Source organism: Megascapheus bottae, chromosome 16 (assembly GCF_031878675.1).
Source record: "Megascapheus bottae isolate mThoBot1 chromosome 16, mThoBot2.hap1, whole genome shotgun sequence".
NCBI classification, from domain to species: Eukaryota; Metazoa; Chordata; class Mammalia; order Rodentia; family Geomyidae; genus Megascapheus; species Megascapheus bottae.
Genome location: NC_143524.1, coordinates 39,804,599 through 39,865,546, shown reverse-complemented (window position 1 = coordinate 39,865,546; position 60,948 = coordinate 39,804,599). Strand labels below are relative to the sequence as shown.

The following is a 60,948-nucleotide window of genomic DNA, read 5'->3' as shown; positions in this document are numbered from 1 at the left end:
TAATCTGCTAACATTCCTTACACGTGTATTCACTCAATTTCATTGTAGCTATTACTAGTTCATTATAAATATTTACTTATAGTATTGGTCACTAAAGAAATGAACTAAATTCAACCTGCTGAGATTCATAATCTTATTCTACTAAATTCTTGTAACCTTAGATAATTCACTTAACATAAGTTTTCTCATATATATATATAAAATAGAGATAATATATGAAATTAAACTTTATAGAGGTTAAGTAGAATTATATGTAAAATTTTAAATCCTATGATGGTAATGAAGTAAGCTTAAATAAAATTTAGCAATTAATCAGATATTCCTTACATAACTTTACCTAATACATTTCAAATATCTGTGTTACATTTATTATTCTTTCCTGTTATGGTTGCTTATCATATATTTAAACATATGTAGGTATATTTCATAATATATTTGCAAGAAAAATACATTATTTGAAGAGAATATCTATTGCTTCTGCAAAAGATTATTTTACTTTATGTTTACATTTTTATTAAGAAACATATAAACTAGTTACATATCCATGGATGCTTAAAGATATATCCAAGATGCAAACTAAAATCACATTTGGACATAGAAAGCATTCCAAAGTGAAAAAGGAAAGCCAAGTAAGAACTATAATTCTGCCATTAGCTATCCATGATTAAGGTTTTCATGGAAAAAGAAAATGAAATAAACAAAGAGCAACATAAAAACTAAAACAAAACCAAAAACCAAACCCAAACAACCACGAAGCAAAGCTTAAAATCACTGCATGGTGAATAAAACAGCTACTTATTGAAATTATTCAAATGAGAACATCTTCAGCTTTTAAACTTAGGCTTTGATGAACAAGAAAATAAAAAAAGGAATCATTTCAGAATTCTTAAGATATAGCTAAAGATCTATTTTCCCTACAAGCTGTCCAAGAAACCATCCACTGCAGTGCTGAACCCCCATTTATATAATACAAAACTCAGTCCTCCCATTGTCATGGAATAAAGAGCTCCATTCTCCCCTTTGTGTGACCCACAAAAAGACTTTTTTTTTTTTTTGCCAGTCCTGGGCTTGAGCTCAGGGCCTGAGCACTGTCTTTGGATTTTCTCAAGCCTCAGCACCACTTCCACCTTTTTTTTTTCTATGTATGTGGTACCGAGGAATCGAGCCCCGGTCTTCGAGTGCATGCTAGGCAAGCACTCAACCACTAGGCCAAACGACCGACCCACAAAAAGACTTTTTAAGTAAAGACGTTGCAAATGAATGTATAAATTTTGAATGTCTAGAGCAAAAACCTCATTTATTTGTCTAATTTTTGTTTTTTTCTTTTTAAATTATTTTTATTGTAATGTATAGAGGGGTTAGAGTTATATTTGCCAGATAGTAGGTGCATTACTACTCATACATTGATACCACTTCTCATGATTTTCTTCCCATTTCTCTCTCTCAATCCCTTCCTTTCCTTCCTATTTCAAATAAACAAATAAACGTGTATACAATATACCAGGTAACAAAGTCAGATACTGTAACAATATGAGATTAACAAAGGGTGTTATTGTGATCCTCTGCTAGGAGGGTCCAACATGAAAAAGGAGAGAAACCAATGAACCTATGCTCTTTTGAGTATGGCTTATTTCACTTAATATGATTTTTTTCCAAGTCTTTCAATTTCCTTACAAATGGGACAATGTCATTCTTTCTGATGACAGCATAGAATTCCATTGTGTATAAATACCACATCTTGTTGATCCAATCATCTACTGAGGAGAATCTGGGTTAGTTCAATATCTTTGCTATGGTAAATAGTGCTGCAGTGAACATCGTTGTGCCAGTGCCTTTAGTATATTTGTCTAATTTTTGAACAATCCCCGTCATGGATTAATAACAATCCACCATAATTACACATTTCTCATGCTGTATTTTTATCACAGTATTTTGGGAGGCATAGCTCCATTGTCTGATGGATTCCCTGGTGTATGGAAACCACACTGCAGTGACAGAGTTCATTCTATTGGGCTTAACACATGATCCAGTCCTTCGAGTCTTCCTCTTCATCATCATTCTGTGCATCTATCTGGTGACTGTATCTGGAAATCTCTGCACAATTGTGCTCATCAGAGTCTCCACTCAGCTCCACCACCCCATGTACTTTTTTCTGAGCAATTTGGCATTTGCAGACATAGGCTTCTCATCTTCTGTCACACCAAACATGTTGGTTAATTTCCTTGTGGAGAGAAATACAATCTTCTACTTTGGGTGTGTCACCCAACTGGGTTCAACTGCTTTCTTTGGGTCAGTTGAATGCTTTCTTCTGGCTTCCATGGCCTATGATCGCTTTGTGGCCATCTGTGACCCACTGCTGTATTCCACCAAAATGTCCACACGAGATTGTGTGCAGTTGCTCATAGTGACTTATACAGGTGGTTTTCTCAATTGTTGTTCTTTTGCTATTTGCTTCTATAATTTAGTCTTCTGTGGGCCAAACAGAGTCAATCATTTTTTCTGTGATTTTGCTCCTTTACTTGAGCTCTCCTGTTCTGACATCAGTGTCCCTGCCATGGTTCCCTCATTTACTTCTGGCTCCATCATTGTCGTCACATTGATTGTCATAGCCATGTCCTACATCTACATCCTCATCACCATCCTGAAGATGCGCTCCACTGAGGGCCGCCACAAGGCCTTCTCCACCTGCACCTCCCACCTCACCGCCGTCACTCTGTTCTATGGGACCATTACAGTCATTTATGCATTACCCAAGTCTGTGTTCTCTACTGACCAGAACAAGGTGATGTCTGTCTTCTACACTGTGGTGATCCCCATGCTGAATCCCTGCATCTACAGTGTCAGAAACAAAGATATTAAGGAAGCTCTGAAAAGGCAAATTGGTAGACAAACATTTTCTTAGTGATATCTGTTATTTTCTTTAACTCATTGAATATCAATACCCCATTTCTATAATAATACAAGGAAACTTAATCTCAATGGTTGGACTTTATCTTTAGATAAAGCTTGTTTATTCAAACAATACATTTCTTTCTTTCGTTCGTTTGTTCTTTCTTTCTTTCTTTCTTTCTTTCTTTCTTCCTTCCTTCCTTCCTTCCTTTCTTTTTCCTTTCTTTCTTTTTCCTTCCTTATTTCCTTCCTTCCTTTCCTTTTCTTTCCTTTCCTTTCCCTTTCCCTCTCCCTTTCCCTTTCTTTCACTTCGTTGAGATGACAAATGCTCACCTCCAGTCACTGATCTGGAGTCTCTGGACTGCTTTTCCTCCAATCTAACCTTGGACCATAATCCTCCTATCACCCCATCCCAAACCACGTCTTTACAAATATTTCTAGTGGCCGGTAGCATGGTCTAGTGGTAGAGTGCTAGCCTAGCATGCACGAAGCCCTGGGTTTGATTCCCCAGAACCACTTACAAAGAAAAATTCAGAAGTGGTGCTGTGGCTCAAGTCGTAGAGTGCTAGTCTTAAGAAAGCCCAAGGACAATTGCTCACATAGTTCCAAAGGATCTTATCACTGCTTTAAAGTCATAGTCCTGCACATGCCTCTATTTGCCCCAAATCAAGAAGTGGGGATACTGGGGTAGAAAGTTTGGGCACTGCAAGTAAGCTCTAATACAGCCAAGCTGCCAGTAAAGGAGACTAGCATTATTTAATTAATTAATTAATTAATTTGCTTACTTACTTTAAGAAAATTTTATTGTCGGGGTAATGTATAGAGGGGTTGTAGTTACATCCGCCAGGTAGTGCTTACTTATTTATTTTGTGCTGTCCTGGGGCTTGAACTCAAGTCCTTTCACAGTTTTGCTCAAATCTAGCATTCTGTTACAGCCCCACTTCTGACCTTTTGGAGACTAAGTGGAGATAAGAGTCTTATGGACTTTCCTACCTGGGCTGCCATTAACATTGATCCTCAGATCGGAGCCTCCTGAGTAGCTAGGATTCTAGACATGAGTCACCAGCACTCAAGTTAGTATCATTTTTTAATGTTTTAGGTAAAACATTTTGATACTTAGTTGACATACAATTATTGAAAATCTTCCATCATATGAAACTTTTAATTTCCCATGATTCCATTAGAAATAGTCTTAAGTACTTCAAACAATGTTACTAGTATGTAAATGTGTACAACTGCTAATTATATTTTCTATTTTAAAATAATTTATGTCAATGTACTTTCCATCAGTGATAGTGAAAAGAACACATGTCCTTAATTACTGAATGACACTATCAAACGTGTTCATTTTTGCTTTCCTATTATTATTTATATGTTAGATGGATTCAGCATTCCTTGTACTACTCTTAATCTCATAACATAAAATTTACCTGTCATGACTATTTGTCTGGTAGCTATAATTCTTCAAGATCTAACACATTGTACATATTTTCTACCAATGCCTGGAAGTGATTTGCCCCTTGTATTTTAATTTAATTTTATTGTCAAGGTAATTTAAGGGGGGGTTACAGTTATATACATAAGGTAGTGAGTATATTTCTTGTCGAACATTACTACCTCCTCCCTAATTTTTCTTTTATTTTCCCTCCTCCCAATTTATTTCCAACGTATTGTCTTGAGAATATTGCTGTTTCATTGGTTTGCCCTGATTTCCAATTTGACAGGCTTCCATTCCCGATTATTTTATTACTCCCCAATTTGTTCTGTTACAGCATCATGAACTTCAACTATGAACAATTACTTTATTTTTAATTTATTTTATATTTACTAGTCCTGGGGCTTGAACTCAGGGCCTGGGCACTGTCCTTGAGCTTTCTCAAAGCTAGTGTTCTACCACTTGAGTCATAGCACTACTTCTAGCTTTTCCTGTGTATGTGGTACCACGTAGACTCAAACCCAGGGCTTCTTACATGCTGGGCAAGTACTCTACCACTAGACCATGCTCCTGGCCTCTGAACTATTATTTTAATCAGCAAATTATCTACATTAATTAATTACTATGTGCTTTATTTACTCCTGGTCTTTGTTGTTTTCTGATTGGTGTGTTTCCTTAGATCTTTGTGCATCCAGAAAGGTAAGTTTTGTGAGTAGTAAAATGAGACCTTTTAAGATATGAAAATGTCTGATTTCAGGGAAAAAAAATGAGGGGTGGTGATGAGGGGAGGGAAATGGGGACCAAGACATGAGAAAGGGTATCAATGTATGTGAAGTAATGCACTTTCTATCTGGTGAATATAATGTAACCCTTCTATTAATCACAATAAAAATATATGGAAAAAAGATATGAAAATGTCTCTATTTTCTTTTCTGCCCGAATCACACATTATTTGGTCCTAGGAGTTTATATGTACCATTGTTGTCTATGTCAAATCAAAAGTCAATTCTTTATCTTCCTGTATCTAAGGTTACCACATTTACCAGATTTGTATCTGGCATTAGTGTTCCCATCCCCTATATATAGTTGCTACTATTTATGGCCAGTCTTGTTTAGTATAGTCTCTATAGTCTTTGGGTTTTTTTATTTTTTATTGTGATTTATAGAAGGGTTACATTATATTCACCAGGTAGAAGGTGCATAACTTCACAAACATTGATACCCTTTCTCATGACATGGTTCCCATTTCCCTCCCAGCCTCCCCCCGCTTATCTTGATTTCCCCCTTCCCTGTGCAATTTCAAATAAACCAAGTAAGCACATATAAAATATATCAGATAACAAGGTGAAATATTGTAACAATATGAGATAACCAAGGGACAGCAAAAGAGATGAGAGATAAAGTACTTTAAGGACAACATTCACTCATTATATGGCTTTTGTTTCCTTATCCTGGAGGTCCCCACATTTAGTGTCATACTATTTAGCCTTATGTCTCTACATTTTGTTTTATTGTAAATCTCTGCTAGGAGAGCCCAAGGTTTCTACTGATTATGACAAATGAGGGAGACTCTATAGTCCTTGTTTTGAAGCTTTGTTACACCATCTGGGAGGATAGTGCTTTCTTGTCATTCTTCATTAAATAAGAACCAACATGAAAAGAAACGATCTAGGTAGAATTACATGCTTTGGTTAAGGAAAACCAAGTTAGTTGTTCATGCATGCACTCAGATGTGTGCACTGTGTATATGTGTGTTCATGAAGAACATGTAACTATTTGGGATCTTGACAGGGCACTATTTGGTTTAATGGCCAAGGAAAAGACAAGTAAAGGTAACTCATGAATGATTAGATGAAGGATTAAGTGAATAGAAATACTGATGCATAAGTAATTGGCAGATAAATGGATTATTGAAAGGGTGACTAAAATTAGGAGAGATGGCCTATATGGCTGCTGAATGGAAACTGGACAAATCAATGATTAGTTCCATAAATACATGGACAATTTGATGAATGGGTTGATCCATAGACACATATATACATAACTACATGAGCGAATGGATGACTAAAGTTATGGATTATTGGATAAATAGCATGATAGATTAATGAGTGAATGGATGGATGGATGGATGCATACATGAATGGGAGGTGTAGAGGGCAGAATAATGGTTTTTGTGTTTTCTTTTGATTTTCATTTGTTTTTGTGTCTGGGCTTGAACTCAGGGCCTGGGTGCTATCCCTTTGCTTTTTTGCTCAAGGCTGGCAGTCTACCACTTGAGCTATAGCTCTATTTCTAGCTTATATGGTAGTTAATTGAAGATGAGATTCTCAAAGACTTTTCTGCATGGGCTGATTTTGAACCATGATCTCAGCCTCATAGCTAGGATTACAGATATGAGTTATCACCACCCAGCCAGATGTTCACATTTGAATTCCTGGAACTTGTGAACATGTGTGACTACAAAGTAAATAAAAGGGAATCGAAGTTTTGTTTGTTAGTTTTTTAAAAAATATGCTTGAAATGGGGAAACTATCCTGGATCATCTAGGTATGCCCAAATGAATCCCAAGGATCTTTTATAAGTACAAGAATAAGGCAGAAGGGGCTGAGTTAGACCAAGATTGAGTGATATTCTTGCCCAATCATTCGGACTTTTCTTGATGAGCAGTAAGGTTTTATTGATACCATGACAACTAAGCCTGTCTTTATTGATGGAAGACTTTGACAGGAAGAGTGATCCTTCAAAGGGAAGTGAGGCAGGATTTCCTCTGCCCAGAGTCTAGCTGAGAGTAGGCAACCCAATAATCTTTTTGTCTTTACTCAGATCCTCTCACTCACCTGTCCTTCAGCTAGCATTCTCTTTGACTTGGCCATCTCCCTTGGTGACCACCTTCAGTGCCAGCTCCAGTCACCTGTCCCTGTCTTGCTGGCAGACTCAGAAGGTATACTGATTAGTAAGTAACAGCTTGAATATCCTCTTCTGTCTCCTTGGTTATCTCATCTTTCCTTATAGCCAGTTAGTTTCACCTTGATCTCTTCAGTTATCTGTGAGGCATCACTGTAAGTTGTGTGATCTAGACTTCCTTTCAGTACTCTGTACACCAAGAGTCTGAGAGAACTGTACTCAAAATCCCAGCTCTGCCAGAACAATTTTTACACCCTTGAGCAAGTTTCTTAAATGTTCTGAACCTTTGTTTCCCAATTCATGAAATCGAGGTAGTAAATCTATGCCCAAGAGCATTACTGTATTAGAAAGGCGATATAATGGAAGCATTTGGCATAATGGCTGGGAAAAGTAAGCAATCATCAGTTATTAATTTGCTTTCTTTCCCATGTTCTCCTATGGCACAATGCAGCCTTCTTTTTCTATTTCCCACATTTCTGTCTGTAGCATGCTTTCTAGCCCTTCTTAAAATAGCAACACAGAAAATGAAGTTGCACAGTATTTTCACATCCCCCAAATAATTCAATTATAGGCTGATCAATTTTAACTATTCAAGTAGTGTCAACGCATCTGACACTGGTAAATAAAGTTCTGTATTCACTTTCAGAAAATAAAAGGCTAAGTCAATACTTTGGAAAGTGGTAAGAGATCTTATATGGAATGTGTCAGCTGGGAGCTAATTCTGTTGGCTAGAACACAATACACAAGAAACCCTTTATATTTTAAATTTCGCACAGCATCTGTGACTCTAGCAGAAGAATGGAAGCCCACATTTTCTGGGGACAGAGATTTGGCAGGGGATCCCTGAGTGTTACTCACACTGTGCTCATGTGAGTGATTTAGTGAGGAGATTCGAAATTTCAGGAAGAAGTGGAACAGTGTCGGGAGCAAGAGTGGAATCAAACTGTACTTTGATTTGCATCAGATAATTGCTTGATTGTCTTATTGTTTTTTGGCCTTCTCCTGTTCAATTGATCTGAGATTTACCATATGAATGTAACCCCCAACAGTTCCCTGATTAGCCATCTGGATGTAACACCTGGCGGTGCCCTGGTCTCAAGAAGGGATATAAACTTTGAGTGGAGAATAAATGGGGCACTGCAGTTTTTGCTTGAGCTGCAGACCTCCTGGACCCGATGTGTTTGTCTCTCTTCTAATTTTTCCAGTCCCTGCCCCCTATTTCAGGAACCCCAATTTGCTGCCGGTAGGCCCCGGCATCTGGCGCCTGAACAGGGACTTGTTGCTAGGGCCTTTAGGCTTGCCTAAAGGTTGAAAAAGGGATTGGGGCCGTAAGGCTGCAGCCGGTGGCGGTGGGTGTGAGGGGTAAGGTTTAGAATCAGACATCATAGTGGCCTGAGGGTCATCTTTCTTTCCTACTTCTGGGGGGGCTCTCTGCTCCATCCCCATTTTCGATAGAAAATGTAGCATTTCTTCTAACTTCTTCTCTATCGTAGCCACCCGGCCCTCCATTGACTCATCATAACTTTCCTCCTTGATATTCAAACCTGAATTCTGATACTCAATATCTACTGGTTGTTGTTCCCTTTTCAAGATCTCACTTAGACTCTCTTGGGCTGCTGCATATGGCTCAGCCTCAGGTTTTTCAGAAGGGTCCTTTAACTCATAAATTTCCCTTAATTCAAGATTAAGTTCAGCATTCTCATGTTGAGGATCTATGCATTCATTTACTAGATTCCATACATCAATAGCCTCTACTGGGGTCTTTTCGGGGCCATATACATTATAATATTCTTGAATTCTTTTTCCTATCTGCTGCCAGGTTTTTTGGAATTCCTCCTCTATAAACCTCGGGCATGCCTCCTCGACAAACTGTAGGAAGCTCTGAAGCACCCCTTTTTCCACCCACGTTCCGTGGGCTTCAAGTAGGTCTGTTAAGATCGGTACAAATGACCTATGGCTATTAACTTGACCCATAATTTTTACTCCTGAGTATACACTCTCTTAAGATCCTCTCTTAATAGTCCTACGATGTGTTACTCACCACAGCGGGGTCCTCCACCGTTGTCCCAGATTTTCAGGGTCCCTGTTCGGGCGCCAGATGCCGGGGCCTACCGGCAGCAATGCAGAAAGCCTCTGCTTGGATGGCAGAGATGGTGTCAGATCTTAGTCACTTGTGCTTGGCCAATCAAATTAATCAGAGCCGGGAGGTCATAGAATAGTTTGTAAGCATGCCTTACTAGTGCCCGTGCCTTTCATAACTGGGCAGGAACTTGTCAATCTTCTGTGATAGTGGGTAGTTTAAAGTCCTAATTGAGCAAAATTTTTATTTATTTATTTATTTATTTTTGACACCAGCCACAAATTCAGGAAAAGTTTGTGGATCTGAGGCTTGTGTCTTTATTAATCTGTTTAGATCTGACAACTGAAGCATTGTTAAGGTTGCAGAAATTTAGTTCCCCAGACAATCAAGAAAAAGCCTTTGCAAATGGGTGCTATGTAAGCTACACTATTGTAGCCAAAGATGGTTTGTGCAGTTGTTAAATGTTAAATACGATCTCCAGTTTGGAGCAAATTATTATTCCTGATATCTAATCCTTGCAATCCCTGATAAAACAGGCCAGGCTTCTTAAGGTCCCTGGTCAAGCACAGAGACAACGCCCTTGAGTCAGCTTGAAGAAGTCACAGAAGCTGAATCTCCGCCCATCAATCCCCTTTAGATGAAGGGACCAGTCATTTTTGGAAAGTGAGACAGGATAATTAGAGATATTAGAGATAGTGGAAAGAATAGAAATTGCACTTGTGTTTCTTTTAAAATAAAAATGGGGGATATGTCGGGAGCAAGAGTGGAATCAAACTGTACTTTGATTTGCATCAGATAATTGCTTGATTGTCTTATTGTTTTTTGACCTTCTCCTGTTCAATTGATCTGAGATTTACCATATGAATGTAACCCCCAACAGTTCCCTGATTAACCATCTGGATGTAACACCTGGCGGTGCCCTGGTCTCAAGAAGGGATATAAACTTTGAGTTGAGAATAAATGGGGCGCTGCAGTTTTTGCTTGAGCTGCAGACCTCCTGGACCCGATGTGTTTGTCTCTCTTCTAATTTTTCCAGTCCCTGCCCCCTATTTCAGGAACCCCAATTTGCTGCCGGTAGGCCCCGGCAGAACAGTTTGTCGGAAAGTGATCTCTAACTCATTATTTGAATAGATAGTGGGATAATTGGTAACTGTGAAACTGTTTTTTTCCTGTGGGACATGGGGCTTGAACTTGGCCTAGGTGTTGTCCCTGAGCTCTTCAGCTCAAGGCCACTGCCCTACCTTGAGCCAAGCCCCACTTCCCATTTTCTGAGATTAACTGGAGATAAGAGTCTCAGGTACATTTGTGCCCAGTTTGGCTTTGGACCATGATCCTCAGATCTCAGCCTCCTGAGTAGCTAGGATTACAGGCATGAGTCTGTTTTGCTTGTAAGTACTTTTTAACCAAAAGAGAGTTTTACACATAGACATGTAGGAAAGCAGCTGGTCCTAGGTTCAAATGCTTCTGGCACCACTTTCTTGACTGTGTAACTTTGGCATAATTGCTCCATCGTTCTGGGTCCATGGTTGTTTGTCTATAAATTAGAAACTAAGGTTGTTTGCATTGCAACATAACCAGTCAGTTCACAGAAGAGGAAGATAATAGTTTATAAATTTTGAAAGAAAGCATACAGTACTATAATTATGTGTCTTATAAACTTTGTCAAGCTCACAATTATATTATTGTTATAATTCACCGTTTTGTTAATGTCATATATGTATAAGGCTTGTATATAACTATCAGCTATTAAACTACATTCTTCTGTTAAAGAAAGAAATTGAGGAGGAGTTGAATTGGAGTTGTACCCACAAATTTCAAAAATACTGGGCAAAATAAGAATGAAAAGAATGTTTCTAGCAAAGGTAGTCACAGAAGACCGAGGACACTGATAATTGGGAAAGGTGAGCTGAAGAAAGTCTGAGAGAATGAATGTGGATATCTTGAAAAGATGTGACTGAGTCAGTAGTAGCAGAACCAAAAAATTCCACCATCAGAGTTGATGGAGTTGAGAGAAAGAAAGTTGAAGAAGGTGTGTTTTTAAGAGACATAATTACTGGATCATAGGGGAGTTTTATGTTTAGTCTTTTGAGGAACTGCCATACTGCTTTCCATAGCGGTTGAACCCCAAAGACAATACTAGGCCCACAGTTCAAGCCCCAGGACTGGCACCAAAAAAAAAATAATCCTTGTAATCCAAATGCCAAACAACTCACGAAGTAAAACTAAGAGTATTGTAGTTTGAAGCCTGTCTGGACAAAATGTTTGAGTTCCTCATCCCACACAATATAAAACAACAACAACAACAACAACAAAAAGCTGAGTATGTTAGCATATTTCTGTCATGCAGCTCCGTAAGAACTGTAAATAGGAAGATCAGAATCTTAGCTAGCCCAGGTACAAAGGCAAGACCCTGTTCTAAAAATAACTAGAGCATAAAGGGCTAAAGTCATAAACTTAAAGTGGAAGAGAGCCTCCCTAGCAACCACAAGGCCCTCAGTTCAAACTCTACCACCACCAAAAAACAAACAAACAAACAAACAAACTTAACCTCTGAGAGGTACTTTCTACTTACCTGCACTGTCTTCCTCTGACATCACTGTGCAGCAGAGCGCAAATAACCGAAGGAATTCATGGTCTAAAGTGAACAACACAGTGCAGTAACAGAATATACCTTTATGTCTACAAATTATAGGTCCTTCCCTCTACTTTGTGGAAGAAATACATTTTCAGGGCATGGACTATAAAACTGCATACACTGCAAGGACAGAAACAAGGTGGTTTGCAAATCCTTTTATATTTCCAGCTGTTGAGACAACATATTTGAATGTTGAAGTTACCTCTGGGGGCAAAACCAAAGTCACCTATTAAGCAGCCAGAATTGAATACATAATCATCTCACTTTTTGCATCCCCTTTGTTCTCCTTTTCTAGAAGTTGTAGACATCTTTTTACTTTGATTATCTGTCATCTAAGTAGACATCTTTTTACTTTGATTATCTGTCATCTAAATGAAGTTGCATCTACAACAGTCATGTCATGTGACTTTCCTTTAATTATGGCATTTAAATTTGAAATGGCATACCTAGTGTTGTCATGATGAGGATTAGAAGTTGTCTCGGCAAGCACACCACTCCACACAGGTATGGAATCATGTATGAATCTTCCTTTTGCATGTTTTAGAAATTGGTGATCGTTTGTTTTCTTTAAACAAGAAAAAAATAATTTTTTGCCTAATCATTCTACACAATGAATTCTCTGAAAGGCAGAAAAAGTGTGTACAGAATGGACATAGAAAAGTCTGTGAAAGCAAACAGTGATTGTCCTTTCTTAGACACTATTCAGCAGTCTAGTTCATTGACATTGTTGCATCCACATTTCATCATTACCATGCTGCAAGTAACGATCTGGTGCCTGACTTCACAGTAACCAAACCACTGACTACTTCATGATCACCTGCACATGTTAAAATAATTCCTAATAATTCAGAAGTTTCTGCAGTATGTGTTCTTGTTATAATTTCAGTTTTGCAAATAATTTTCTACTAAATCCATGTGTGAATGATAAAAATATAGAATAAGGTACAAATGTAGTATATATTTAATAAACTGTCAAGCAAAGCAATAAAAAGAGAAATATACTCACTATCTGACTTATGTAACAATATCCTCTCTTTACAGCATCTTTATTTTATAATAGTAATAAAAATATTTAACTTTCAAATACATAAATAAATGTAAATATTTTCCATTTTGTTAGAACATTTTAAATACCTTCAGACCTTCATATCTTTCAAACCATTAGTTCAGGAAGGAAATTTAGATTTTAAAGATTCCATTTTGATGCATTTCCAAATCATCTGTACAGTTCTCTCAGCTCTTGCTTTAGAGTTTCTATGTTTCATGACATCACTTCTTACCCTTTCAAGTCTTATTTCTATAATAAAATATGCAGTGCCACTTGTGATGATATTTTCAGGCTTTTTTTCACAAGTCCTAATTTCCTTACATATGTAGATCTATGGAACTAGACATGTAAAGAAAAAATTGCTCTGCTTACCTTATTTATTTATTTATTTATTTATTTTGCTAGTCCTGGGCCTTGAATTTAGGGCCTGAGCAATGCCCTTGGGCTTTCTCAAGGCTAGAGCTCAATCAATCACTAGTGCCACAGCACCACTTCTGGCTTTTTTCTACATATGTAGTACTGAGGAATCCAACCCATGTCTTTGTGCATGCTAGGTAAGCACTCTACCACTAAGCCAAACTCCCATCCCACTGCTTAGATTTTTAAAGACCTTATAAATCGCTATAAACACACCATCACGCTTAGTGGTCAAACTGTTTCTAAAATATATTCAGTCATAGCTAGAATTCCAGACAAATCCTGTGATTCTGGTGTCAAGATCAGATTTCCTAAATGAAGGGAATCAGTCCAGTGTTCCCAGCCTTAGCCTTGCTCCAGTGTCTGCACAAGCGAGACCATCTCAGCAGGAAGTTGTCCGGTGCTTGGAGGAAAATGCTGCCCAGCCGGACACCACACAAAAAATCCTCTACAGAATCCTCATGCTAACGTTACAAGACCGGGGCTGATGGGATAGTGTACATTAAATGCACACAGCACGAAATAGAGAATTGAGTCTATACTCCTCTGAAATAGTAATTTTGCCCAAGAACCACTATTTTCATCTGCAAAGGGAAAGGAATTAACAAACCCAACATGACAGTTGATTTGTTGGGAAAATTAAACACGGCATCATAGCAGTTTTGAGGCTACACTGATTTCAAATGTAAATCTCATATCCAGGATTATGAAATTATTCACTTATTTGATCTTTCAGGAGAACTTCTTACCAAAAGAAAAATAATGGTTCCCAAATGAGACTCAAAAGCATGAACAGTAATTTCCATAAGCAATAGACACATATGATGTAATCGGGACTGAGTCTGGTGTAACTGCAAGACAAAATTACTGTTTGCTAAATAAATAAGAGAAAAAACAAGTTCTTGGTATCCATGAAAGTTCCATAATAGTAATAATTATTACAATGATTTTATTGATTTCAAGAAGTCTTACAATTGATATGTAAAGTTAAGAGAACACAGAAATATAACTTTTAAATCAATCACTCTGCTAAGCTGCAAATGGTTTCAATGAAATATAACATCAGAAAATTTCTCTTTCTCAATCTCTGTCTCTGTCTTCCTTTCCCTCTCCTTCGCCCCCCCCTCTCTCTCACACACACACACACACACACACACACACACACACACACTCACTCACGTGTTAAATTCAAACAGCAGAGGCTAAGAATACCTTCTGACAGTCATCTTCCTCAGGGCCTCCTTCACATCTCTGTTCCTCAGACTGTAGATGAGGGGGTTCAACATGGGGATCACCACCGTGTAGAACAGAGACACCACCCTGTTCTGCCTGGTGGAGTAGCTGGACTTGGGCAGCACGTAGATGAATGTGATGGCCCCATAGAACAGAGTGACGGCCGTGAGGTGAGAAGTACAGGTGGAGAAGGCCTTGTGGCGGCCCTCGGTGGAGCGCATCTTCAGCACTGTGGTGAGGATGGAGATGTAAGACAGGGCAATGACACACACTGTGAGCACAATGATGGAGCCAGAAGAGATGGAGGGAATAGTCTCAACAACAGAGACATCTGAGCAGGAAAGCTTCAACAGAGGAGGAAAGTCACAGAAAAAGTGGTCTATACGATTGGGTCCACAGAAGGACAGACTCAGCAAACAACTACCAAATGTACCAGAATTCACACAACCGCCCAGATAAGAAACCCCCACCAACAGAAGGCAAACTCTGGGGGACATGTGGCTGGAGTAGAGCAGGGGTGAACAGATGGCCACGTAGCGGTCATAGGCCATGGCAGCCAGCAGAAAGCAATCAGTTGTCCCAAACATCACGACAGAACAGAATTGAGCTTCACAGCCAGCCACAGGGAGGGCTGTTCCATGTCCAAAGAAGCCTACAAGCATTATGGGTGTGACTGCGGTGGAAGACCCAATGTCCGCAAAAGCTAGATGGCTCAGGAAAAGGTACATGGGGGTGTGGAGCTGGGAACAGCTTCTTATTAAGGTGATTATGCTCATATTGCCTAGTAGAGTGACAACATACACCCCTAGAAATATCACAAAGAAGATGACACAAAGTGTAGGATCTTCTGTTAAGCCCAGAAGGATGAACTCTTTCACAGTGGTGTGGTTTCCAGCATCCATCGGGGATCTGAAGTTATTCCTGTGGAACAAAATTAGATGTTCATTTGGTTAATATTTTCATTCTGCATGTGCGTCCTATCCTCTCTTTCACAGACTCATTTTTGGTACCTCTTCCTTTGGTCCACACTACTAGGGTTTTTCCCTTCTTCTGCATCAAAGGAGAATGAGTGCATCACTTTGTCTAACTTCTTTTTCTATATCTTTATATCTGATAAATGACATCAAATTCATATGTTCTTTTTTTTTTGCCAGTCCCAGGCTTGAGCTCAGGGCCTGAGCACTGTCCTTGGACTTTCTCAAGACCAGAGCTCTACCACTTGAGCCTCATCAAAACTTCCAGCTTTTTTTTTTTTGATGCATGTGGTACCGAGGAATCAAACCTGGGTCTTTGTGCATGCCAGGTAAGAAGTCTACCACTAGGCCAAACTCTTGAGTTCCTATCTGTTCTTTTATAGCTACAATTTGAACATCTTTTCAACTCCTCATTATCTAACGAAGTCCTATTGACTGTCTCCAATTTAGTTCTTATTTTACCTCTGTATTGTCTCTTCTTGATTCCTAATGTCCACACTAAAGTGGAACTTATCTTTCTATTTGCTTGTTTACCTTATGCCTTTCATTATTTTCCTTTTCTCATGCAGAAATATTTCATCATGATCTTTTGCTTAAAAAGCATATGAGTAATTCAATTCACTTAATTATTTCAATTATTTCCTCCATTCGTCTTGTTCTAACATTGTCTCATCAGCCCAGAAGACAGAATCCTTTGTGGCACAGCCCTACAGGGGACTTCGTTGTGTCATAGGATGCTTCTATCCACCCATCACTCCAATCCATCTTCGTTGAACTACTTACAGTCACCCCATATATTCCCTTTTCTTACCTTTCTTTCACATTAAAAAGACATCCTACCATGAATACTATGCATGACTTTTCACCCTTCAAGATTATTTATTTATTTATTTATTGTGGGTCATGATGCTTGAACTCAGCCTGAGCGCTGCCCCTGAGCTCTTCAGCTCATGGCTACTGCCCTACCCCTCGAGCCAAGCCCTACTTCCCATTTTCTAGAGGTTAATTGGAGACAAGTAACAGCTCTTTTTACCCCTGGGATGGCTTTGAACCTTGATCCTCACATATCAGCCTCCTGGGAAGCTAGGATTATAGGCGTGAGCCACTCACTGCACTCGGCTATTTTTTAGTTTTTATTGTAATGTATAGAGGGGTCACAGTTACATTCACCAGATAGTAGGTGCATTGCTTCACACACATTGATTCCCCTTCTCATGTTTTTCTCCATTTCCCTTCCCCACTCCCTCCCAGTCATCTTCTTTTCCCCCTTCCATTGGCTATTTCAAATAATTAAACGTATATACAATATACCAGACAACACAGTCAGATATAATAACAATATGAGATTAACCAAAAGGCAACAAAAGAGAAGAGAAATAACATAGTATATTAAGAACAATAATCACACAAGATAAAGATCTTGTTTCCTAATCCACAAGATTGTTTTTTGGTGCAGAAACTCCTCTGACTCTTAAGGGTGGATCTGAAAATGTTTCCTTATTTTGTAGGTACCACCTTTTGCATTGTCTATACTGGGTATAGTTGTTTAATTACAGATCTAGGACTGTGAGACTTTTCTAACCTAACTGGAGGCTGTTTCTTCTTACGACCTTTTGCATAACATAGCCTTAGCTGCTCTAACCACAGAGCAGTTTTGGCTTCTAAAACTAACCAACACTGCCTGGGTTCTCTCATGTACTAGTAAAACCAGTACATATAGACTCTCTTACTGTGTACATGGTTCCAAAAGGATCGAGCTAAAATTAATGAAAAGTGGATTCTTTTATATTTTAGTTTCTCCTTGAACAAATGAAAGTTCATCTTTAAAAAAAATTGTTGAGTATTGCACTTACCTTTCTGCAGCAGAACCATTGGTGCCCAATTTGAAATAGGACTTCATGAAGTAGAGGTTGTCCATGCATTTTTTTATTGGTCATAGGGACTGAGAACAACAATCCAGATGAACCAGCACAGGCCCCACTGTCCAAAAATGTAGTTGACTTCATGCCCTGAGGAGGATGCATGTGTTTATGTGCACTGGGTGAGAGAGAAGGGGCCTCTAATCCTCTAAGGCTATTGCTGCTTGTCCCTTTGAGAGAAAAGTCCTTCCATGACTCATTAAGTCAGGCTGTCTCTCCCCAATGGGACCTTAAAGAGAAACTTTTTTGCTACCTGGAAGTAGTTTTGACATTCAGAACACATCACTTTGTTTAACTTGGGTTAGAGTGATGATGGCTGAATTCTTTTCCCTTGAAACAACCTTTGAATCATACCATACGTTTCAGTTTGGAGTTGACCTTTCAGTTTACATTTATAGAAAACACTATACATGTTGCAAAAAAGAAAATACATTCTTATTGCAGTAGATTTATGGTAGACTTTCAAATGCTGTTTGGCAAAAAATGAAATTTGTTCTGATTTTCCATTTTGTGAATGAGTCATACCATATTCATTTTAGGTTTAGCTTAGCACCTAGTACATATGATGACATCCTGATTTTACCACAATTTTACTGAGTAAATTATTCAATGTTTTGAAAAGTTGAATTTGAGTAATATTGTTTTTTCTAGTCTTATCATGATTCATGTATCTATGTTTCTATTTCATTAGAGTGCTGTAACTTTTAGCATAGGCATCTTCCATGACTATTCAGCAACTGATGGTTAAATATTTGGGTAAAATTTTCCATATTGTACATTGATTTCCCTCTTTATATGTTCAATCAATTGCTCTAAAATTCTTCAGTTAATTTCATTTTTAAAATTTTACATAGAATTTCTTACAATTAATCTCACCTTCCCATCAATGCCAGCATAATCTGTAATTACGTTGTCTTTGCCATTCTCTTTGTTGAAGACTTGTACTTTTCTTTTTCAGTTTTTCATGTTAAGGAAAGCAAAGTTAACTAAGAAAAAAATTCTAGGTGGTCCAAACCTGTAATTTATAATAAAGAAAATTTAAAGCTAAACATAATAGGTGGAAAGAATGTGATACAGTCAGCCATTCAAAACCAAGTAAGTGTCTTAGCATATGGTTTATGGAGGATTTATTGAAGTACCAGCCATTGGAGATTGAAAATTTGACCTTACACATTTATTATATTGAATGAAAGTTCATGTTCACATTAAGAAAAAAATAACTAGTTGCCGTAGTTGTGGCAAGTGAGCGAGGAGCAGTTAGCCCAAAGGTGAGGAACTTTCCCCAGCCAAGAATGTATGACTGTACTTTTTGGAGAATAAATTACTAAAACTTAGTCGTACAGTATAGCTAAGGTAAGGACAATGGCAAGGTGTACTAGTTTAAAGAAATAGCATTAGAAATGATACATTGGCATGAAAGAGCAATGTGTGTGAAGAATAACATTTATAAAGCACTAAGAATGGGAAGATGGAAGAGGAATAAAGTTGGAGGATAATGGAGGTAAATGTTAACATGTGTTAAGATGTCATGACTTTACCATTAATCTTCATAACTAATAATCACTAATGAAAAAGAGAACTACATCTCTGGAAAAAGTGAATGGAAGGGAAATGCTCAAATAAATTTATTTCTTCCTTCCTTTTCTTATTTCTTTCTTCACACAGTATGTTAAGAACAACATTCACAAAGATAAACCTCTTGTTTCCATATCCTTGAGTCCATTTCCCTTATCCTCATTCTATATGGCCATATGCACATAGCTATTGAGCTATTGTGGTCCTCTGCTAGAAGAATCCTGGATATGTACTGATTATTGCAAATGAAGAAAACCATGGAGCTTATGCTCTTTTGGGTCTGACTTACTTCACTTAATCTTATTTTTTTCCAACTTTTTCCATTTCCTTATGAATGGAGTGATGTCATTCGTTCTAATGGGAGCATAGAATTACATTGTGTATAAGTACCACATCTTCTTGATTCGTAAATCTACTGAGGGGCATCTGGGTTGGTTCCATATCTTTGCTATGGTAAATAGTGCTGCAGTGAACATCATTGTGCTAGTAGCTTTAATATGTCCTTGTCTCTGGACATTTGGAATGGGATTGCTGGGTTATAAGGGAGCTCTATGTGTGTAGATTTTTTGTTTTGTTTTGGTTTTGGTTTTGTTTTGCCAGTCATGGGGCATGAACTCAGGGCCTGAGCACTGTCTTTGTATTTTTCTCAAGGCTAGCACTCTACCACTTGAGACACAGCACCACTTCCAGCTTTTTCTGTGTATGTGGTACTGAGGAATGAAACCCAGGGCTTCATGAATGCTAGGCAAGCACTCTACCACTAGGCCATGCTCTCAGCCCAGGAGCTCTATGTTTAGACTTTTGAAGAATCACCATGCTGCTTTCTAGAGTGGTTGAACAAATTATACTCCAACCAACAGTATATTAGCGTTCCCTTTTTGCCCCACCAGCATCTGTTGTTATTAGATTTCTTGATAATGGCCATTATAACTGGAGTGAGGTAAATTCTCAAAGTTGTTCTGATTTGCATTTCTTTTATGGCCAGAGATATCAAATATATCTTCATGTGTCCATTGGTCATTTTTATTTCCTCTTCAGAGAGGTCTTATATGCCACCCTGCACCAGAATTAATTCCAAATGGATCAAAGACCTTAAGGTAAAGGCAGATACCCTGAACACTTTACAGGAAGGAATAGGAGATATAGTAGGGCTCCTTGGCACAGGTTGAAACTTTCTTAATAAAGACCCAGAAACACAACAAATTAAAAGGTTGAATAAATGGGACTGTATTAAACTGCAGAGCTTCTGTATGGCAAAGGACATAGCTAGCAAGTTAAACAGAAATCTCACAGAATGGGAGAGTTTCACTAGCTATACAACCGACAAAGGCCTCATATCTAGAATATACCTATAGCTCAAAAAGTTGAACCTTTCAAAAACACGTCCTCATAGAAACAACCATCTCATTAAAAGGTGGGCTAAAGTTTTTCTCTCTTTCAAGATAGGGCCTCAATATGTTCACTAGTACCTAGTCTTAGAGAGAGATTTCATGACTCAGTCTTCTCAATAGCTGTGACCTCAGGGCATGCACCTTTACATCCATCAACTTTCTGAGGACAGGCATCATGTCTTTCTCATTTTAGTGTCTTTGATGCCTATTAGCATCTGACATCAAGAACACATCCAACGAATATATGTAGATTTGAAATTATATATATATGTTCATATATTATATATAGAAAAAGAGGGAGGGAGGGAGAGAGGGAGAGAGGGAGAGAGAGAGAGAATCTTGATCACAATCTAGTGTGTTCAAAGACCACTGGCAATAGAGAAACTTAAATCCCATTGGAAAATGGATAAAGGATGGAAGTTGTGAGATTGAAGCTCAGAGAAGAGGGATCAATAGAGAAGAATATTTGAGAGACTACTATAATTTACTGGCCTCCCTTTTTATCTGTTTCTTGAGATGTATAATTAATTTTCTCTCTGAAATTTAGGAAAATTAAGAGATAACCTTCACAAATCATCTTTCTGATTTTTCCCCCTTCCATATAATTCATTAATAATTTCAGTCATTTTCAGGGAATGTTTTTTGACAGTTGTGCGTGATCTGATGTGTGTTAGATCAGCTGATAACACAACAGTTGTGTTATTTATTTTATGTCTTTGTTATGGTGAGATCAGGAAGAGAATATTAGAGTCCAGCACAAATATGATTACTTCTGTAAGACTCATCCTCTGGAGGCTTTGTCTTTTCTGTTTATTAAGTTAGGGACTCTGGCAATGTTTGAATGGGTCAAGGGTTTGGCTTGGGATGGGTACTATTCCCTCAGCTGTGATGGGACAGTTAGTGCAATGGTTAAGTGCATGCCTCACGTGCACTAAGTCCTGGTCTCAACCTTCTGTTACCTCAAAATAATCCTCCTCAAATTATAAATAATAATAATAACAATTGCATCAGCACCAACAGTGGGAACACATACAAGGGTTGGGGGATATAGCCTACGAATAACAACACAAACAAATAAATATAAAAAATAAGAATGCGTTTTTCATTAACTTTCTTAATTCTCACTCTAACAAAAATAATTTAAAAATGGAAATAGGAAGAAAGGAAGATCAAGAAATTAGAGACTACTACAAAAAGAGATAAAAATAAACAAACCAGGAGGGCCTGGTGGCTCACACCTATAATCCTAGCTATTCAGGAGGCTGAGATCTGAGAATCAAGGTTCAAAGCCAGCCTGGCACAAAAGGACCTGAGACTCTTATCTCCAATTAACCTCTAGAAAATGGGAAGTGGGGATTGGCTCAAGGTTAGGGCAGTAGCCTTGAGCTGAAGAGCTCAAGAAGAGCTCCCAGGCCCAGTGCAAGCCTCATGCCACCACCCCCTCCACACACACAAACAAGGAGAAGAGTAAGAACTAACAAAAGAGACAAGAGAAACAAAAAGTCAATTAAAGAAAAAAGAGAGTTAGCGCAAGCTCAGGTACAAGGCCCAGGTCCAGGGGTAGGGAGGTAGACTTGAGCTGAAGAACTCAGGGACAGCTCCCAGGCTTCTGGGTTCAAGCCCCATGACCCACCAAGAGAGAGAGAGAGAGAGAGAGAGAGAGAGAGAGAGAGAGAGAGAGAGAGAGAGAGAGAGAGAGAGAGAGAGAGAGAGAGAGAGAGAGAGAGAGAGAGAGAGAGAGAGAGAGAGAGAGAGAGAGAGAGACAGAGACAGAGAGACAGAGACAGAGAGAGACAGAGACAGAGAGAGAGAGACAGACAGACAGAGAGAGGGGAGAGAGAGATGGGGAAAGAGAGGAGAGAGAGAGAAAGAGAGAGGCCGAGGAGAGAGAAAGAGAGAGGAGGAGGAGAGAAAGAGAGAGATGGGGGAAAGAGAGGAAGAGAGAGAAAAGAGAGCCGGTGGATTTAGTATGCCCTAGATTCTGGATGGTTGGGTAAATGCCAAGTAGTGGAATTGCTGGGTCATAGGGGAGTTCTATGTTTAGCCTTTTGAGGCACTGCCATACTGCACAACAATGTTCATTGCAGCATTATTCACCATAGCAAAGATATGGAACCAACCTAGAGGTCCCTCAGTTGATGAGTGGATCAACAAGTTGTGGTATTTGTACACAATGGAATTTTATGCTGCTGTCAGAAAAAACGACATCAACCCATTTGTTAGGAAATGGAAAGACTTAAAAAAAATCATATTAAGTGAAGTAAGCCAGACTCAAAGGAACTTAGGCTCAATGGTTTCCCTCATTTGTCATAATCAGTAGAAACCTTGTGCTCTACTAGCAGAGATCTGCAATAGAGCAAAACCTTGATACATAAGGCCATATAGTATGAAGCTAATTGAAAGGACCTCCAGGATATTGAAACAAAAGCCACATAATGAATGATTGTTGTCCTTAATGTACTATGTTATCTCTCATCTCCTTTGCTGTCCCTTGGGTATCTCATATTGTTACAGTATCTCACTTTGTTATCTGATATATTGAATTTATTTGTATTTGGTTATTTGAAATTTGATAGGGAAGGGGGGAAAACCAAGACGAGGGGCGCAGTGGGGGGAGGGTAAAGGGTATCATGTGAAAGGGTATCAATGTATGTGAATTAATGCACCTTCTATTTGGCAAATATCATGTAACCCCTATTTTTTTTGCCAGTCCTGGCCTTGAGCTCAGGGCCTGAGCACTGTCCTTGGACTTTCTCAAGGCTAGAGCTCTACCCCTTGAGCCTCAGCACCACTTCCGGCTTTTTTCTATGTATGTGGTACCAAGGAATTGAACCCAGGTCTTCGTGCATGCTAGGCAAGCACTTTAACCACTAGGCCAAACTCCCGGCCCTCATGTAACCCTTTTATTAATTACAATAAAAAATATAAAAAAAGAGAGCCGGGAGAGAGAAAGAGAGGGGAAGAGAGGAAGAGAGAGAGGAGAGAGGGGGAAGAGAGAAAGAGAGAGAGAGGAGAGAGAACTGTGCCGAATGCTGGTAACTTAGGCCTGTAATCTTAGCTATATTTTGTAAAATGTTTGTTTCAGAAGGCTAAAATCTGAGGATTGAACTTCAAAGCTAGAATGGGAAAGACAAATCATTGAGACCTTTCTTTCCAACTATCAGCAAAAATCTAATAGTGTGACTCAAGGGGTAGAACACCAGACTGGAGCAAGAAAGCTCAAGAAAGGGACAGTGCCTGAGTTCAAGCTCTAGTACGACACTAGGGATGTGGATCAGAGGAGAAACTAAAAAGGAAAAAGAAAAAAAATTGAACAATGACAAAAGATTTTCAATTTTGTTCTTTTTGAATTTTAATTATAGTGTTAAATTTTAATTGTTATTAGAAAGGTGCTATACAGAGGGTTTGCAGTTATGTAAGTCAGGTAATGAGTATATTTATATTTGGATAATGTCACCCCTTCTCTTGTTCTCTCCCATTTTTGTCCTCCTCTCCTCATCCACAAAGTGTATAGTTTGTCTTTAAAATGGTGTCTAATGATTTCCACCGCTAATTCTGTCCTTGGTGAATACTGAGGACTGGGAGAAGTGATCTAAGGCTGAAGCTTTTTGCAGTTCTCAATTGTTTGCAACTACCTTGCAGATTACAAAAGTAGAAATTAACTAACAATGACTTTATTCTTTGTGTAGTCCCCAGGGCCAACTGCTCCCAAGACAGGGACTAAAACAGAGTTATACTGTGATAATAAGCAGTTTCTTTTCAGAGCTTTTTGAGCACCGGGACATATTGGCCCCAAAATATGTTAACCTCCTAGGATGGTATGTATCATTCCTTAAAGCAAAGATTTGCTCCCTACCTCCCTAGGCTGTGTGTTACCAAAAGAAGACAAAGAATGAGGTACAATCCCAGAAGTCTCTGCAGGTGACAAAAGCCCACAAGGCCCCCAAGATATTAATGTGGTGTCTTTATAATATACAATATAACTTTACACTTTATAACAGAACATTAGTCCAAGATCAATTTATGGAGAAATTCAGACAAATAACTAGTACTAGGTGAAAGGTACTGTTTTCTGCTGTTTTCTAGTGAGTAACTTCATATATGTTGGATCTCTGCAGAAGGATTTGTACATTTGAGGCCAAGGCATTGTCAGATGAAGACTACTTAATATTCTGGCAGCCCTGATAGTGTCAGAGCTGATATGCCACATGCCTCCTGGACTGAGATATAGCTCACGAAGAATGAAATCACCAATGTGAAACCAAACCAACGAAACTGAAATTAAAAACACTTAGAAATATTATTCCACATCTCCAGGAAGATTATATACAACAAGATTTTGGAAGTGTTATGGGGTACACTAGAGTTGAAAACGAGTTCGCAGCGTATGAATGAAACATTCTGTGACTAAAAGAGGAGTTGAGGGACAGAAATGGGAAGAAGGAAACTAGAGAAAAGGGGATGAAGAGAAAACAAACGTTTTACTAAACATAGTAAAGAACACAGCATAGTTATGGAGAAGTAAGATAATATAGCCAGGAAATGACAAATCGTTAAGGAATAAGAATGAAAACAAGTCTATTTCTTCTTCGCTGAGGAGGGTAGAGTGGCTAGCCACATTCAGTCAAAGCCATCGTGTTTGCCTTCTCTCTAGTGCCATGTGTTTTTCTCCCTAGCTCTCCTAGTGTATTTTCTCCCGGCTCCTTCTGAGCCTAATATTTCTGTGATTCTCTCTTGTGTGCAGTCTGGATTGGGTAGCTGGTAGCTGGCTCAAGCTTGGGCAAGGACTATGGCTGGAGTGTCTGGGACAGATCTCTTTTGGGTAAAGCAGCCTTGACATAGGGACAATCTGATCTATGGAAATGATTTTACTGGCGGGGGGAGGGGCGATGTGACTCCTGGCTTCCTTGGTATGTGGAATAGCCAACGGGCTCCATTTTCTCGTTTCCTCTGTTTGCCTTGGTCTGGCAGCTTGAGCTTTGAGCTTGAGGAACTCAAAGCTCTGCAACATAATGTTTCAATATTTGCCCCTTGGACGAGCATCTGGGCCTTCATTGGCAAAATAGGCCTCATGGTTAGGCCTTGCTGCACAATAATGTGAAAGGTTTAGGTACACAGAGGTTCAGGATGTACTTGGAGGACTTTTCCTCTCTCTAGCCTTTTACTATCCCTTACCCTGGGCAGGATTTTTAGAGGTGCAGAACATCTCTGGATTGGGTGCCATCTCCCAGACCTTGAGCTGTTCCATGTTTCAAATTAGCATCAAATACATGGCCAGCGCTCACCCACTACTACCCAGGGTAGTGCAGGGACTTGTCCATGGAGTGGTCCCAGAGATGTGCCAGCCCTTTCCTGGTCAATTGGAGATAAGATTCTTGTGGATTTTTCTGCCCAGGCTAGCTTTGAACTGTACTCCTCAGATCTCAAGCTTCTGTGTAGTTAGGATTAAAGATGTGAGACACCACCTCCCAGCCAATTTTTCTTTTAATAGAGCAATATACTCACTGTGTTCAATTTGCTGTGAAAAATGAATTCGTTTTCATGTCTAAGATAAGCAAATGTACTATGTTATTTCTCTTCTCTTTATTTGCCCTTATGATTAATCTCATGTGGTTACTGTATCTGACATTGTTACCTGGTATATTGTATATAGGTTTATTTGCTTATTTGACAGAGGAAGGGAAGGGGGAACAAGATGATTGGGAGGGGGGTGGAGAGAGGGAAACAGGGACAAAAACATGAGAAGGGATATCAATGTGTGAGAAGTAATGCACCTAATACATAACTGCAACCCCTCCATACATTATCCTGATACAGGGCCGGGAGTGTGGCCTAGTGGTAGAGTGCTTGCCTAGCATGGACCCAGGTTCAATTCCTCAGTATCACATACATAGAAAAAAAAGAAAGAAAAAAAAGAAAAGAAATGGAACTGGTGCTGAGGCTCAAGTGGTCGAGTGCTAGCCTTGAGAAAGTCCAAGGACAGGGGTCAGGCCCTGAACTCAAGCCTAAGACTGGCAAAATACATTATCCCAACAATAAAAAAAGAAAGAAAAAAGATGTGTTTGGGCTTTATTAATGAAAATAATACTGATTCGCATTTAACATTTGGAAAGACTTTTCTCTCTCAATGTATGGAAACATCACAATGCAAGTAGACTCAACTACCAACCAATTTTGTCTGATTATTCTGATTCCATCCTTGGTTTCACATGAATATATAGTTATAATAAAAGTTACTGCGATTCCTTAGAGACCTCAGATTCCTTAGAAAAACTCAGTCTTTCAGGACTATATTAACATGGGACTTTTTTTAAAAATATAAAGTAGTTTAGAGTTGCTTTGGAGAAATTGACATTTTAACTTTAAATGACAATTCTAAAAAATAAAGATATGTAATCCTTTGTATAAATACATTGTTTATGCAGTGAAATGCTTTAAAACAGAAATAATAAATTTACTATTGATTTTTTAACACAGTACTAAGTTGAACTAAGGGCCTTTTGCTCATTAAGCTGTCACTTTACCACTCAAGCCAAGGGCTATAAAATTACTCAAGCTTGCATATATGTAAAAAATATAGATGTAAAATTAGCAAACATAACTACAAGCCACACTGAGTAACTTTTACTATTGTCATGAAATTAATTACAAATACAGTAATCCTCCTCATAAGAATTATATATTTGGTCTTTAAACTGTACGTGCTTGCTTTATCTTCCTTATTATAACACCTACCTTCTACTAAAGATATGTTCCCTTTTAATAAATATAAAAGTTTTAGTTCATCATATATTTAAGCACATTATGATCTCTTTCAACTGGGGAGTCCTGGTGTAACTTTTTCTTTCTTTGTGCTTTGTGGGCACCATTGTACTCTTATCTGGCAGCAGCTCCATGGTCTGATGGACTCCCTGGGGGATGGGAACCACACTGTAGTGACAGAGTTCATTCTGGTGGGCTTAACTCATGATCCAGTCCCTCGAGTCTTCCTCTTCATCATCATCCTCTGCATCTACCTGGTGACCATATCTGGAAATCTCTGCACAATCCTGCTCATCAGAGTCTCCACTCAGCTCCACCACCCCATGTACTTTTTCCTCAGCCATTTAGCTTTTTCTGACATAATTTTTTCATGTTCGGTCACACCCAATATGTTGATTAACTTCCTAGTGGAGAAAAATATGATCTCCTATCATGGATGTGCCATCCAGCTGGATACAGTAGTTTTCTTTGGGGCAGTTGAATGCTTCCTTCTGGCTGCCATGGCCTACGATCGCTTTGTGGCCATCTGTGACCCACTGCTGTGTTCAACCAAAATGTCCACACAAGTCTGTGTGCAGTTTCTTGGGGTAACATATCTACGGGGACTTCTGAATTTGTCCTCTTTTACCTTTTTGCTTCTTTGCTTTACTCTTCTGTGGGCCAAATAAAGTTAATCACTTTTTCTGTGGTTTTGCTCCTTTACTTGAGCTCTCCTGTTCTGATGTCAGTGTCTCTGCCATGGGCTCCGTCCTTGTGTTCACAGTGATTGTGATAGCCGTGTCCTACATCTACATCCTCATCACCATCCTGAAGATGCGTTCCACCGAGGGCCGCCACAAGGCCTTCTCCACCTGCACCTCCCACCTCACTGCTGTCACTCTGTTCTATGGAACCATCACATTCATCTATGTGCTGCCCAAATCCAGCTACTCCACTGACCAGAACAAGGTGATATCTGTGTTCTACATGGTGGTGATCCCCATGTTGAACCCCCTCATCTACAGCCTCAGGAATAATGAGATTAAGGGGGCTCTGAAGAGAGAACTTGGGAGGAAAACTTTTGTGGAGTAATAATAACCCTTAGATACAAGATTAAAAGGACATTGAGTGTCAGTGGTTGAAATACATTTGTTGATAAATAATTTATTAGTGTGGAACTTTCTAACAACTAAAGAATTTCTATTTTAAAACACAAATAGCTCAAGAGGTTTAAACCTACTTGTAATGGAAATGAAACTTGTAATTATGAACTTTGATAAAAAAACAAAACCTGCTGAAAATATAAAGCCTTTTTTCATGTTTTCTCTAATGTTCTGTGCCAAATGCTCACATTATTGAACCCTGCTATTGCTTGACTCTTGTGTCCTGTAAAGCTCATGTGATAATTGCTTTGTCCTTAGTATGATGCTGCTGACAGACTATGGGAATTAGATAGGTGGAGCCTGGTGGCCAGGCCTCAAAGAGACAGTGTCACACCAGCTTTGTCCCTTTCACTTAATAGGTAAGGGGAAGTGCTTTTGTCCTTCCCACAAATTCATGCCAGGGTGGGTCCTGTAGAGTCAAGTAACAGAAAAAACTGAACTTGGACACCAAAACTGATTTGTAAGCAAGAACAACAACAAAAAGTCTTTTTTCATGACAAGTTGATTACTTCAGTTGTGTCAGTAACAGAAATTTGACTAACCCATATGTTAATAGAACCTTTCTCCATTTCAACATCAACTTTTCTGGAGATAAGTGAGACAAGCACAGGTATGATTCAGTTCATAAGGAAAATGGCAATGTACAAGTGATGTACAGCTGGAGATTTGCGGTTTGTGTGTCCATCCTTTCTGGATGGCATTTCTGGTCTCTTGTTGCAGCCTGTAATTGAGTCTCCAGAGAAGACAATTGGAGCCATCCCTGGTAAAGCTGTGGATTCTTTTTTGTCAGGTAGGGACTGGTGAGGTGCTCTGATGGATTAAGGAGGGTTCTGAGCTGCTAAAGGTCCCAGTGCAACAAAAACACATAGCGATTCTAACAAGATAGCCTAGCTTTTGAGAGAATATGAAAATATATTTAAAATGACTTCATGAACAGACCTACCTCCTAATATACATATATACATAAATATATAAAATCACAATGTCAGTTAAAATTCTAGAGCCCCCCTGCAATGTTTGTTTAGAATTACACATATCAACACCAGTTAGAGAAATATATGGCATAAAACTTCATATATTGTTCTTCCTATTTAGGTATATTTTACATTTAAAACTCCATTTTTTAATGGAAAATTAAAAGGAAAAGAGAACTTAGGCATTATTAGAATCTAAGACAAAAATTGAAAGGAAAATTGAAAAAAAGTGGAATATTACATAGATTAGCAGAATTGTTAAGAGTGTGTGTGTGTGTGTGTGTGTGTGTGTGTGTGTGTGTGTGTGTGTATTTGAGACAAGGTCTTACTTGTCCTGTAGATTGGCCTTGAACTCACAACCTTCCTATCTGACCCTTCCAAATGCTGGGATTACAGACATGTAATACTATTCTTTCTAGACCTTTAAGGCCACATAGTCTTTATTGGTAGAGTCTAGTCTATCCCAGATGTATGTTTCTCCCTTTAATGACTTCCAGCGTGTCTCATCTAGCCTGAATTTAGGGAATACTCAGTCTCGTCAGCGTGGCCAGTGCTATTTATTTAGTAAGACAGACTGCCTCCTTCATTTCTGGTTGGTAAATAGGGCAAGCATCTTCTAGTTCTCAGCATATCTAGAATAAAAATACTTATACCTCAGTAAACAATTACAAAAATAAATTTAAAAGGATACATTTTAAAATTAACTTTAAATGGGAATATGTATGAATATAAATTTATTTTAATAGTTTTCAATTCAGTAAGATGTGATGTCTAAATACAGTGCGATAAAGTTCAACATTGGAAACCAAAAGGTAACCAAGAAACTGTTTATTGGCAAATCAATTCATACACCAATAAATAATCCATGAATCAATGAATTCAGAAAAGAATAGGAAACAAATATATGAGAAGAAAAATTTGTAAAATACATAATTTTACTTATAAAATATATAATGTTGACTACGTATATATGTATAAAATAAGGAAATATGTAAACTGAAATTCACATCCTGAAAACTTCTAAGAGTTAGTAGGATGTATATTCACTTCCATAAGGTAGACAAGCAATATAATATAAAACCTAGTGTGTAGTAGCAAACAAATTATAAAAATAATATCCAGGTATTGCTTAAATAAAAAATACACAATGAAGAAAAATAGAGTGGGAAGTTCTTTATTTCTTTGGGATTCTAGTTCTGGGGCTTGCACTCAGAGCTTGGGCCATGTCCCTGGGCTTTTTTGTTCAAGGCTACCACTACTACTTAAGCTATACTTCCAGTTTTTTGGGAAAACAGGGGTTGTTAAGAGTCTCAGAACTCTCCTGCTCTGGCTGAAAAATCAGATCTCCACTGCCTGTGTAGCTAGGACTACAGGCATAAGCCACTGAGGCACTTCATCTTTTCTTAGGTTTTTTTTTTTTTGCCTATGCAAAACTGAAAAGGAAAGTACAAATCTTCAATATAGGGAATGGCAAAGGCAACATAACTACAGATTATGCTGCTATTGGTGGGACTGTAAGATTAATTATGAAAAATTCTATGTAAGATTTTTTGCCAGTCCTGGTGCTTGAACTCAGGGCCTGTGCACTGTCCGTGGGCTTTCCTCAAGGCTAGAGCTCTACCACTTGAATCACAGCACCATTTCCACCCTTTTTTTCTATGTATGTGGAACAGAGGACCCAAACCTGGGTCTTTAGTACATGCTAGGCAAGTACTCTACCTCTAGGCCAAACTCCTGGGCTATGTAAGATTTTTAAGAAGAATTTCAGAGCAAAGGACTGAACACTGAAAAGAAGAACATCAATGTACAATATGGAAAATTTTACCCAAATATTTAGCAATAGATTGCTGAAAAGTCATGGAAGATGCTTATTAATGAGTTACAGAACCCATTAATAAAAGTAAAAAAAATAAACAAGCAAATATAGATACATGAAATGTAATGCACCATATTCATAGACTAGAAGAAGTGATATCACTCAAATTCAACTTAACAAAGTATTGAATAATCTACCCACTAAAACTGTGATAAAAATAAGGACATTGTCATTTGTACAGGTTATTAAGCTTAACCTAAAATATATGAGATGAAAAACCATGAGAAATGGAAAATAAAAGCAAAGTTTGGTTTTGGCAAAACATAATTTGAAAACCCACCACTAAACTACTGTGATAAAAAAAGTATTTTCTTTTTTGGAACATGTGGGGTGTTTAAATAAATGTAAACTCAAGATTTGTGCAAAAACATCAAGGCTTTGAAACTTGTGGTTTGACTCAAAGGTTGTTTTAAGAAGAGAGAATTCAGAAATCATGACTTTAACTTCAGCTGAACTAAGTGATTTGTTCTGAATGTCAAAACAGCTTCTGGAAAGCAAGAAAGTCTTTCCTTTTAATAAAAATAATGGAAAGAGAAGTCCAAGGGTAATCAGGGTATTTTCAGGTCCCATGAGGGAGGGCTAGCCAGAACTTAATGACGCACCTGGTTCCATCAATCATTGTGGTGAAAAACAATACAAGAAAGAAACTTTCTCTCAAAGGGACAAGCAGCAGTAGCCTTAGAGGATTCGTTATGTTTGCTTAGAAGCCCCTTTTCTTTCACCCTCTGTACACAAACACAGCCATCCTACTCATGGCATGAAGTCAACAACACGGCATAAAGTCAACTACATTTCTGGCAATGGGGCTAGCGCTGGTTCATATTGTTGAGTTCTCAGTCCCTATGACCTATAAAAAATTGGACAAGCTCTATAAAGTCCTATTTCAAATTCAGCATCAATGGTACTGGTACTGAAAGGTAAGATGAACTTTCATTTGTTCAAGGAGAAACTAAAAAATGAAAGAATCGCTTTTCACTAATTTTTGCTCTCGATCCCTTTGGAAGCCATGTACACAGTAAGAAAGTCTACATGCACTGGTTATACTAGTACCAACACACCAATTTGCACAAGAAAACCCAGGCAGTGTTCGTTAGTTTTAGCAGCCAAAACTGCTGTTTGGCTTGAATAGCTAAGGCCATGTTATGCAAAAGGTCAAAAGAAGAAACAGCCACACAGTTAGGCTGGAAAATTCTCACAGTCCTAAGTCTATAATTAAATAACCATAAGCCAATTAAGACAATGCAAAAGGTTGCATCTACAAAATAAGGAAACATGATCGGATTCACCCTTAAGAGTTGGAGAAGTATATAGAGCAAAAATAATCATGAAGGGTAAAAAGTAATGCTTAGTATTTATGGTAGGATGTCATAGCCTTTTCAATGTTGAAAAATGCTGAGGAAATAGAATACATGGCACGACTGTAAGTAGTTCAGCAAAATTGGATTAGGGTGAGGGGGGGATAGAAGCATCCTATGACACAGCAAAGTCCCCTGAAGCACTATGTCATAAAGTTTTCTGTCCTCTGGGCTGGTGAGACAGAGCAAAAATACATGAGGAGATATTGAAAGAATAAAATGAACTGAATTGCTCATCTGCTTTTTAATAGCAAAAGATGAGTGCTTTTTCATTGCAAAATATCTCCTCTGTTGAAATATTATTCATAAACGATAACAGGAAACTGATGATGGTAAAAGGCAAAGAAGTAAATAGAGTTACAAGTCAGATATCAAAGAGAGACAATGAGGAGGTAAAAATAAAAAAACTAAGTTGTGGACAAAGTCAATAGGAATTTGTTAGATAATGGGAAGATAAGTTCAAAGGAGCTCAAATTGTAGCTATAAAAGAACAGATGGATTTGGTGTTTTTCAGATGTAAAGACAAAGAAGTTAGAGGAAGGATGTATCTGGGACAGGCTCCACCTGGGTGTGAGGTGTTTGTGGGATTCTCAAAGATCATGGGGAATGATGAGACCCCAAATAGATGATTAAGAGAGTGAGGATCACTCATTTTCCTTTTATGCAGAGGAAGGGAGCAGAGTAAGACATGCTAGTAATGAGTCTGTGAAAGAGAGAACAGGATGCATATACAGAATGAAAATATTAACCGAACGAACTTCTAATTTTGTTCCACAGGAATAACTTCAGATCCCAGATGGATGCTGGAAACCACACCACTGTGAAAGAGTTCATCCTTCTGGGCTTAACAGAAGATCCTACACTTTGTGTCATCTTCTTTGTGATATTTCTAGGGGTGTATGTTGTCACTCTACTAGGCAATATGAGCATAATCACTTTAATAAGAAGCTGTTCCCAGCTCCACACCCCCATGTACCTTTTCCTGAGCCATCTAGCTTTTGTGGACATTGGATATTCCACCACAGTCACACCCATAATGCTTGTAGGCTTCTTTGGACATGGAACAGCCCTCCCTGTGGCTGGCTGTGAAGCTCAATTCTGTTCTGTCGTGATGTTTGGGACAGCTGAGTGCTTTCTGCTGGCTGCCATGGCCTATGACCGCTACGTGGCCATCTGTTCACCCCTGCTCTACTCCAGCCACATGTCCCCCAGAGTTTGCCTTCTGTTGGTGGGGGTTTCTTATCTGGGCGGTTGTGTGAATTCTGGTACATTTGGTAGTTGTTTGCTGAGTCTGTCCTTCTGTGGACCCAATCGTATAGACCACTTTTTCTGTGACTTTTCTCCTCTGTTGAAGCTTTCCTGCTCAGATGTCTCTGTTGTTGAGACTATTCCCTCCATCTCTTCTGGCTCCATCATTGCGCTCACAGTGTGTGTCATTGCCCTGTCTTACATCTCCATCCTCACCACAGTGCTGAAGATGCGCTCCACCGAAGGGCGCCACAAGGCCTTCTCCACCTGCACCTCCCACCTCACTGCTGTCACTCTCTACTATGGGACCATCACATTCATCTACGTGCTGCCCAAGTCCAGCTACTCCACCAGGCAGAACAGGGTGGTGTCTCTGTTCTACACGGTGGTGATCCCCATGTTGAACCCCCTCATCTACAGTCTGAGGAACAGAGATGTGAAGGAGGCCCTGAGGAAGATGACTGTCAGAAGGTATTCTTAGCCTCTGCTGTTTGAATTTAACACGTGAGTGAGTGTGTGTGTGTATGTGTGTGTGAGAGAGAGAGAGAGAGAGACAGACAGACAGACAGACAGACAGACAGAGACAGAGACTGAGAGAAATTTATTGATGTTACATTTCATTGATACCATTTGCAGCTTAGCAGAGTGATTGATTTAAGTCATATTTCTGTGTTCTCTTAACTTTATACACTTATATATCAATTGTAAGACATCTTGAAATCAATAAAATCACTATGATAATTATTACTATTATGGAACTTCTGTGGATACCAAGAACTTGTTTATTCTCTTATTTATTTAGCAAACAGTAATTTTGTCTTGCAGTTACACCAGACTCAGTCCCGATTGCATCATATGTGTCTATTGCTCATGGAAATTACTGTTCATGCTTTCGAGTCTTATTTGGGTGCCATTATTTTTCTTTTGCCAAGAAATGCTCCTGGAAGATCAAATAAGTGAATAATCCCATGTTCCTGAAGATCATTGGATATGAAATTAAAATTTGAAATCAGAGTGTAGGTCTAAAACTGCTATGATGCTGTGTTTAATTTTCACAATTCTACTATGATTGGGGTTTCATAAATCCTGTTCCATTCACAGATCAAAATTCTGGTTATTAGGCAAAATCATTTGTTCAGGGAAGTATTCTGTCAATTCTCTATTTCGTGCTATGTGCATTTAATGTGCACTATCCCATTAGCCCCGGTCTTGTAATGTTAGCATGAGGATTCTGTAGAGGATTTTTTGCGTGGTGTCAGGCTGGGCAGCATTTTCCTCCAAGCACCGGACAACTTCCTGCTGAGATGGTCTCGCTTGTGCAGACACTGGAGCAAGGCTAAGGCTGGGAACACTGGACTGATTCCCTTCATTTAGGAAATCTGATCTTGACAACAGAGTCACAGGATTTGGCTAGAATTCTACCATGCTTAAATACATATTAAAACATATCATTGAAAGTAATGTAAACTTTCTTATTTTAGAGACTGAGGAGGTCCTTAAAGTTTTAAGCATTGCAATTTTGTCTTTACAAAAACTCTAGCTCCACAGATGCACATCTATAGGAAAACTAGAACTTGTAGGGGTGGGGGAAAGCCTTATGAATATCATCATAGGTGTCACTAAAGAAAAAAGAAAAAAGATTTGAAGAGTAAGGATTTCCTGAAAAACAGGAACTCCAAAGCAAATGCTGAGACAACTAAATGGAAGGGATAGAATCACATCTGAATGGAAGTTTTAGTATGGACTCTTCCTTCCTCTAATAATGGATTGAGAGATATGAAGGCTTGGAGGTAGTTAAAGTGTCTTAACAAAATTGAAAATATATATCATATACTATATTTCTTTGAAAGTTTAAAAGAACATTATTACTATTAAAAAGGTGCTGTACAGAGTGGTTACAGTTACATAAGTTAGATGAGGAGTACACTTCTTTTTGGAGACTGTCACGCTTCCTTCACTCTCTTCTAGCTTGTCCCTTGTTTCCACCCACAAGTTCTACAGTTCATTTTCAACATAAAAATTTTACTGTTGCAATTAAAGTATTTTTCAGAGTGGCTACAATAATTTCACAAATTATTATATCACTGTCAAGTGAAACTGAAAAGTAGAGTATAATTAAATTTTTTTCCTGTGGAAATTAAAAAAAACAACAATGACCTACTTACTGGTTTTACAGTACACAAGATATATTTTCCTTGCTATATTTTTCTCCAAATGCATTTTATATTTCTATATGTAAATAAATATTGCAGGGGCCCTGGAATTTTAACTGACATTATGGCACAATATGTTAATTTCAGTGAGGGTCGTAGACATCCAAAGCTAGGTCACTGTTCTACTGTGCTGTCACTTGCAACCCTGTCTAAAAATCCCTGGGGATTATGAACATCAAAGAGAAATATCGGATGTAATTCTGGTGGCACAGTGAACAGTTTGGTTATGAAGTACTGTGTGACTGTCCTGCATACTATTTCATCATATTTGTTTTGCCTTCTGTGATGATGCCCATTTCAAGTAAGGTTTCGACATCTCAAAGTTATGTTGTAATCTCTATTAATCTTATTAGTTTTGTTTCCATTATTTATTGTCGATACGTGTTCTCAGTTTTGTGCCCTATGTTCTTTTGGCTAATTGTTGCCTACTACATACACCCTGAGATACCACTTGTTTTTACTATTTCTTTTTTTTTTAGCATTTTTTATTAAAATATTTTTAGCACTTATTTTTGACATCATTTTTCAACTGTCAAGTTTAACAAACAAGTATTCAAGAATGGAATCTCTATACACAATCACTGGCACATAAATTTAAGAACAAAATTAAAATTAAGCTGAGACTTTGTATGTCATAGATACATATCGAACTATATAATGATATGTCTGTAGAATATATATCTAGTCATAGATTTATATGTCTATATAGTTATATTTATATCGACAAGTACAGTACCTGAGTATTGAGTCATTGCTCTTATACTGTTTGGATCTATTATCCACATATCAAGGAGACCATGTGCTTTTTATTCCTTTGGACTTGGTTTATCTTACTCAACATGATTTGCTCTAGTTTCATCCACTTCCCAGCAAATGCCATTATTTTTTCTTATCTGGTATCTATGTAGAATTCTACTGTGTGTGTGTGTGTGTGTGTGTGTGTGTGTGTGTGTGTGTGTGTGTGTGACATCTTTTGTATCCATTCATCTGTAGTGGTGTGGCATCTGGGTTGTTTCCATTACTTGACTATTGCAAATAGTGCAGAGATGAACAGGACTGTGCAGGTGTCCTTATCAGACCCTGGGTTATGAAGCTCAGTGTAGATGCCCAGAAGTAGTATGGCTGTGTCATAGGGAAAGTCTATTTTTAGTTTTTTCAGGAACCTCCACACTGCTTTCCAGAGTTTTTGTACTAGTTTACATTTCCACCAGCAGTGCAGTAGGGTTCTTCTTTCTCCACATCCCCACCAGCATTTGTTGTCTGAGTTCAGAATATTGGCCATTCTGACTGGGGTAAGGTGGTATCTTAGGTTGTTTTTATTTGCATTTCCTTTATGACCATGGATGATTAGCATTTTCTCATAAGTTTCTTTGCCATTTTTACCTCTTCCTCTGATAAGTCTCTCTTTAGTCCCCTTGCCCATTTAGTGATTCATTTGTTGGGTTTTGAGTTCCCTGTAGATATTGGATATTAAACATTTGTCTGATGTATTATCGGTAAATATCTTTTCCCAGTTGGTTGGCTGTCTTTCTACTTTAGTAGCTATGCCTTTGTGCACAAACTTTTCATTTTTAGGTAGTCCCATTTGTCAAGCCTCTCTCCAATCTGCTGTGAGTCTGGGACTCTGTTCATGAAGTTTTTGCCTGTGCCTATGAGTTCCAATGTTTCTCTTATACTGTCATGTAGCAGTTTCAGAGTTTCAGGTCTGGTGTTGAGGTCTTTGATCCATTTTGAGTTAATGCTTGTGCATGGTGACAGGCTGGGGTCAATTTTTAGTTTTTTGCATGTTGCCCAGTTTTGTCAGCACCACTAATTGAAGAGGCTGTGTTTATTTCACTGTATATGTCTGGCTCCTTTGTCAAATATAAGTTTAGTATAGGCAAGTAGTTTTATTTCTGAATTTTCTGTTCTGTTCCATTGATCTTCTGATCTATTTTTGTGCTAATACCATGCTGTTTTTGTTATTATAGCTCTATGGTAGAGTTTGAAGTCTGGTATTGTAATACCACATGCACTACTCTTTTGCCTTGTTCTTACTATCTCTTAAGCAAATAAGGTCAAGGTTTACGATTCCCTAGAACTCTATGGCAGTGATTCTCTTCAAGACACAGTTCCAGTTGATCCCAGAAATAGGCATCCCATGTTTTCAGTCAAACTGCTCATCCCAAAGGAACACCAAACTGACATCCCAAGTTTGTTCCATCTTCATCTCTGCTTAAGTTACTTTAAAGTGGAATTTATTTTAATAGCACTGGAGATCAAATCCAGGTCCTGCATACAGTGCTTTACCATAGGAGGCACAACTCTAGTCTTTTTCTATTTTGTTTTTGGATAAAGGGACTTCTTAACTTTGCCCTGGTTGGCCTGGAGCTCTTGTTCCTTCTGCTTCAGACTCCAAGGTGCTGAAATTTCAATGTTTTTGAAAAAAATGAAGAATAAGAGAATGAATGAAAAACTGAATGTCCTCAGTCCTACTGGTAGAAACATAGAATTTGCTTTGGAAAAACCAATGAGGAGAGATAAATGGAAACTCAGAGAGATAAGTGCTAATATTGAATATAAAAGGAAACTTAGTAAGATAACTTGCAGCATAGGAAGAAGTTAGGTTACATCTCTCCAGAAATAGTCACCATTCCAAGGGAGAGAGAGATCAAATGCATGAGCAATGCATCCTAGGCAGGATGTGTGTTTGTTCACAAAGTCATTCTAACTTTTGATTTTCATATTCTCTCCAAAACTAGGCCATTGTATTAGACATTACAAATTGTTTTTGTTGCACTGAGACTTTTAGCAGCTCAGAACCCCGCTTAATCTGTCAGAGCACCTCACCAGTCCTGACCTGACAAAAAAGAATCCACAGTGTTACCAGGGATGGCTCCAATTGTCTTCTCTGAGGACTCCATTACGGGCTGCAATAAGACCAGAAATGCCATCCAGAAAGGATTGACACACAAACCCCAAATCTCCAGACATCTTAATCACTGATATACTGCCATTTTCCTTATGACCTGTGCTTGTCTCACTTATCTCCTGAAAAGTTGATGTTGAAATGGAGACAGGTTCTATTAACATATGGATTAGTCAACTTTCTATTACTGACACAAATAACTGAAATAATGGACTTATCATGAAAAAAGACTGGGTTCATTTTATAAATTGGTTTCAGTGTTTTTTTTCCAAGTTCAGTTTTTTTCTGTTACTTGACTCTACAGGACCCACCCTGGCATGAATTTGTGGGAAGGACAAAAGCACTCCCCTCTTACCTATTAAGTGAAAGGGACAAAGCTGGTGTGACACTGTCTCTTTGAGGCCTGGCCTTCAATGAACTGGAGCTCCCCACCAGGCTCCACCTATCTAATTCCCATAGCCTGTCAGCAGCATCACAGTAAGGACAAAGCAATTCCCACATGAGCCTTTCAGGACACAAGAGTCAAGCAATAGCAGGGTTCGATAATGTGAGCATATGGCACAGAGTATTTGAGAATACATGAAAAAGATTTTATATTTTCGGCAGATTTTGTTTTTTGTTTTTTTAAATTTTTTTTCTAAATTAATATTTTATTTGTAAAAAAAGGACATACAGCAGTAGTATATTTCTATTAAAATATTGAGAGAGGTTTTCTATAGGTCTTCTATACTTTAATCTTTTAGGATGTATAATTCTGTACTCCATTTGATACTTAGCAATTACAGAACTCCAAACACATCATTTGAAATATGACATAAAAATGTTAATAAATTCTTTAATAAAAAAACATAACACATTTTGTTTTATATCAATCAACCTAAGCTGATAATTACAAGTTTCATTTCCATTTCAAGTAACTTTAAACCTCTTGGGCTATCTGTGTTCTAAAATGGAAATTCTTTAGTTGTTAGTTCCACACTAGCCAATTATTTATCAACAAATATATTTCAACCACTGACACTCAATGTCCTTTTATTCTTATATCTATGGGTTATTATTACTCCACAAAAGTGTTTTCCTCCCAAGTTCTCTCTTTAGAGCTCCCTTAACCTCATTATTCCTGAGGCTGTAGATGAGGGGGTTCAACATGGGGATCACCACCATGTAGAACACAGATATCAGCTTGTTCTGGTCAGTGGAGTAGCTGGATTTGGGCAGCACGTAGATGAATGTGACTGTCCCATAATACAGAGTGACGGCGGTGAGGTGGGAGGTGCAGGTGGAGAAGGCCTTGTGGCGGCCCTCAGTGGAGCTCATCTTCAGGATGGTGATGAGGATGTAGCTGTAGGACACGGCTATCACAATCACTGTGAACGCAAGGATGGAGCCAGAAGTAAATGAGGGAACCACGGCAGGGACACTGACATCAGAACAGGAGAGCTCCACTAAAGGAGCAAAATCACAGAAAAAGTGATTGACTCCATTTGGCCCACAGAAGAGTAAAGAAAAGAAGGAAAAGGTAAAAGAGGAAGAATTCAGAAATCCCCCTAGGTATGTTACCACAAGTAACTGCACACAGACTCTTGTGGACATTTTGGTTGAATACAGCAGTGGATCACAGATGGCCACAAAGCGATCATAGGCCATGGAAGCCAGAAGAAAACATTCTACCGTCCCAAAGAAAATGACCGTACCCAACTGGATGGCACATCCAAGATAGGAGATCATATTTTTCTCCACTAGGAAGTTAATCAACATATTGGGTGTGACCGAACATGAAAAAATTATGTCAGAAAAAGCTAAATGGCTGAGGAAAAAGTACATGGGGTGGTGGAGCTGAGTGGAGACTCTGATGAGCAGGATTGTGCAGAGATTTCCAGATATGGTCACCAGGTAGATGCAGAGGATGATGATGAAGAGGAAGACTCGAAGGACTGGATCATGAGTTAAACCCAACAGAATGAACTCTGTCACTGCAGTGTGGTTCCCATCCCCCAGGGAATCCATCAGACCATAGAGTTGCTACTGCCAGGACAAATCTAGGATAAAAGAGCACATGAAGTGATTTTTTTTAATCACCATATTTCATTTTCTTGAGCCTATAGGAAGTATTGCAAAAAAAGACATTAAAATACAGTCAAATGAGAAAGGGTATCGATGTATGTGAATTAATGCACCTTCTATCTGACAAATATAATGTAACCCTTCTATTAATTACAATAAAAATATATGAAAAAATAAATAAAATAGTCAAATATTTACATTCAAAAATTAATCAAGCTATAATTTTCATAAAACACCTAAAACCGCTTCATATAATGTGTGTATTTCTTCAAATCCAAGTAATCAGATTATAGATATTTCTATAATAATAATAAAAAAAAGAGTAACTGGGCTGGGAGTGTTGCCTAGTGGTAAAGTACCTGCCTCGCAGGCAGGAACTCCTGGGTTCTAGTCTTCAGTACCACATACACAGAAAAAAGCCAAAAGTGGTGCTGTGTCTCAAGTTGTAGAGCACTAACCTTAAAAAAAAAAGCCCAAAGACAGTGCCCAGGCCCTGAGTTTAAGCCCAGGACTGGCAAAAAATATTGGGGAAAAAAAGGAAATGAAGAATTCTTTTCAAGAAAATATTGTAGAGTATGTAATGTTGTATATATATATTTTCACAGATTTGTTATAATCAGGTGTGTGTGTGTGTGTGTGTGTGTGTGTGTGTGTGTGTGTAGCAAAGCTTGGACTCAGAGGCTCCAGCTCTCGCTTGTCTTTTTTATCCAAGGCTAGCCCTCTGTACTTGAGTCGCACCTTCATTTCCAGCTTTTTGCCAATTAATTAGAGATAAGAATCTTACAAATTTTTCGACTTGGGCTGGCTTTGAACCACAGGCTTCAGATCTTAGCTTTGCTGAGTAGATAGGATTATAAGCATGAGCCACCAGTGTCCAGCAACATGCATTTTGACCAAGCATGATTAGTAAACCAGTCAAAAGGTATTTCCATCCAAATACTCAAATTTTCAGCTCATACATCATATAGATCAAATGGTGCAGAGGCCTTCAGTGGTTCCTTTATTACTGTCAGTTTTACTTGAATGATTAAATGATTTGCTGAGTGTTTCCTTACCCTTAATTTTGGGAAAATATGCCTTGCAAAAGAGCAATGGTGCCCACAAAGAATAAAGAAAAAAAAGTTACACTCACCCTTCCAAGTTGAAAGGGATCATAATGTGCTTAAATAAATGGTGAGCTGAAGTAAAAAAAATTACATTTATTGAAAAGCAACATATCTTTAGTAGAAGTTAGGTGTTATTATAAGGAAGATGAAACAAACACCTGCAGTTTAAAAACCACAGTTTAAATTGCAGTTTAAGACAGGTAATTTATAGTTTAATGAGCAATATTAATGTATAAAGAATTAAGTTCTTGACAATAGTGTACCTTATTCAATGTGGCTTGCAGTTGTTGTTGCTGACGTCTATTGTACATATATGCAATTTTAAATCATTTTAGATTAATTGAACTCTGTGAATTTTGCAATTTTTCTATGTTGATAATCTTGGAATAATATGTGCATATACTCTAAAGGTTATTGTATGTTACATTCATGGTCTTATGTAGATAGGAATTGTATATCTATACACATATATAAACACACATATACACATAGAAACATATACATATGTAATATGTACAATGTATGTGTACTATATGTATGTATATGTATATGGCTATTTATAGATATTATGCTTTCAACCATTTTAATATATTTTATATCAAAGCATTCTACTTGGCTGAAAAAATAAATAAATACAATAAACTCTATGATATTAATTAGTACAAAATATTTAAGCATTCTAAGGATACTTGGTGGATCATTTCTCTCATAACTTATTAAATGTTCTGTACCATTTTTCTTGTAGCATTATTTTGGGTCCTCCTTAAACCACCATGTATACTCTTTTTTTTTTCCAGTCCTGGGGCTTGAACTCAGGGCCTGAGGACTGCCTGGGCTTTCTCAAGGCTAGAGCTCTACCACTTGAGCTTCAGCACCACTTCTGGCTTTTTTCTATGTACCTGGTACCGAGGAATTGAACCCAGGTCTTCATGCATGCTAGGCAAGCACTCCACCATCAGGCCAAACTCCCGGCCCCTATAATGTTATTTTTATTGTCGAGATAATGTATAGAAGGGTTACAGTTATATTCATCAGGTATTGAGTATAATACTTCTTGAACTTTGATATCCCTTCTCATGTTTTTGTCCCCTTTTTCCTCTCCCCACTCCTTCCCAATCATCTTTCCCCCTTCCCTTCTCTATTTCAAATAAACAAATAAGTGTATATATAATATACCAGGTAACAAAGTCAGATACAGTAACCACATGAAATTAACAGTAAGTGGAAAAAAGAAAAAAAATAACTTCATATAGTACATTAAGAACAACAGTCACAAAGATTGTTTCCATATCTTAAACTTCATTTCATTTAGTCTCACCCTGTATGACCATATGTACATAGCATTAGAGGTATTGTGATCCTCTGCTAGAAGAGTCTTACGCTCAATGGTTTTCATCATTTGTAATAATTAGTATACATCTTTGTATCTGGCTTACTTCACTTAATATGATTTTTTCCAAGTCTTTCCATTTCCTTACCAATGAGCAGAAGTCTGTGATGATACTTTTGATGCAATATGTAGCTGCATAAACTTCATGCTAAAAAGTTGATAAGAATCCCTGTGCCAGGTTGTCCTCTCCAGATTTTCAGAGTGGGTATTCCAAGCTTTGCCTATCATTTGCCTTGAATAAAAAGCATTTTGATGGCTGGGGCATGACTCTACTGGTACACTGCCAGCTGAATGAGCACAAGGCCCTGAGTTCAAACCCCAGTAATGCCTTTAGTTATTGTTATCATCATCATCATCATCATCATCATCATCATCATCACCATCATTATACTTCCATCTACTCTAGTTCTTTTACCAAACTGATGATTCAATAATTGACTATCTACACTTCAATCCTGGGTAATTCAGCTAACTTTCAAACAAATAATAAATATACATACCCTAAATGGATGAACTTGAACTCTCATTATTAGCAGTGAATACATTGTTTTTTTTAATTTTTAAGCACTTCATTACATAAACAATATCTTTCTGGAAAGGCTTGCACATCTTTACTCTTTAGATATTTCATTTCAGTTTTCAAAATGTTAATTCCTCCTAAATCTACTCTAACCTACTTTTTTAAAAGAAGAGTTCCAAGTTTAGAGAGTGCTGAAAGACTTGAGTATTTCTTACAGTATGGTCTCCAAGGAATCTTGGTGACGTGGATTATACCTGTTTATTCACATGAAACCAATGGTAGAAACAGAGTATATCAGACAAAATTGTTCTGTAGTCCTATTACACTGAGACTCTTCAATGCAGACATTGAGAGAGAAAAGTTTTCTCAAATGTTAAGTGAAAAATCAATGTTACATTCATTAATGAAACCCAAACTCTTATATCAGACATGAAATGAACTCAGCTTTCAGCAGAAAATCAAATACACAGTGAGTGTATAGCTATATATACATGTAATATAATGCACACATATATATATATATATAAAATCATCTAGGTACTAGTGGCTCACACCTTTAATCCTAACTACGCAGAAGCTTGAGATCTGAGGAGCACAGTTCAAAGCTAGCCTGAGCAGAAAAATTCACAAGAATTTTATCTCCAACTGACCAGGAAAGGGCTGGCACATCTCTGGGATCACTCCATGGACAAGTCCCTGCACTACCCTGGGTAGTAGTGGGTGAGCGCTGGCCATGTATTTGATGCTAATTTGAAACATGGAACAGCTCAAGGTCTGGGAGATGGCACCCAATCCAGAGATGTTCTGCACCTCTAAAAATCCTGCCCAGGGTAAGGGATAGTAAAAGGCTAGAGAGAGGAAAAGTCCTCCAAGTACATCCTGAACCTCTGTGTACCTAAACCTTTCACATTATTGTGCAGCAAGGCCTAACCATGAGGCCTATTTTGCCAATGAAGGCCCAGATGCTCGTCCAAGGGGCAAATATTGAAACATTATGTTGCAGAGCTTTGAGTTCCTCAAGTTCAAGCTGCCAAACCAAGGCAAACCAAGAGATTAAGAAAACTGAGCACAGTTCACTCACCCACTAATAATACCCAGTGGCTGCTCCACAGGTAGCTGACTGATTTGATGTTACTTCTCTAATTTAAAAAATCTGATTTAGTTTTTATCAATTGCTCACCATGGCACAAACTAGTCTTCAAGGCCACCCAGGATGGTGGCATGAAGACCTATCTCAAAAACAAAGTTTAAAGTGCTAAGTGTGTAGCTCAAGTGATAGATTGCAAGCTCAAGGACCTGAGACCAGTCAGTTCTACTAGACATGTGCTCAATGGCACAAACTATCCATTTTCTATATAAAAACACTGAAGTATTTGAGAATAGCTATCATGCCCCTTTCTGCCTTTTCTTAAAGTAAGCATCCCCTTAATTTAGCAGACCTCTGACATTACTACCTGACGTATGTCTTTCAGATTCGTAGAAATCCTCTTTTTCTGACTCTAACATACACTGGTTTGAGGAATGAGGCCAAGCATTGAGCAGCTTTTGCTTGCATCGCCCTCTGCATTTCGCTGAGCTCAGAAAAGCGACTCTGACTTCATTATAAGGTATGGAATCTCTGCATACTCCAGAATTAGGGAGATAGGATGCAGACAGGCACATCCTGAGCCTTCCAATGGCCAACTGTATTAAACTGGCATATCTGACTTCATCTCCCTGATTGTACTTATAAAATGGGAAGAATGGGCCCTACAGTTGCTTTGTACTGAGATTACAAGAAACAATGCCAAACTGGGATTTGATCACACATGCCAGCAATGCCACCTACTCCCCAAGCAAAGACAGGAGGAGCTAGTCTTCAAGGCCACCCAGGATGGTGGCATGAAGACCTATCTCAAAAACAAAGTTTAAAGTGCTAAGTGTGTAGCTCAAGTGATAGATTGCAAGCTCAAGGACCTGAGACCAGTCAGTTCTGCTAGACAACAGTAGGAGATAGGAAGAGATGATATCTGTAAAGTGGTCAAAGTATTCTGTTATACATCAGGGTTAAATTCAGAATTAAGTAAGAATGAAGTATTGGCAAACTTGAGCCACCAACACCCAGCTCAACTTTTTTTATTCATTTATTCATTATTTATTTCCCGTCATGGGGTTTGAACTCAGGACCCTGGCACTGTCCCTGGGTTTTCTCCAGGCTGGCGCTCTACCACTTAAGCCTCAGCACCACTTCTGTTTTTTCATGTATGTGGTACCAAGAAATTGAACGCAGAGCTTCATGAATGCTAGGCAAGTACTCTACCAGTGGGGCTGCAAGCCTGGCCCCTTGCTCAACTTTTGAAAAAAACACAAATTACATTTTCTTTTTCTTTCAGCAGGTGAGGGGGTTTCACTACAAATCCAAATTGAGAAAGGAAGTTTGGCTTCTGATGCCTTTCTTGCTCTGAAATATGTCATTCATATGCAGAATATACTCACTGATTTTTTTTGCCTTTCAATTCCCCTCCACTAGACTCTGAAGATCAAGATCTCTCTACTATTAGTATGCATGCTTCTCCATCTGGATCAGGGACTATAAACACTCCACCTCCCTTTCCGTCAGTGAATTTGTCTCTTGTGATTAGAAGGCATGGAACTGTGAACCTTATCCACCCTAAATATGGGGTTTTTTTCAGTTTTCTTTCCATTCCCTCAATTGTTCATTCCCATCAATGGCTGTCACAGACCATACACACTGCCTGGTTTCTCCTGAACAAAATGGTCTATAGGTGTCAGAATGACCATTTCACAGAGCATGACTTGATGAAGGCACATTTTCTAACATATCAAAAACTGAGATCTAGATATAGATATATAGTCAAACTAGTTATTCTGTTACAACTTCTTCATCAAATGAAAGTTCAGCTTAACAATATCCATGAATCTTGCACTTACCTTTCAGAAGGTGAATAATTGGTGTTCAATTCCAAACAAGAATCCATAGAGTATTTTTTTCCATTTAAATATACAGGCAGTTGGAGATCAAATATGCAGCCATATGGACCATTAAATGCCCCTACTGATCCAGGGATGTAATTCCATGCATGCAGTGAGAATAAAGGTGGGGGTGTTTGTGTGCTTGGCAGGAGAAAGGGAAGAGTTTAATTAAATGTGGCAAATCCTCTAGGGCTGTTACTACTGGTTCCTTTGAGAGAATGATCCTTGCACTGATGGTACAGAAAGGATTTGTGGAGCCAAGCAACCTATTAAGTCTTGGCTGATCTTCCCCAAAAGGTCCTCTGCATGCTCTACTGTCCTTTGGACTTCCCTTTCCCTTTTTGTAAAATAGAAATGGAAAGAAATCTTGATTTCCCAGAAAAATATTTGACATTCCAAACAAATAATTCATCTGTCTAATTGGGGTTATAAGAAAATAGCAGAGTATATTCTATTAAAAGGAACTTTTAAATCAAGTAAAAATAAAACCATGCTTTTGAGGGATGGAAACAAGACAGCAAGCAATTATTTTGACTAAATGGCAACTGCAGAAAAATAAAACGATTCTAGAAATCCATAAGTAATTATCTTTTTTCATTTGTCTTGGAACTTTCTCCTCAATAAAAAATTAAGAAATTTTGGGGGGCATCTGAGTACACACTAAAGCAGTAGGCAATATGACAAAGATAGTAGAAATACTGGAGTCAATTCACTTTCACACCCAACCTTTCATGTCTTAATGACATGATACATGGACCCATCAGTCTTCAGCTCTTTCTATAAGTTTCAATAAACTGAATATCTCAAAGGGATTTATTTTGAATTTTTCACTCAACTCTATTAACTGGGCAGTTTACTCTTAACAGGAAGCTGCCTTACATTTTGGTGCCCACCAAATTTCTCAATGTTAAACCGTTCCTAAGATCTGTCTTTTGACAGATCAAGTCATCCATATTTTATCTTTCAGCTGCTGATGTCTGGTTTAATAATTCACCTGGTTCTGTTTTGCTCTTTCCATGTTTGTACTCATTCCCCTCTCCTCAGCTGCGTGGTTGACCCACAAGTCTTGTCTAGATCCTAAATTCCATCTTTAACTATTTTCTACCTATACCCACAACAATGTAGGTCAGAATATGTTTGAATGGATGAAAGTGTAGGTGAGTCAATGAAAAAGATGATCATGCCAAAAAAGTTATTTTCCAAAAAGGAAAAGAAAAAGAAATAAATAATATGGGGGCCAGCACACTAAGACTGGAAAAGTTTCTCTAGCAGGCAGTCACAATTTCAAGGATCTATCTAATCCCGAGACAGCACATGGTCATGATCGTGAAGTCATTCTAAATGTTAACATTGTAGTCTCACTAGAAGCTTGGGTCACTTGTTGGAAATTATTGTGTGTTTTCTCTTCCATGGGGTCCTTAGAATCTCAGGGAACCTGAGCATTCTAGCAGAGGAGCTCACTAGTTTGGACACAACAGAATTCACAGATTAATCAGGGATATTCTTTCTCTTCCTCTGAAATGACCTCTTCATTAGGCTTGCCTAAGAGGCCAAGAATACAGACAAGAATTTGATGGTTGTATGAAGTCAATCCCTCATGTTTATCATTTCTCTTCAAATGCACAAAGTTCTATCGAGAGTTCTGAGATTTCTCCCATAATAAGCTGAGGCTAATATAATGAATGATTGTTGTCCTTAATGTGCTATGTTGTCTCTCATCTCCTTTGCTGTCCCTTGGTTATCTCATATTGGTATAGTATCTCACTTTGTTATCTGATATATTGAATTTATTTGTATTTGGATATTTGAAATTTGATAGGGAAGGGGGGAAAACCAAGACGGGTGGGGGGTGTGGGGGGGAGGGAAATGGGTACCAAGACATGTGAAAGGGTATCAATGTATGTGAATTAATGCACCTTCTATCTGGCAAATATCATGTAACCCTTTTACTAATTACAATAAAAAAATAAGCTGAGGCTAACGTTGATATGACATAAGGATCGAAGTATTTGTTAGTCAGCATTCTATTGTAACAAATGACTGAGATAATCCTCTTGCAAAAGGAAAGAATATTGATTGGGGCATATAGCTTTGAAATAGGAAAGGAAAGGGGAGAAAACAAGGTGATTGGGAGGGGTGGACACCAGGAACGGAGACAAAAACATAAGAGGGGGTATCATGTGGGAGAAGTAATACACATACTATCTGGTGAATGTAACTGTAACTCCTCTATACATTACCTCAATAATAAAAATAAAAAATAAACAAAGAATTCTATGCTGCCATCAGAAGGAATGACATCACCCCATTTGTAGGAAAATGGAAAGACTTGGAAAAAATCATATCAAGTCAAGTAAACCAGACCCAAAGGAACATAGGCTCGATAGATTCCCTCATTTGTAGTGATTAGTACACACCTAGGACTCTCCTAACAAAAGATTACAAGAGCTCAATATCTAGGTTCATAAGGTCACATAGGATGAGATTAAATGAAAAGATCTCTAGGACATGGAAAAAGGAGCTTTATCTTGTGTGATTGTTGTTCTTTTTTTTTGCATTTTTTATTGTAATTAGTAAAAGGGTTACATGATATTTGCCAGATAGAAGGTGCATTAATTCACGTACATTGATAACCTTTCACATGTCTAGGTGCCCATTTCCCTCCCCCCCACCCCCCCCACCCGTCTTGGTTTTCCCCCCTTCCCTATCAAATTTCAAATAACCAAATACCAATAAATTCAATATATCAGATAACAAAGTGAGATACTATAACCATATGAGATAACCAAGGGACAGCAAAGGAGATGAGAGACAACATAGTACATTAAGGACAACAATCATTCATTATATGGCTTTTGTTTCAATATCCTGGAGGTCCTTTCAATTAGCTTCATACTATATGGCCTTATATATCAAGATTTTGCTCTATTGCAGATCTATGCTAGTAGAGCCCTCATGGTTTCCCTCATTCGTCATAATCAGTGATTGTTGTTCTTAATGTACTATGTGATTTCTCTTCTCTTTTTTTGCCCTTTGGTGAATCTCATATTGTTACTGCATCTGACTTTGTTACCTGGTATAATGTATATGTGTTTATTTGAAACAGGAAAGGGAAGGGGGAAAACAAGGAGGTGGCAAGTGGTGTGGGTACAGCAATGGGGACAAAAACATGAGAAGGGGTATCATTATGTGAGAAGTAATGCACCCACTACCTGACGAATGCAACAGTAACCCCTGTATACTCTTACAATAAAAAAGATGTAAACAAAAGAAATACTCAAAAAGAACCTGAGATCCAACTATTCTATTTGAGGTAAGTGCCCAATCACCTAAACAACCACCACTAGAAACTTTTGAAAGTTTCTTCCATTTCCAATACTTATATAGAGCAAACCATAGAGCACAAAAGCCTTGCTGGTGTGGGGAGGACTTAAGATCAAAGGGCAACAACATATAAGAATCTTAATACCACAGAACATATGAAAAAGACCACAGCATATATGAAAAGCATTTGCAACATATTTTATTTAATGTAAGCCAATTTGTATTTTACTTTACAAATTTCATTCAGTTTTGTTCAAAGGCACTATTGACCCCTCTCACATTCTATGTCACATTCTGAAGCTCCATTCTAGCAAAAGACATATCCATAGGTACATCTAAGCACAAGCCCTCATTTCTTATTATACCTGAGACATGTTATTACTATAAAGTCCTAAAAGCTAGCACAAATCACTAAGAAAATATATTCCTACTAAGCTGTTTCTTCAGAGCTCCCTTAATCTCATTATTCCTGAGGCTGTAGATGAGGGGGTTCAACATGGGGATCACCACAGTGTAGAACACAGATATCACCTTGTTCTGGTCACTGGAGTAGCTGGACTTGGGCAGCACATAGATGAATGTGACTGTCCCATAGAACAGAGTGACAGCGGTGAGGTGGGAGGTGCAGGTGGAGAAGGCCTTGTGGCGGCCCTCAGTGGAGCTCATCTTCAGGATGGTGATGAGGATGTAGATGTAGGATACGGCTATGACAATCACTGTGAACACAATGATGGAGCCAGAAGTAAATGAGGGAACCACGGCAGAGACACTGACATCAGAACAGGAGAGCTCCACTAAAGGAGCAAAATCACAGAAAAAATGATTGATTCTATTTGCTCCACAGAAGAGTAAGGAAAGGAAAGAGAGGGTGAAGGTGAAAGCATTAAGGAAACCACCTACATAAGTTATTACAAGTAACTGCACACAGACTTGTGTGGACATTTTGGTTGAATACAGCAGTGGGTTGCAGATGGCCACAAAGCGATCGTAGGCCATGGCTGCCAAAAGGAAACCTTCAACTGTCCCAAAGAAAATGACCCCATCAAGCTGGATGACACATCCAAGATACGAGATTGTATTTCTCTCCACCAGAAAGTTAACAAGCAAGTTGGGTGTGACAGAAGTTGAAAAGATCATATCAGCTAAAGCCAAGTGACTCAGAAAAAAGTACATGGGGTGGTGGAGCTGAGTGGAGACTCTGATGAGCAGGATTGTGCAGAGATTTCCACATATGGTCACCAGGTAGATGCAGAGGATGATGATGAAGAGGAAGACTCGAAGGACTGGATCATGTGTTAAACCCAATAGAATGAATTCTGTCACTGCAGTGTGGTTCCCATCCACCAGGGAATCCATCAGATGATGAAGGGACTGTCAGACAAACCTGGGATAAAAACATTTCCCAAATGTACCTATAAATATGTTGGTTTCATTTTCTTTACCATTTATGGAGTGCCAATATAAATGAAAGTATTAACGTAACAGTGCTCATTTAAGTGCGGTGCGTGTCCATCCATAATTTCAATTTTTATTTTAACAGATACCATATCCTTTTGTATCTTCTGAAATTCAGAACCAGAATCATGCAAATTGTATCTAGCATCAGGAGAATAATAAATTTGAAATAACCATATTCTTATTCATTTCTTTTAAAGCAGTACATCAAAAGAATTGGGTGGGTTTATACCTGAGATTTTTTAATGATGAAAATAGTAATCCAAATTTTGCTCCATTCACTCACTGATTTGTTCAACTCTTTGCTGTTTGTTGTTTTGTTTTGTTTTCTTTACTGTTGTGGGACTTAAACTCAGAGCCTGGGAAGGTTCCTGAACTCAGATCTGAGACTCCTATGTAGCTAGGATTACAGGCATGAGGTACTTGTGTCCTGCCTTTGCTGGTTTTGAAGAGTTTAGAGATTTTTCCATGTCTGTGATTTTTCTCAGAACAACATTACTGTGTTTTGAAGCATCCCTAAGACAATAATGACAAACTAACTAGAAAAGAAACTTTAAAATTATACCAGCCATAATAAAGATTCAGTAAAAACTACTTTAAAAAAGTTTACATGTATAAATAAGAAAACTTCCAAGAATGTAAATAACTTTACAGCATTTCTGTCAACTATTATAAAACAAAACTTACATAAATTAGAATTATTTCCATGTCTGTAATTTTCACTTATGTACATCTCTCCTTGATTTTCACTTCAGCTAAACTTCATTCCTTTAAGGCAAGGATCTACAAATCCTTTCTACATGTATTTTCTTTCATTGTCTTCTATCTTATATAGCAGCTAAGGAAATTTTATTCCTGTGATTTTTTTTATTAAAGTTAGTCAAATGTCCAACTATTTAGTATATCCTAATAGAAGTTCATAATCCATCTTCAATGATTCTCCAAATGCATCTCCATATTACACATGCATCTTTAAAATTGTATTCTTCTCAAACATCATGTTAACGTGATTCAGTCATTTCCTACTCATGGAAGAAATATTAGTAGCTATAATTTCAACAGAAACATACTTTTTCTAAAAACACTACTGTAGTTCTTAATGTTTTATACATTTCCAGAAAAATAAAGATCAGTACCAATGTCTAGAAAAATGACCCAGTGCATGAAAATCACTTCAAAATAAATGGCTTGCCGAGGGCCAGTGGCTCACACCTGTAATCCTAGCGATCTAAGGATAGCAGTTCAAAGCCTGGGCACTAAAGTCTGTGAGACTCTTATCGCCAATTAACCACTAGAAATCTGAGAGTGGTGCCTCTCGAGCTCAGTGCAGTTTCTGTACAGGTCACAGCTAAAATTTCAGATAATGGCTCTTTAATTTTTTTTTGCCAGTCCTGGGCCTTGAAATCCGGGTCTGAGGCACTGTCCTTGGACTTTCTCAAGGCTAGAGCCCTACCACTTGAGCCACAGCACCATTCCAGCTTTTTTCTATATATGTGGTACCAAGGAATCAAACCTGGGTCTTCATGCATGCTAAGCTAGCACTCTTACCACTAGGCCAAACTCCCGGCCAGCTCTTTAATTTTTAATTTTCTCTTTGACAAATGAAAATGCATTTTAAGAAAAATCCACAAATGTGATTCTTACCAGTTAGAAGAGAATATAGATTTTCAATTGCAAATTGAATTTTATGAAGTACATATTTTCCAAATACTTTGTGGCTTGTGGGGACAAAATATTCAACAGTGTGAATCACTGAATGCATCCACTGGAACATTGTTGCAGATGTGCAATGAGGGTGACAAAGGGTCATTGTATGCTAGATATAAGAGAGAAAGTTGCAGCCCAACGAGATAAATCCTACAGGGCTCTGATTGTTGATCCTTTGAGAGAAAGATTCTTGTGTTTCTCTTAGAAAATACTAGACTCATTAAGACATGGCTGACCTTTCCCAAAGGGACATCTATCTATTACCATGTCTTCTGGACTTCTTCTCTCTTTCAAGGCAAGTGGAGTTCTTCATTTCCCAGAAACTTACCTGACTTTCAATATAAATGATTTTTCTGTTTATTTAGGCCTCATATGATGATGTAAGAGTAATATCAAATTAAAATTAATCCTTAAATAAAACTGAATAAAAGCAGTAGAGTTGAAAGAAAGAATTTAAAAGATCAATTATTCCTTTAACTTAGTGACAATCCTACTGCAGGAAAAAAATGAAATAAAATGACTCAAGAAATTTTTATACACATGATTGCCCTTTTCAAAGTGCCTTGAAATTCTCTTCCCACTCTTCAGCAGAATTAAAGGATCATTTCTGAGTCATTGAGAAGAGTCAAGGTATTATACACTTGACTCATGTCACACCCAGACCCAGTCTTCTTTCCTACATCTCAAGAGTTAACATTAGGACTCATCTTTCTACAGGTGTTTTGTCAAATGCCAGCAATCAGAGTATCTCAAAAGGCCCTCAAATTCTGCTTAGGACAAAACTCACCTTTCTTGAACCATATATTTAGCTCATTTTCTTTCCAGGATGGTCAGATTCAATAAAGGAATATATATTTCAACCAAGACATCAAAATATTTCCTTCCATTGCATGTTGACCCACTGACTCTAAAATTAAACTTCCCATTTGTTATTTTTTGTGCTTTCAATTTTATTTTTACATGATGAGCCAACAGAAATCACTTTACGGAAATAAGTATTTGACTAGATTCCAACTTTCTTATTTTTCTCTCTCTTTGTTTTCCAGTCCTGGGACTTGAACTCAGGGCCTGAGCACAGTCCTTGGGATTTCTAAAGGCTAGGGCTCTGCCACTTGAGCCACAATACCACTTCTGGCATTTTCTATGTATTTGGTACTGAGGAATCAAACCCGGGTCTTTGTGCATGCTAGGCAAGCACTCTACCACTAAGCCAAACATCCCAGCCCTCTGTATTACATTTCTATTTGAGTAATTTCTGTTTTTATTTTTGTAATTATTTTCCTTCCCAGCCTTTGTAAATAAATGTAAATCTTATTAAATTCTAATTTACATAAATTTTAAATCTGGGCCCTCATATTTCCTGAGTTTTCAAATTTCTTTAAAATCTTTTGAAAGTTTTATATGAAGTATTTTTATGTAATCTTGTATTTGCCCAACAATGGTATACCAAGGCCATACAATATTCCTATACGACCCGACAATATTTACATCTGTAATATTTTAAGGAACTTTCATATTGTTTCCTGTTCAAAGTTAAGTTTCTGTACAAACTTAAATTCTAACCAACATTAACTCTTATACTTTTCTTTTGCCCTGAATTCTCACCAGTGTGTGAGAATTCTAAGGAATCTAAGAGTTCTGTACTTGACACACAGAACAGATAGTCTGTTCCTTAAATAGCACTTCAGAATCTTCTTATTTTGCTCTAGTCTAGAACATACGCCTCAATAGTACATTTGTTGAGAATGCTATATTGACAGTACAAAGCATTTAATGATTCTCTTAAGTGCATGGTACTTTCCCCTTTGGTGGAAGAGGTGAACAGAATACTTCTTCATTAAGATCCTTTCCTGAACTTCCTAGTTGCCCAAAGTCCAATAACTGGAAATCTCAGCTGTATGACAGGCAAGAGTGCTTGTAAGTAAATGATACTATTTCTTCTTACTTTTAAGATTATTTATTACCAACTCATCTACAGATGAGAAAAATCCGTATTCAGAAAGATTAAGAAACTACTAAACATCACTATTTGCTGGAAAAAAGACGGTTCTAAATTTTGCAGGCTGTGATGGAAAGTGGTAGCTCCAATTGTTAGAATGCTTGCCTAGTGAGCAGAAGGACCTGAGTTCAAAACTAGTACTAGAGGACCGGGTGTTTAGCTTAGAGATAGAGTGCTTGCCTAGCATGCATGAAGACCCAGGTTTGATTCCTTGGTACCACATACATAGAAAAAGCTGGAAATGATGCTGTGGATCAAGGGTTAGAGTTCTAGCCTTGAGAAAGCCCAAGGACAGAACTCAGGCCAAGGACTGGCAAAAAGACTAGTACTAGAAAAGAATATATATATATATATATATATACATATATATCTTAAAGGTGTACAAGAAGTGCTCATTAGTCTTAAATTCACATATTTTCTCATAAAATTCATATAAAATGATTCAAACTATATCATCTATAATAGTCTAATTATAAAGCAAAGAGCAATATGTAAAATGGTATGGTTAAAAGTTGAAAAGGATTTTCAGCAAATTCTGTTTTATGTAGAAAAGTTTGTGTAACTAATTATAAATGGAATTTCATTTTACTAAAGCAGACTCATAATGGACCTTTTGTTTACTGCTATCTAAACTCTGAATCCCTATGTTAACAGATAAAATGCTTCTCAGTAATGACATTTCAATGGACATTCAGTGGTCTTTTATTATTATGAAATATTATTACAATATAAAGTCATATACAACAAAGGTTTCTATGAAAATATTTTTCTCCCCAGCTCTTTCTTCAAAGCCCCCTTAATCTCATTATTCCTGAGGCTGTAGATGAGGGGGTTCAACATGGGGATCACCACAGTGTAGAACACAGATGCCACCTTGTTCTGGTCAGTGGAGTAGCTGGACTTGGGCAGCACATAAACAAATGTACCTGTCCCATAGTAGAGAGAGACGGTGGTGAGGTGGGAGGTGCAGGTGGAGAAGGCCTTGTGGCGGCCCTCGGTGGAGCGCATCTTCAGGATGGTGATGAGGATGTAGATGTAGGACACGGCTATGACAATCACTGTGACCACAATGACAGAGCCAGAAGTAAATGAGGGAACCACAGCAGAGACACTGACATCAGAACAGGAGAGCTCAAGTAAAGGAGCAAAATCACAGAAAAAGTGATTGATTTTATTTGGCCCGCAGAAGAGTAAAGAAAAGAAGGAAAAGGTAAAGGAGGAAGCATCAAGAAAACCTCCTACGTAAGTTACCACAAGTAACTGCAAGCATACTCGTGTAGACATTTTGGTTGAATACAGCAGTGGGTCACAGATGGCCACAAAGCGATCATAGGCCATAGCAGCCAGAAGGAAACACTCTACGGTCCCACAGAAAATGACTGTACCCAGCTGGGTGGCACATCCAAGGAAGGAGATCATATTGTTGTCCACCAGAAAGTTTACCAACATGTTGGGTGTGACAGAGGATGAATAGACTATGTCAGTAAAGGCTAAATGGCTGAGAAAAAAATACATGGGATGGTGGACCAGAGAAGAAAGTCTGACAAGAAGAAATGTGCACAGATTTCCAGACACAGTCACCAGGTAGATGCAGAGGATAATGATGAAGAGGAAGACTCGAAGGACTGGATCATGTGTTAAGCCCAATAGAATGAATTCTGTCACTACAGTGTGGTTCCCATCCCTCAGGGAATCCATCAGACCATGGAGCTGCTGCCAGGACAAATCTAGGATGAAAGAACACATGAAAGTATTTTTTTAAACATAATACTTTCATTTTCTTGAACACATATAAATATTACAAGGAAAGACCTTAAAAATAACAATTAATCAAGCTATAACTTTCAGGTGGCTTTCATTAAATACCTAAAAATGTGTATATTTCTTTAAAACCAAGTGATCAGAATATAGATATTACTATAATAAAAAATAATTGCTGAGTAAACTGGAAAAAAGAAAATTAAGAGTTGTTTTCAAGAAAAATTTGGTGTCTGGAGGGAAAAACGGGAGAAAAACATGGGAAGGCATAACAATGATCAAGAAGTAATGTACTCACCACCTTACAAAAGCAACTGTAGCCCTCTTATATCACTTGACCAAAAAAGAAACTTTTTTAGAAAGAAACACTTGCATAGTAACTAATATGATGCACCTACCTTTTCACAGATTTGTTACAATTAGGTGTGTGTGTTTAAACTCAGAGTCTGGAGCTCTCCGTTTTTATCCCTCTACACTTGAGCCACACCTTCATTTCTAGCTTTTGGCTGATTAATTGGAATTGAGATTTTTTTAGATTTTTCTACTTGGGCTGACTTTGAACCACAATTCTCAGATCTCAGTTTTTCTGTGTAGATAGGATTGCAAACATGAGCTTCCAGTGCCTTGAAACATGCAGTTTGACCAAGTATAACAAGTAAATACCTCTAGAGATATTTCAAAACAAATATTAAAAATTTCAGTGCATACATTTTATGTATGCATAGGCCTCTGGTGGTTCCTTTGTTAGTATCAGTTTTATTTGAATCATTAAATGATTTACTGAATTTCCTTACTCTTAATTTTGGGGAAATATGCCTTGCAAAAGAACAATGGTGCCCACAAAGCAAAAAGAAAAAAAGTTTACTGACACTTCCAAGTTGTGCTTAAATAAATGGTGAAATGACGTCAAAATTTACATTTATTGAAAAGCAGCATATCTCTAGTAGATGTTAGGTGTTATTATAAGGAAGATGAAACAAACACCTACAGTTTAAAGACTAAGAACAGGTAATATATAGTTTTAATATAGTATTAATGTAATACAGAATTAATTTCATGACAATAGTGTACCTTACTCAAGGTGGCTTGTAGTTTGCTCAGGTTAATTGTACATATATGTAACTTAAAATCATTTTGGGCTCTGAGAGTTTTGCATTTTTTCTATACTGATAATCTCCTTGAAATCATACATGCATATACACTAAAGGTTATTGTAGGTTCCAATTATGATCATTATTGTACATATATACACATAAACACATATATAATATATACAATATATAGGCATATGTATATGGCTATTTATACATATTATGATTTCAATCATTTTTATATTTTATATTTAAGCATTCTATTTCATTGAAAGAATAAATTAAATACAATAAATTCTATGACATTAATTAGTATAAAATATTGAAGCATCCTAAAGATACTTGGTGAATCATTTCTCTCACAGGGCATTAAATTTTCTATCCATTTTTCTTGTATCATCTTCTTGGCTCCTCTTCAAGCCACCATGTATTCTCTTTAAGTATTTGTACAAAGGAGTTGCCATTCAAGAAAACAGTTTATGAATACAAATGCATCTTGATCAATGTCTCTCCTTTCATTATTCTCCCTGTCCCTCCCAACCACAACCTTCTCTCAATGTTCTTAATTTTGTACGCTGAATTTTATGACTGCATTCTGCCCTCTTCCATTCTTCATTTCTCTCCTCCCTCCCTTTGATCCCACTCTCCTTTTCAAGTTCTGGTTTCTTGGTGTTTATTTTGTTGAGCTGTGAATTAGCCTTTTAAGGAATTATACCACTTAAATTCTTATTTTATCAATAGCATTAAATATTTTCTGTCATTTAATGCTTGAATTAATGACTGTGAAAAATTATGTGGCTTGCACAGGGTTATAGAGCACATGGCAATATCAGAATAGGAGCCAGGCAGTCTGATAGCCATTTCCTTTCTCTCTGGAAGCATGTACCTTTGAATTTAAATAGCAGCTACTGAGAAGTCTGTTACCATCAGCAATAAGTGGAAAACAAACTCCTTTAAAGCAACAAATAGACAGTCACCTAGTTTGTTCTATATTTCACAGTATAAACCAGTTAAATATGATAGTTTTGTGATTTTATATTTGCCAGTCCTAGAGCTTCAACTCAGGGCCTGAGCGCTGTCTTTGGATTTTCTCAAGGCTAGAGCTCTACCACTTGAGCCTCATTGCCACTTCCAGCTTTTTTCTGTGTATGTGGTACCGAGGAATTGAACCCGGGTTTTTCATGCATGCTAGGCAAGCACTCTACAACTAGGCCAAACTCCTGGCCATATGATACCTTTTAAAGGAACAAATAAAATTCTTCTTGATCATATGGACTGAAAAATTCAAATTATGAGTATAACTAAGGGCACCTCATCTAATTTTCATAGATAATTTTATATATTTGAAATGATAATTCTTAGTTTTGCTAAATAGAAATCCCAATCATTGTGGGGAAATAAAAACATAATTAGTACTTTCTACATAGTCCAAGTAGATTTGTTCAGATCAATCCAGCCACTTCCTCTGTAACAATGGTTTCTAAATTGGATTGTTTTAGTAACATTTTGTTATATCATTTTTGATACAATATGTACCTGCATAAATTTCATGCTAAAAACTTGATAAGAATCCCTGTGGTAGGTTGCCCTCTCCAAATTTTCAGAGTGAGTATTCCAAGCTTTTCCTATCATTTACCTCAAATATAAAGCATTATGATGGGTGGGGGCATGGCTCTACTGGTACACTGTCAGCTGAATGAACACAAGGCCCTGAGTTCAAATCCCAGTAGTGCCTTTAGTTATTGTTATTGTTGCTATTATTATTATTATTATTCCATCTATTCTATTTCCTTTACCAAATCAATGAACCAATAATTGGCTATCAACACTTCAATCCTGGGAAATTCAGTTAATTAGGAAACAAATAAAAAGGTATACATAACCTAAAAGGATGAGCTAGAACACTTCTATTATTAATAGTGAATTCATTCTTTGTGTTTTTGTTTTTTTAAAGCCCACTTCACTGCAAAAAATGTCTTTCTGGAAAAGCTTACACACCTTTACTATTTGGATGTTTCATAAAAATTTTCAAACAGTTAATTCCTCCTAAAGCAATTCTGAGCTACTTTGTTTTTACGAAGAGTTCCAAGTTTGGATAGTGCTTGAAGACTGTTTTTCTTACAGTGTGGTTTCCAAGGAATCCTGGTAAAGTGGATTATAACTCTTTGTTTACATGAAAACAATGGTGGAAATAGATTAGATCAGATCAAATTGTTCAGCAGTTGATGGTTTTATTTTACCTAACCTGTTCATGTACTGTGACTTTTCTATGCTGATATTGACAACGTTTTCTCAAATAGTAAGGACAAATTAGTAATTTACATTCATTAATAAAACCTACCTTGTTGAAGGCACATCTCCCAATATGTCAAGACCTAAAAAAAAATAGCCAAAGTAGTTATTCTATTTACAACATCTTCTTCAACAAACGGAAGTTCACCTTAACAGCATCCACAAAACTTGCACTTACTTTTCAGAAGGCTAAGATTTGACAGTCGATTCTAAACAAGACTCTTATAGAATAGATGTTTTTCCATTTAACTATGTAGGTAGTTGGAGATTAAATTCCAACCACCAGCCCAG

The 60,948-nt window shown here is 37.8% G+C and overlaps 6 protein-coding genes and 1 pseudogene across 6 annotated transcripts; 3 read left to right on the top strand and 4 right to left on the bottom strand.

The window, feature by feature from the left end:
* Positions 1-1,956: 1,956 nt before the first annotated feature.
* LOC150053240 (olfactory receptor 5P6-like) lies at positions 1,957-2,902 on the top strand. The gene has a single exon (XM_090348988.1). The coding sequence runs from the start codon at positions 1,958-1,960 to the stop codon at positions 2,900-2,902; it is 945 nt and encodes a 314-aa protein (XP_090205114.1). The 5' UTR covers position 1,957.
* Positions 2,903-14,610: 11,708 nt separating this feature from the next.
* Positions 14,611-15,543, bottom strand: LOC150053239 (olfactory receptor 5P1-like). Its single transcript, XM_090348987.1, has one exon. The coding sequence runs from the start codon at positions 15,541-15,543 to the stop codon at positions 14,611-14,613; it is 933 nt and encodes a 310-aa protein (XP_090205113.1).
* An 11,859-nt stretch (positions 15,544-27,402) lies between these two features.
* Positions 27,403-28,333, top strand: LOC150053238 (olfactory receptor 5P6-like; annotated as a pseudogene).
* Positions 28,334-33,405: 5,072 nt separating this feature from the next.
* Positions 33,406-34,338, top strand: LOC150053237 (olfactory receptor 5P1-like). The gene has a single exon (XM_090348986.1). It carries the CDS (start codon positions 33,406-33,408, stop codon positions 34,336-34,338), a length of 933 nt encoding a protein of 310 aa, XP_090205112.1.
* Positions 34,339-40,022: 5,684 nt separating this feature from the next.
* On the bottom strand, positions 40,023-40,989 carry LOC150053236 (olfactory receptor 5P76-like). The gene has a single exon (XM_090349267.1). It carries the CDS (start codon positions 40,983-40,985, stop codon positions 40,023-40,025), a length of 963 nt encoding a protein of 320 aa, XP_090205393.1. The 5' UTR covers positions 40,986-40,989.
* A 9,777-nt stretch (positions 40,990-50,766) lies between these two features.
* LOC150053235 (olfactory receptor 5P76-like) lies at positions 50,767-51,711 on the bottom strand. Its single transcript, XM_090348985.1, has one exon. It carries the CDS (start codon positions 51,709-51,711, stop codon positions 50,767-50,769), a length of 945 nt encoding a protein of 314 aa, XP_090205111.1.
* Positions 51,712-56,269: 4,558 nt separating this feature from the next.
* LOC150053234 (olfactory receptor 5P76-like) lies at positions 56,270-57,214 on the bottom strand. The gene has a single exon (XM_090348983.1). The coding sequence runs from the start codon at positions 57,212-57,214 to the stop codon at positions 56,270-56,272; it is 945 nt and encodes a 314-aa protein (XP_090205109.1).
* Between the last annotated feature and the right edge of the window lie 3,734 nt (positions 57,215-60,948).

Coding starts and splice junctions, on each gene's coding strand:
- LOC150053239 (XM_090348987.1), bottom strand. CDS start 15,543: ATGGATGCTGGAAACCACACCACTGTGAAAGAGTTCATCCTTCTGGGC.
- LOC150053235 (XM_090348985.1), bottom strand. CDS start 51,711: ATGGATTCCCTGGTGGATGGGAACCACACTGCAGTGACAGAATTCATT.
- LOC150053240 (XM_090348988.1), top strand. CDS start 1,958: ATGGATTCCCTGGTGTATGGAAACCACACTGCAGTGACAGAGTTCATT.
- LOC150053237 (XM_090348986.1), top strand. CDS start 33,406: ATGGATGCTGGAAACCACACCACTGTGAAAGAGTTCATCCTTCTGGGC.
- LOC150053236 (XM_090349267.1), bottom strand. CDS start 40,985: ATGGATTCCCTGGGGGATGGGAACCACACTGCAGTGACAGAGTTCATT.
- LOC150053234 (XM_090348983.1), bottom strand. CDS start 57,214: ATGGATTCCCTGAGGGATGGGAACCACACTGTAGTGACAGAATTCATT.